The sequence below is a fragment of the Lactuca sativa genome, chromosome 8, assembly GCF_002870075.4.
Source record: "Lactuca sativa cultivar Salinas chromosome 8, Lsat_Salinas_v11, whole genome shotgun sequence".
NCBI lineage: Eukaryota > Viridiplantae > Streptophyta > Magnoliopsida > Asterales > Asteraceae > Lactuca > Lactuca sativa.
In genome coordinates, this window is record NC_056630.2 from 69,848,890 (window position 1) to 69,920,978 (window position 72,089).

Below are 72,089 nucleotides of genomic sequence, written 5' to 3' on the forward strand. Positions count from 1 at the left end.
CCAAAAGGCGAGACGTATGACATCACAAATGAATATGGTTAGTTTCACTTATCCTCTGTTTACGAAATTTTGTTAGGTTTCTTGATGATCTGAAGAACAGAGCCAAAAATACAAACATCTGATAATTTCTTACTTAATGTTTTTTGTATCTTGTAGAGCGTGTACCAACAATGTTCAACCTAAAGCTACACCATGGTGGAAATTTTACGAAGCTTCCAAACACGAAATATGTTAAAGGTGAAGTGCGATATATTGATTTAGTAGACATTGATGAATTCTCAGTTCATGAACTAGACGTAATGATGCTAGAGCTAGGTTACTCTGTACCCCCAGTAATATATTACCATTTTAGGATTCCTCATGAAGACTTGGATTTTGGCCTTAGAGCTTTAGGGAATGATAATGATGTCTTGAATTTGGCTCAGTATATTGGAGATAACAAGGTCATTGAAGTGTATACAGAACATGGACAAACTAATTTGTTAACCTATTTTATGTCTCCAAAAGGAAAGCAAAAAGTTATTATTAAGGAGCTCTGTGATGGTGATCTTCCAAAAGAAGCAAATGTACCTCAAGTACCAGCAAAGGATAAAACCCTAATGATAGATGAAGCTAATGATCAAACACAGTTGGCAGGGTATATGTCCTTGATACTCTTTGACAAAGTCCCTACACAAGTTTCACCACAGTATAAAAGAAATGGAAGGGTGAACTCAATAGTTGGTCAAAGTTCTTGTGCCAAAAAGCTTTGTTTAGTTGAATTGGATGATGTAGTAGAAGATCAAGGTGGTGATCATGCTAAATTGGATGATGTTGTACAAGATCAAGGTGGTGAGAATCCTAAATTAGATGATGTGGTACAAGATCAAGCTGGTGATCATGCTAACATGGATGATGTGGTTCAAGATCAAGAGGTTGAGCATGCTAACATGAATGATGTGGTACAAGATCAAGGTGGTGACCATTATAACTTTGATTATGATGACGTTTATTATGAGAACTTTTCTCATGATCACTTTGATCCTTTTGATGGAGAACATTATCAACCACCAGAAGATGAGAATGTTGAAGACCATCAGTCTGAACATGAAAAGTCTGCTGACAGTGATGATCTTGGGCAACAATAAGAAGAACAATATGATGAACTTGTTGATGATGAAAATAATGTATCAGAAGTGGAGGTGGATATGACTGACTTTAACCTCAATCTTGATAAGGATTATGGTTGTGTTCAAATGGATGGGTTTCATAACGGGGTTGGGACAAATGATGAACATGAGGACATAGAAGTCATTGACAACGATATATGGGATTCTTTAGATGAAGGGTCAGAAAATGAAAGGAAAAGAAGATGTATTCTTAAAAATCTGGCTAAGGAGAAAAGATGCAGTCTTGGCAATGTCCATAAGGCCAGTTTTAATGTTGGGCAAAAAGGTAAATTCAGAAAAAGTAAACTGTAGTTGGTTCCTTCATGCTTCTAGGTCAAACACAGAATCTCCCTAGTGTGTAAGGACATTAAATGATGTCAGACCCCGAAACCGGAGGCGGAAATGTTCCGAGGTGGAGGACGTCATGAATATTACAACCAATGTACATAGTAAGCATAGTAAACACAAAACATTACATTACATAGAAATATTTACATTGTTTGAAAACAAAGGGTTACAAAGGTTATACATATATATCATATGAACAAAAGTTAAGACGAGTCTTCTATACGCTCCGTCCTCTCCAAAAGATCGCGATGTACCTGTCTAATTTGGACCTGAGAATACAAGCAGTTTGAAAATCAACATAAAGCTGGTGAGTTCATAAGAGGTTTGTTTTCTGAAAATGCACAAGTTTCCTTTGGTTTTCCAAAAAAATTTGTTATCCAAGAAAATCCCATATTTTCTTATAAGTTTAGTTGAGTTATTCGTTTATTACCCGGTTCGATTATGTACAGTTGTTATCCCAGGAAAAACCCTTATTTTCCTAAAGTGAAGTTTAGTTATCCATTAGTTGCACAGTCTAGTTAAGAAAAGTTTAGTTATTCCAGTTGTCTTACATTCGATTATATCCAAAGGCGTGCTTTCGTATTCGTAATCCTATTTGTATTCGTATTCGTATTCGTATTCGCATTCGCATTCGCATTCGCATTCCTATTCCTATTTCTATTCCTATTCGTAGTCGTATTCGTATTCGTATTCGTATTCGTATTCGTATTCGTATTCGCATTCGCATTCCTATTCCTATTCGTATTCATATTCGTATTCATATTCGTATTCGTATTCGTATTCGTATTTGTATTCGTGTTCGTATTCATATTCACATTTTTCCTGTTTCTAACTATACTTTCATATTCGTTCTGTTCCTAGTTATACTTTCGTATTCGTTCTGTTCCTAGTTATACTTTTCGTATTCGTTATGTTCTTAGTTATACTTTCGTATTCGTTCTGTTCTTAGTTATACTTTCGTATTCGTATTAATCCTAATTGATGATTAGTATGAATTATTCGTAACTTATGAAATATAATATAGATTATAACACTTTATCAAGAAATCTATGATTAGTCTGAAAGCTAACTCTGCAATTCGAATTATTTATTAACACAATTTTCGATATTAAAAACATACAGAATATAAACATTCGACTGAAATAATAAGTTTGAGTACAAGATTTCCTTGTACTTTTGCTTGTATTCCCCCCTGAAAACATTTGAAAAACATTGAAAAAAAAGGGTAGGGGTATGAACTCACCGGTAGAGAAGCGTGTCGGATTGGATGTTAAGTGTCGGTTCGGGGCTTGATAACACGTGAGGTTCCTATGTAATATGAAATGATATACAAATGTATCTAATTAGATTTTAAATCACTAATTAGATATGATTATACACTCCAAGACGCGAAAACACTTCAAATCGAGTGTTTGGAGTGACCCGGGTGACATCTAAGGACGTATATGGCTTGGATAATGTGTTTACTCTTCAAGAGTAAACTCCTTATGGAGTTTTCGGCCCTAAGACCAACTCCACATGAGTTCATGACCATGAACTCATGGATGAGGGGTTTTATGGTGCTAAATGGTCAAATATCACTTGGGGGAATTGGCTAGGATCAATTCAAGGGTATAGGAATGAATTAAACCAACATATGGACCATTTAATGGAGTTTACAGTAGTAAACTAGGAGTTTATGGTCGTAAACTCCCCCACACACTTTCCTTTGATGTTTTGGTGGTCCTAGGTCATTACAAATGTTTATAGCTAAATCTACAAGCCAAAGAATGAATTTAAGGCACCATTTGACTAAGTTATAGGAGTTTACGGCCTAGGAACCCATCCTTGGGGGGTTTACGGCCGTAAGCTCCTATGGGAGGGGTTTTCATTAAGTTTAAGGCCTCTAACTTGTTTGTGGTTGCTTCTAGACTTTAATTCAAGGCTTAAGAGGTGTGTAAGTGGCAATTTAACACCTTAGAAGGAGTTTACTACCCATGAACGGGTGTTTACGGCCCAAGCATGTTCTTGGGCAGTAAACTCATGTTTACTACCTAAATGATGAGTTTAAGGTGTTCTAAGTCCAATCCAACAAGTCCTTATGCCATATCTAAGTTCCAATGGTGGTTTGGAAGGGTTTTAAGGCTCAAAAACCCCATTTACATGTGTTCACGGCCTAAGACTGTTCCAGGGCCGTAAACACATGTTTATGGTCCTATTCCATGATTTGAACACGAAAATGAAGGCTAAGGATCTTATACTAGGAGCTAGGATAGTTACCTTGATGATTTGGAGCCTTAATTTAATGATTTTGGACTTAGAGTTTGGATTTTGAGGAGAGAGGTTAGAGAGAGAGTGAAAAAGCTTCAAATGAGGCTTAAACAACTTTATATATGGTTAAAGTTTGGGACACGGTGGAATTCTACCTGATACTGATGTTAAACGAGGCTTTTGGTCGCACCCGATTAAGTTGTCGTAACCCGATATGGTCGAAACTAAAATTTTTCTAATTATTAGATTGGGGTTTTTTCTTGAATTTCTAATGGGTTTGGATACTAATTAAGTCATAATAGAAGTCTTGAAATAAATGACTTAATTTAAAAATGTAAACGGAAATGATTCGAAAAAGATGAATTTTATGGACGGAAACGGGTTACGGCGATGGAACGAACTTCGGGTTGTCACAAATGATAACCATACTTGCCTTCAAAGTAGGAAGATTAGAGCTTGCACTGCTACTTTTATATCCAAGCAAATCATGGACCAAATCGACACGAATCCAGTGATTCCTCTTCGAGCATTGCAGGAACAACTTCAAAAGGACTTCGAGGTTGGTGTTTCTATTGACAAAGTATTCAGGGCCAAGGCTATTGCAACTAAGATCGTGGAGGGTGACTATACGAAACAATATGAGATCTTGAGGGACTATGTCCTTGAATTGCAAGCAACCAATGTTGACACAACTGTCAAGATTGATGTTTACAGTGAACAAAACCCATCAAACCCTACGAGGAGGTTTAAAAGAATTTACATTTGCTTAGGTCCCCTGAAAAAAGGTTTTAAGGTTGGCCTCAGGGATCTTTTGGGTTTCGATGGTGTGCATATGAAAGGACCATTTCCTGGGCAGGTTCTAACAGCAGTTGGGTTGGACTCTAACAATGGTATTTACCCCCTTGCTTATGCCATTGTTGAGACAGAGAACAAAAGTAGTTGGGTATGGTTCTTGCAGTGTTTAGGAGAAGACTTGGATCTTGTTTCAAACTCTAACTTTACTTTTATCACAGATCGACAAAAGGTATCTCTTTCTAACTTGTATTATTAATTACTTATTATTATATAAACTAAATACTTAATTTTTGTTATTGTTTTAGGGTTTAATACCAGCAATAGCCCAACTATTCCCATGTGCTGAGCACAGGTATTGTCTCAGACACATACATCAGAACATGAGAGTGAAATAGAAATTGAAAGAGTACAAGGATCATTTATGGAGATGTGCAACTGCAACCACTGTACCTGAATTTGAACATTGCATGAAAGAATTTAGCAACTATGACAAGGAGGCATGTGAATGGCTTAGAAAGATTCCTCCAAAACACTGGGCAAGAAGCCATTTTACAGGTACATAAATTACCATAAATTACTATATGTTAAATGTGCACTTGTACTTAAAACAATATGTTAATTTTTTTAACAGGCAGAGCAATCTCCGATATACTGTTAAACAACCTTTGTGAGGTATTTAACAACAAGATAATAGAGGGAAGAGATAAGCCTATCATAGGTTGTTTGGAGTATATTAGACATTACTTGATGAAGAGAATCTGTAATGTTATGAAGGTGATGGACAAGGCAAAAAGGCCTTTAACACCCACTACAACAACCATATTGGATGTAAACGAGTCTCATGCATCACATTACATTGCTAGGTGGAATGGGTGTGAGAAATACCAAGTCACTAGGGCATGGCAAGATCAACATGTTGTAGATGTTAGGAACAACACATGTACTTGCAGGAATTGGGAGCTAATAGGCATCCCATGTAAACATGCCATTGCGACCCTTTATGAAATGACCAAGAACTCAGAGGATGTTGGTGACATTTACAGGTGGGTCAATAAGGTATACTGGTTGGATACATGGAAGAATGCATATTCCTATAAGGTAGAGCCCATAAAAGGAAGAATAATGTGGCCTAAGAGTTTGTGTCCCACCACACTTATCCCTCCAATACATCATAAACAACTAGGTAGGCCTACAAATAAGAGGAAGAAAAGTGAGGATGAAAAATTGAGTCAGAGTCAAAGAGGGAGTCAAAGTCAGAGTGGTACTCATGGTGTAAGTCAGGAAGAAGGCTGTAAAGTGGGTCCTGATGGAGTTCAAAAATTAACAAGGAAATATGTCAGTGTGACATGTGCAAAATGCAAAAACAAAGGTCACAACTCAAGGACATGCAAAGGTCAAGGAGGTGGAAGTTAGGTGGAAGTTGAAGATCAAGGTTGTGTTTGTTTTGGCAGATGTTATTTGCTACTTTTGGAAGTGTTTTGATGTTAAAAACTTATGACTTATGGTTATTTTGGTTTTCATTAGTATGATAAGTATTAGAACATATATATATGGTTGCATATTTTGGGATAATGTAATTGCACTATATGCTTGTAGTCTATTATGTAATTGCAGCCTTGGTTATTATGGTTTTTGGTTATTGTTATTTATTATAACCATTACAGTCAATTATTCACATTAACCTTTCTTTCACCTTACAAAAACTACAAAGAACCTTACAAACAACATAAGCAATTCCATAAAATTCATATTTATATCAGGAAGTCATTTACTACATAAACAACTTACTTTGACCTTACAAACAACTACAAAGAACCTAGGTCAAAGTACCAAAAACCATTAATCCACCAAAAAACCACACTTTTATCGATCTTCAACAAAAAAAACCCCACCCTATTGCCCTATTACCTAAACCTAAACAAATCTTATGAACAAAATCACAAAAAACACCTAACTAGCCAGCAACAGAATCTTTAGAGCTGGGCACCAAGCTTGCATTCAGTTCATATTTCTCAATAGTCCAGGAATAATGACTTTAGACCTTTCACACATGGGGGGATCAACCCATCCGATGAAGCGACAAGCAGAATCCTTCAAAAAGGGGAAAATAACAAATGTTATTTGATTACAAATCAAAATGGGTGCAAACGAATTTCTTTACCTTTTGAGGGCAAGCATAGAAACGTCTGCCTGAGTTCTTCGGTGTCAATGAGCATTTAACAACAACAAACTTACCACAAAAACAGAGAACCATCGTGTGATTAACTGACACCCCGACCGTTAACAAAGAGAGATGAGAGAAGGAAGAGAGAAGGAAGAACAACTTGAAAGTTGCAGAACAACGTTTGGGGAAGAACTTGAATGTTGGGGAAGAACGTTGGGGAAGTCTTTATATATTATTTCAGGAATTGTAAAAATGGTCCTTCAAGTAAAAAGACATTTATGCCCTCGTGTGCAATGCACGTGAGGGGTTTAACAGCCACAAACAAACGGCTCTTAACCCCAGGAACTTGTTCCACAAACAAACCTTTCAATAAGGATCAAAAATCCAATTTTTAAAAGGTTTGGACCATATCCACAAAAAATGACAACCCATAGGGACCATTTTTGCATTTTTGTCGTCTATTTATTTATTTGAATAGAGGTATGTGAATAATATTAATAAATAAGTGATTATACAGAATATAACATAATTTTAATTTATAATTTTAAAAACATAAAAAATATTTTAAATATTTTTTTTCCATCAAAAGATATAAAAACTTCAAAATGTTAATAATAAATCACAAAACAGACCGATAAATAGTAAATTTGTAAGGAATAAAAGATAAAATGATAAAAAAAATATTTCATTTGAAAAAAAAAAAAAATTCCGTCCGATCCTACGATTTACGAGCCAACTCAGTTTTCATTTTTCATTTTTCATTTTCATACCCAGGTCCATCGGTTCGTACGATCCTTATTGAGTTTTACATATTTTTCAAAATTAATATAAATATCTGAATGAAAACGGGTCTGTCGTTTCTGTTCTCTTACGTATCCATCATCATCGCTGCCACAATTTCATGTTTCACTGTAATCAGACCTCCAATCTCGAAATGAATATATAGCACCTTCTTCATAAATTAAAATTTCAGTGCTTTTCATGGAATCCAGTTCCGTAGTTCTTCGACAAGGTACGATTTGTTATATTTGGGTCTAATTAGTTGAAATTTTGTTCGATTAGTCACGGATGATTCATCATATATATATATTTTTCTTTTTTCACTTTGCTAAGATCATCGATTCCATGAAGTGTGAAATTGCTCTCGATTGCCGAATTATATCGAGCTTGTCTTCCAATTTATGAGAATTTAAGGATTCAGGACCCTTACATTTTTAGGTTTTCCCCAATTTATGAGTTTTTCGCCTTCCTTCAGTTGATGAATATGAATTTTAATTTCATTTTTTTGAAAGAGTTTAGTGGCGACCAAAAGGTGAATAATCCAGGATACTAGCAATTTAAGCAATCAAATCTCCCCTTCCATACGTTGCTGCGTTCTTTTGGATGCTTGATGGCATGCATACACTCTCTAAACCATTCTCAATACATTCAAATTTTGTTGTTGAAAATTAAAACTCTTAACCTTCATCGATATTGTGTTGTTCACAAGCCTCTTTGCAATTTGGCAGAATTTTAGTTTTAAACCTTTAAGCATTCATTTGGTGATTTGGTTTATAAAAGAATCCTTAATATTTATTTTCAAAGCTGCAACATTTAAGTTTGCACAACATGTTTCTAGTGAAATTTAAGGTACCATAGCAATCTATAAGAATCATGCATAAACTAAGGTACTATAGCAATTTATAACAATCAAATCTTCCCTTTCATATTATCGTATGCTCTTGCATACTTTCTGGATGCTCAATGGCATGTATACACTACACACTCTCTAAATCATTCTCAATACATCACAACAGTGTTTTGTGACATTAAACTCATTTTTTTTCCCAGTGGGTATGAAGATTACTTGTGGATCTTTTGTTAACAGGATGTTAGGTGGAGTGTAGATGACACTGATGCAGACATCATCATATCACTCCATAAATCTTTCATCAAATTTCAAAATCAATAAAAGTGAGAGAAATGGAAGAATCACGGGACCCATTACTTCAACCCAATAATGTGACTGAATCTGTGAATACGAATGGGGATAACTCAAGATTCAACCTAATTAATCGTGGGGGGAAGAACCAGAACTTCATAGGGCCTGGTTTTCCAGGGTTAAAAAAACGAGGTCATGCTGTTGGAAATCGTTCTTGGATTAAAATAGAGCAAAATGGGAACTCAAAAGTTGTGGAATTGGATAAAGCTACTGTAATGAGACATTGTTGTTTGCCAGCTAGAGATCTTCGGCTTTTGGATCCTGTTTTTATCTATCCTTCAACAATTTTAGGGCGTGAGAAGGCTATTGTTGTTAGTCTTGAGCAGATTAGATGTATAATTACAGCTGATGAGGTGTTTCTTATGAATTCACTTGATGGATCTGTGGTTCAGTATAAGTCTGAATTGTGTAAACGCCTTCAGGAAGAGAAATATCATTCAGGTAAGTTACTATATTCTAAAATCTTTTAACACTTATGTTCAACTGTAAATTACCCCAATGTTGAAACCTGTTTCAGTTTTGGTTGAAAGATTTAATGTCAGTTTTGGTCCTTGGAACCTTGAAATAAGGACTAAAACTGAAAAGGGTTTTAGTTTTGGACTAAACTTGGTACGTATCAGAAAGCACAGGGACCAATGTTGTAGTTTACTTTAACAACTAAATTCAATCTAAGTAAATTACAAAAATGGTCCCCCTATGCTTTTGGATTTTTACCAATGTTTAGTCCAAATTGAAACCTTTTACAGTTTTGGTCTTTATTTCAAGGTTTCATATCGATATTGGTCCATGAAACCTTGAAACAAGGACCAAAATTATATGAAACAAGCACCAAAATCAATATTAAACCTTGAAATGAGGTCCAAAATTGGAATCTTTTTTCAGGTTTGATCCTCATTTCAAGGTTTAAATTGATTTTGGTGCTTGGAACTTTGAAACAAGGACCAAAATTGTTAAGAAACCTTGAAATACGGACAAAAATCAATACGAAAACTTATTATAAGGACCAAAATTGAAAAGGTTTCAGTTCTTCACTAAACTTGGTAAAAATCAGAAAGCACAGGGACCATTTTTGTAATTTTCTCACCTTGCTGTCTGTTTTCATTCAGATGACCTACCATTCGAGTTTAGGGCCCTTGAACTAGCTTTGGAGTTTACCTGCCTCACTCTTGATACTCAGGTATATACATACACTATATATCTAATATATATAATATAATATTATATATGAAATGAATGTTATTGGTTTAATTTAATAGGTGAAAGAGTTGGAAATGGAAATTCATCCTGTTCTTGATGAATTAGCAAAATCAATAAGTACACTCAATCTTGAACGTGTTCGTAGATTCAAAGGCCACCTTCTTGCATTGACTCAACGTGTGCAAAAGGTACAAATTGTTTTCTCGTGTTAAAATTAAATTAAATAACAAATAGTTGTGAAAAAAGCTAAAAAGTGTTAAAAAAAAATTCAGGTTTGTGATGAAATAGAACATCTAATGAACGATGATGGAGATATGGCTGAAATGTATCTAACTGAAAAGAAACAAAGAAACTCATGCAACGATTTATACGATCAAGTTCAAGGTAATATTATTTCAACTTCAACAATGGGAACAGGGGGCCCCACACTGGGAATGGGAATGGTGTCAAAATCTGCCCCGGTTTCTCCTGTGGGGTCCGCAAGTGCAAGTGGTTCAATTAAACTGCAAAGGGCTTTTAGTAACATAAGCTCACATAATAAACATGGAAGCTTGTTGAGTTCATCTGTAACTGGTGAACCTGAAAACATTGATCAACTTGAGATGTTGCTGGAAGCTTACTTTGTTGGAATCGACAACACTCTAAACAAGTTGCTTTCTGTAAGTTATATTAACATACTAATTACAATATTGCCCCTTGCTGACCACCTCAACATTTTTCATATTTTCATATTTTCATATTTTCTCAACTGTAAATTACATCTACCATGACTTTTATGAATAAAAAAAAAACTAAAACAGATAGACATCTACCATGAGATTTAACATCATTGAAATTATCCAATTGTAGCTCAAGGAATATATCGATGACACTGAAGATCTCATCAACATTAAGCTTGTAAGCAAACCATATTTTCTATGACCATGAACTTATATCTGTTTCATGATTATTGATTCTAATGGAAGTTTATATTATATAATTAAATAGGGAAATGTTCAAAACAAGCTGATTAAATTCGAGCTGCTTTTAACAGCTGCTACATTTTTAGCAACAGTATTTGCAGTTGTGACAGCTGTATTTGGAATGAACTTTGAAGATGATGTTTTCAACGAGCCAAATAGATTCAATTGGGTTGTTTCCATCAGTGCAAGTTTATGTGGAGTTTTGTATATCTGTTTCTTGTTTTATTTCAAACATAAGAAAGTTTTCCCTCTCTAGATTTTCATTTCTTCTTCTTTTTTTATATAAAAATAAACAATTCCCAATACCCCTTTCATTATGTACTTGTACATATGGTTGTACTTTATGATCTTTTTCTTTTAAGGGGTTGATGAAAAAGATTCGATTCTGGTGTGGTCAAAGTCCCAGAAAGAGTTTTCTTCTTGTGGGCATGGTGAATGTGAACGAGGGGTATTTTGGGTATTTTGATTTTTGAGAAGTGACTCGAGTTCCTTGATACGTGCTTCGAGGTTGGATTCGATTACTTCATGAAGGCGTAATTGTAAGTCTATTGATGAAACTGCGTAGTTTGGAGTGAAAACGCGGTTGGTGTTTTCACTTTTGCTACTTTTTCCAGTTTTGCCCCTGGGATCTGATTCGGATGATTGGCTATCGAGTTGCCAAGTGACTGTATCTAGGTTCAGATCTCCTCTAGCCATGTCTGCTTCAAAGTCTGAATCAATCTGTGAAGTGTATATTTTTTAGTTGATAGACTTAATGAGAAAAAATATTGTTTCTTTTTGACTTAATGGACTTAGAGGGGGACATGACTTAATGTAGTAAACTATATATGAATGCTTTTTTTTTTTTACTTAATACAGAAAAAACAATTTAACAGAGAACTTTCGTTAAAAGTTCCAACTTTTTACTGATAAACTATATACTAGTGTTTCTTTTTTACTTTTGATGCAAAAAGAAGTAATGAACATCTAAACTTCCAATTTTTTACATATTTGTCACATCAGGTCTTCAAATATTTTTTAAACATCATTTATGTAGATAACACTTTATGGAAAAATAGGGTCTTAGTAAGCTTACCTCAACAACATTAGACAATCTTTGCGTTGTGCAACTCTTCATATTTTCTTCCAACCTCTCAAGCTCAGCCTCAAGTTCTGCCTCAATGTCACTTGTTAACTCAAACTTTTCAAACTTTTCCCCTTTTGGACTATTAATTGCAGTTACATCTGGCTCGATTTCAAGCTTCTTTGTGGTAAATCCATCTTTTATTTCAAGTTTAGAGTGTAAATCTTTAACCATATTCTCAGCTTGTTCTAGCAAATCATTTAGATGCTCGATTTCTTTTTGATTAGTAAAAGTACCCGATAGTATCCCCATTGTAATACCAACAAATAACAACACCATGTCAAAATTTTCGTTTTGTCTTTTTGGAAGCTTCATTGATCCAATTGGTTGTTCCAAGAATGGTGAGTCGTCTATACATGCACCATTGCCATTTTCTTTTTCTTCCATCAACACGACCTTATGATCTTTTGAGTCTTTGTTGTTACCAGTTACCACTAAGGGCCGTAGACTCGTGAATGGTTTTCTGTTCATGTTCTTGGTTTTGAATTTGTGTAAACGATTGTCAGAAGATGTGTCTAAGTACTCTTGTTTTCCGTTGATTTCATTTGTGTGATCTTGATCTACTCGTTTCTCGATAAAGGTTGAAGTTGAACCTGAAACCTGATCAACATCTCTGTCTAACAAGCATCTTTTTGCTAACTTTGGCAATGGGAAAACTGGGTCAGGTATTTTGTCGAACACTTGGCGTGCGTCTTGTTGCAGGCGTGGCGATGGCAGAGGTTGTGACTGCTTTGATGAGCCATCTTTCTCCCCTGATAAGTTCTGCCAATGCTTGGCCACGTAACCTGCACCAGTAGCTGCTGCAACCACCCAGAACTCCATGATCGATCTTTTATGCAACGCTGGCAGGAGGACATGAACGTGAACTTTGAACTTTTGAAGAGGGCTCAAAAGCCTGATTTTTAGGCTTGATGACAGGTAGATCTGTTTAGTAAAAGGTTACCCACTTCGGAAGAAGATGATTGCTGCAAAACCCTTGAAGGAATTTGAGAGATGTTTTGTGTGCTTTAACAAATGGAGACGTGAACTTGTAGTTTGAAAGATTGAAAGCAAAAGAAGAAAATTGTAGACTATGTGATCATTGTGTTTGAATATGTTTTGTTTATATAGTCACTTTCATTATTTAATTGCAATGTTCCAAACCACATGATTGTGGATTGGAATAATAAGGACCTCAATTAATCCTTTCCATTTTTAGCCAAGTATCTTTAAATAATCCATATGATAACCTCAAAAAATAAATGATGGAATTGAATCACTAAAAAATAAATAGATATCACCGTAGAATTAAATCCTTCTTAATAAATGAAAATGACTTTGCCAGGTACCAATCTCTCATTTATTTGGCCACATGTCATTTTGTCATAATTTTGAAATATATTTATTTTCCACTTGTCAATTACTTCATTATTCATTTCCACTATATCATTAATTTAGTTTCCATAAATTAAACCTACTATAATAATAACTATTAATTTTAAATTTGAAATTTCAATTTCAATTTCAAATAAATTTACATTTTAAACATTTGTATTTAACATTTTATTATAATAACTCGTTTAGTACACGGGTCTAACAATCAAACACGTTAATTTATTTTTTGCATGTTTTTTTTTCATAACTTTCACTTATTTTATATTTCAAATTCAAAATAAACTTTTCATCTAATCGGTCCTGTTTAACATTATGTTTTAATTAACCCGTATAATATACGGGTTTCACAACTAGTACACAATATAACGAAATTGGTTGATACATTTCGTTGTTATATGTATTAGATACTACTAATAAATCATTTAGACATATTGTTTGTTCTTAATAAATAGAAAACTAAATAAGGTAAATTGATAAATAAAGAAAAAAAATGTTATTTTATAATAATAAATTTTAATTAAATAAATATATATCCTTAAATAAGTTGTATAATGTCTATAACGTATAAACATAATTCAATTTTTTATAATACATGTTATACATGTTTTGCAAATAATTAAAAAATGGATTTTCTAATATGTGCCCTAAATGCATATATAAGAAACGAAGTATTAATTATGAGGATTATTACCATAATTGAATATGAAAATCATTAATTATGTATAATATTACCATAATTAAATATAATACATTTAATTATGGTAATATTATACACAATTAATATTTATCACATTTAATTATAATAATATTTGTTATAGTTAATACTTCAATTAATGTTCTTATATGTGCCTTAGGACACATTAGAAAATCCCTTTAAAAAAAAGTTATCTATGATCTAAAAAGAATCCACTTCGGATTTAAATGAATCAAACTTGTTGCCTCTTTTGTCATTGCAAGTAAAACCAACTAAAATTTGGTAAATATGTCACATTAAGTAACTAAAAAAAATATTACATACATTGGTAAAATAATAGAGCAACTTGCATATTTTTATAAAATAAAGCTTTTTATTATCCATTTATCATTAATGTAATTTTGAACTCAATATAAAATATAGTTGAGATTTCATTTATAACAAGATCATATATTGTCTAAAATGCATAGATCAACATCATGACAACCAAGCACGACTCCACCATACATGGATTTATTACAATCGTAACATCAAATACCTACATTAAAATACACTCACCCCCTATACTATCAACCATAAACGCATCACCCCCTACACTTTTAATTTTGCACAAATACCATTTCCACACATTAACTTTCCAAAAATACCCCAAATGGTGTACACATGCAATCTTCAAGATGCTAAGGTTGTACTCGGGCAACTATCGATTGTACATGCCAATATGTCTCTATAATCACGGGAAATCATGAATGAATCATACACTTTTCCATCTCTACTTTTCTTGTATTCAAACAAAAGGGTAGAATGGTCATATGCAGTAAGTTTTAAAAACCCGTAATCGTAATCTCTATAGATACTCCAAGTGGTTTTAAATGGAGCAAATGGGGTGAGGCTCGCCCCTCCACCTCCCGCCACCACATGTATTGTCCCATTTAAGCCGCCTTTGTAATGCTCCTTCTCATCACTCATGCAAGTATTCTAAACCAACAAGTTTATAGAAAAAGTCAAGAGTCAGATTCAGACAGTTTGATATGTTTCTAACCGGGTTTGATAAGAACTTGGATCCGACTCAGTCAGTCAGGCTTTGACTCAATCAACAACTATCAAACAGAGTCTTAAAAGATAATAAATTTGTTCTTATTTACTTTTTCCTCTCATTTCCCTAAGTGTGCACGCATTTTTCTTAAGTATTGTTCAAAATTTTATAAAGATACCTCATAAATGGGACATGTTCTTTCATAATTATGCGCATGTCCATAAATAGCTATATCAACTTTATATTTTTGCCAAAGCTTTTGAAGGCTATCTCTTCCCATTGGTTCTCCAAATGAACCTTCAACTGCATAAACCAAAGAAGAAGAATATCCCAATACACGATGTGCAATGAAAATCAACCATGGTTGCTTTTGTCGATCCACAGATGCAAAACAATTTTTTATAAAATTATATTGTTCGCTTCCTTCTCTCCAATCGTGCTCTGAGTCAGCAATGCAAAACCTAAACATGCCATAGTCTGTAGAATACCTACATGGTCAAAAGTCAAAGTCAGCAATACAACACTTGATGCATAATGTACAATACGACATACCAGAACTTATCTTTATTATCAGAAGGAACATGAAACATGGTTTGTGCAACAACACCACATTCTCCCCCTGAATCGTTGTTTTCATAGAAGGATCCTGAGTTGGGCCAATCACGTTCATGATTGCCACTATGATATTATATAAACATAAATAATTTGTTATAAAAAGTGATATTAATATTAAGTAAACCCTATGAAAATATAAGAGGGAAAGTTTGAATTTTGAGGTCAACCATTCATAATTTTCAACTTTTTATGAATATGAACTCTTCAAATTTCAAGAAACTTGTAGGACAAAACAACATTATATTTTGTGGTTTAACTCTCAAACTTCAATTTTTCCAATCAAACAATACAAGGTTTTTTTTTTTTTTTTTTTTTTTTTGAATTAACCATTTTAACATGTCAAAATGGTTGATTTGAAATGTTTGAAGCTTATGTGGTTTGTTTTGCAAGATCAAAAATGGGAGGGAAGGTTGACTTTTGAGGTCAAGCATGTTAGTTTTAAACTTCTTAAAATGACAAAAATTCTTAAAGATTCTAGAAAATTTTGGCACCCACTTAAACATTTCATAGAATGACAACAATAAAAACCATAAAAGAAGTAAATTATTCAAAAAAGAATTTAAATCTTGAAAGTTGAAAGTGATAAGTTTGACTTCAAAGTATACAAGAAAAAAAGGAATAGGATGATACCTAGCAATCATATAAGGTTTAGATGAGGCAATTCTTTCTATTTGAGAAGTGAATTGATCCCATTGTGAAAGATATCCATTTGCATAACAAATATCTCCAATGTGAAAAACTATATCTATATTTTCCAAGTCATCAATCAGTTGCTTTGTAGTGTTAAGGGACCCACGTTGGAAATTATTGTATTCATTAGATCCATCAACCTCATCCTGCATCATATTTTTGACATAAAAAAAACTACCCAATTATTTATACCAATGTCATTGAAAATCAAAATAAAAAAAAAAATAAGTCTGAAACCGAATAAATAATAATAATAATAAAATAGAAACCTTTCCCATATCACCAAAAATAATAACACGTTGTAGAGAATCTTGACCAGGATATGGAGATGATTTAAACTCATACATCTTGCTCCAAATGATTGTCCCATTCAATAATTTGTGCCCTAGCTTGTATGTATACCTACATAAACATAATCAAGATTTATTATTTTTATTACACAATTAAAATAAATAAATAAATAATCATATATATACTCAAATAATGATATAAAGGTAAATCTTTTACTATATACCACACATGCTACGTTGATCAAAGGTCAAAGTTCCAGCAGAAGAAAGCCTCTGTTCTTCACCTTTTTGACCCCATTCAACAAAAGCCTTTGCTTCATTAATTCCATATCCACTTGTCCACGTTACACTCATCTACAAAATTATATTCCATGAATACGTATTTTTTGAGTTACATGTATAGAAGTGTGTATGTGTATATATATTTAATGAATAAAAAAGTAGAAAAAAAAAGACAGATGTCAAACTCACTTCATCCCACATCTTTCCATGAGCTAATCGTGGGTAATTTGGTGCATTTGGGTTCACGAAAGTAACTGTATTTGAAACTGCAACCAGATTCGGCTGAAAACATAGAGTCAACGTTTGGTCAATGCAAAATGAGCAACCTTGAAAAGGTGAAGAAAAAAAAATTACGGTTGATAATCCGCCTGTGAATAACGCAAAGGAGAAATCCGATCTTTGGTTGATTAATTGAAGATTTAATGTTGATTCTCCTGTATCTTTGTAATTAGGGTTGCTGTAGTTTGCGTATAAAAACTGCAAAATGGATTCATAATCAGCAGACAATTGTAAACGAATTATGGTTTGCAGTCAAAATAATTAAATTTGGATAATAATGTAACGAGTTGTTGCTAGATAACAAATTATTGAGATATATGTAAAATTTATCCCTATCTTTTAGCAACCGAATAATCATTTTTAAAATGCACATCCAAAAGCTATCTAGGACGTATGTCATGAATAAAAGAACAGACCTTAATAGGTGCAGTGCACAAATATGGAGGGCTGACTCTTGAGTTTTCAGGGAGGCAGGTTGAATCGCTGAAAACAATAGAGTGTCAGGTCATTTTTTTATCCCATGTCATAAATAAAAGAACAAACCTTAATGATAAGAGAACCTGAAATTGGCAGGGGAGAAAACTCCAATCCAATCATCGTTTGATGGGTTCAGATTGCTGATGTGCACATTCACCCATTCAGAATTTTGGCCCTAGAAAAACAAAATAATCAGATTTTGACAACAATTCCACTTTTCAACATGAAAATCAGTATGAAAAGTAAACTGCTACATCACTGCAATCTCAACCACACCTTTGATCCTAGAATGGCAGGAGAAGCTTTCACATCGGCAGCATCAGTTAGAGCAAATGTCACTTGATGTATTCCAATTTTCGCAAAAGAATGATCTCCATGTGATGTCACTTCTTCTGAGCTCAATAGAACCCAAAACCCTACTACCAAAGTGAACATCACAACTCGAATCATCACTTTCTGTTCTTGAAATCGAATGAACAAGTATATTAATCAGCAATTTGCTGAGGCATAGAAGCACAACAGTTCATATCAAATGGATTAACTAATTGGGTACGGTAAGGAGTGAAAAGAAAATGAAAGTAAGACGATAGTATAGAAAAATAATCAGAGAGATAAATACCTTGATAATAATAGTAGCACATAAAACGTTGCTTGCGACCTGAATTTTATCCGTTTAATGGCAGTTGCTGCAGATTGATTGATTCATTTTCGGTAAGTATTATGGGGAAGAATTATTTGGTATATACTTTTATGCCTCTTTTCTGGTTGGAATTTTGGCGAAGGTTTACCTCGTTATTTTATTATTATTATTATTATTTTCCTAGATGTGTTATAATAAGTGTTTTAATATCAAATCATCTAAATTTTCATTTTTGTTAATTGAATGTTAAAAGATATGATTGGTAAACAAATTGAGAAAAAACAAAATAGACTTGGCAAGAAAGATTGTAGATGTGTTTTGTCCCTAGTTGAAGAAATCTTGAATCCTTGAAAGATGTACTTAAATTTTTAGGAATTTTGTAAAATACGTCAATTTTATATAATATTAGTCGTATCAATCATAATCTTGTATAGCATTTTGTGTGTGTTTTGCTGCCATTTCTTTAGAAATATTATGAGCTATCGGATACAAATTGTTCATACAGATACAAATGAAATCCATTGTATAGATTATATACACAAATAGCCCGACAATTTTCTTCTATTACCATATTATATAATATGATACAAACAAACATTACCTTGCTTATTTTGTATGGATTCCATGCTCGTGTAAGTGTTTCATTACGTGTCATTTTTTTAAGTACTCCAAAATCCGCTCCATTTATGTATTTGTTGATTCTTTTGCTTCCTTGAGCAAATTTTATTTTTCATCTTGTGAATATGCGTATGATTTGAAAAAAATATATCTTAATCAACATGTATCCCATGAGCAAAGTAATACCATACATGTATTGATATTCATCCGCTACAAACGGAAAAACATGTGTTTGAACAATAGCCCCACACCATTACAATGAATGTTTCCAAACATTCTTGAGAAACCGTGCGTTGCTTTATGTTTATGAGAATAAAAGATTGAAAAGTTTATAAATACTTGGGTGTTTATAAGGTTAGTTTTTAAAAGAACACCAAAAAATTTATAAAAAAAATACATTTATTTATTGCCAATGATGAAAATTTGAAAAATATGGTTGTGACACCATGTGGCAAAGGCCACGCCCCACCACCTCAGAATCACGCCCATGACATGTTATACTAAGGAGATAGTTACAAATATGATACATATTATTGGTTTTGCAACATCAATTTTGGCCCAAAAAAAAAAAAACTTGATGATACATCATGTATTTAGACCAGCCCAATTTTTAAAAGCAATAAGAGCTTCCATTTTCTTAACACTTCTCTTTCTCAATTTCGACACTTTAAGCTTCTTATGAGTCTCCATAAACGCTTGTTTATACCTCCATTTATCCACAAATATCTTCATCTCTTGAGACCTCTCCACAACTTCCATCACAGCATCAAAAAACCCCCCTTTCACCAACCCATACAACAACCCATCAACCAAACCATGATCCAATTTCAAGCCTTTATCACCTCTTTTCTTAACATCATTCCACATCATCAAAACACTAAAATAATTTCCCGCATTCATATACCCATTAACCAAAGAAACATACGTTTGCTCACTAGGTTCAAATTGAAGAAAAATCATCCTCCTAAGTGTTCTTCTTGCATCCTCTAAACGACCCGCTTTACAAAACGCATGGATAATCGAATTCCAATCATGGGTCCCGATTTTGACCCGTGGGTCATCAACTACTTCATCTAAAAAAGCTGCCATAAGTTCAGGTCTATGGTTTTCTGTTAATCCTGTCATTATTGTTAAATAACTACCTGTTAATTCATGTATTCTTGCTTCCCTCATGTCTCTAAAAAGTGAAAATGCTGACTCAAAATCTTGACTAGACATACACGCGTCTATTAAAGCATCAAAGATATTAACATCGAGTTCTAGCCCTAAACTACACATTTCTGATACCATTTGTGAAGCTTCTGCTGTTCTTTGTTCTTTAGTGTAAGCTTTCAAGATTGACACGTAAACTCCAAGCCCTATTGAACCTCCTAATATATTCATTTCATCAAGAATGTTATGTGCTTTTTCTAATAAACCAAGATTATTAACACATGCGTTTATGATACCATATCCAATGGAGTTTTCAACTGTTACAGATGTAGATTCTAACTTTTGAGCTTCAAGGATTAATCTTGCTAAATCCTTGATGCTTCCATGGTCAAGATATCCTTTTACTATTTTGAGATAAGTTTCTTCAAGAAAGTTTAGACCTTTTTGATCTGATTCTATTAAACTTTGCAAGATAGTGGTGGAAACAGATTCTAGATAGCCTGATTTTACATATCCGCTTATCAGATTGCTAATAAACATGGTTTTATTGGGAAAATTGAACCTAGATACCAAGTCTTGTAGTTCGATTATCTTGTTCTCGAGTCCTTTTGTTGCGTATAGACAAGCAAGGTAGCTAAAAGTGGTCTCATCTGGGTGAACACCTAACAGAGACATTATGTCGAGCACCTTGTGGGCGTCAGAAACTGATTCAAGTTCATGGCAACAGCCCTCCAAAGCAGCGTTACAAGCAGACAAATCGGGTTTCAAAGATTCTAACTTTTCCTCCCTTGCTATCCTACAGTTCTCATTGAAGACCTCGAAAAAGTCACAAAATCTACCATTTTTCTTACTAATCTCCACAATCGTATCTCCCCAGATGCCAAAAGGAATGAAGTACCTGTTCTTGAGCATAGACTTGACCAATGCAAAAGCAGGGGCAGCATTTGTATCCTTGATTGAAATTAAGAAAGTCTTGACTGATTTAGGGTCTAATACATCTGGGTTTGTCTCTAACACGAACATCAAAGTAGCAAACGCCCTTTTGAGATTGTGAGTGTCGTTCCCGGCCGAACACAAACGAGTAATCAGTGAGTTAATGAGAGGCTTACTTGGTAATAATGAAGATGACGATGAAAGAGATTTGAAACACTTCCAAGCTTCGTCTGTGTTATTTTCCTGGAGAGACAGTTGGAGAGTGGATTCGAGATTGGGGTTAAGTTGGTTATCTATGGATGAAGATTTTGGGGTTTGATTAGTAGGTTGATTGGATTGGGGTTTTCTTACAGCAAAGATTGAGGGCTGGAGGAAGGAATAAACGGAAGGAGGAGATGGGGTTTCTGGTTCAGAAGAGAAGTATCGGAACAAAGAGAAAACTCTTCTTCTCCACATCGTCGTCCTCGAAGACGAAAGAGATTCAGGTGCAAGCAGAGAAACACACATATGTATTCTCAATATTATAATGTATAATACAATAAGACTCGATTCTAAAAGCAAAAAGCTGGAATAGCTCAGTTGGTTAGAGCGTGTGGCTGTTAACCACAAGGTCGGAGGTTCAAGCCCTCCTTCTAGCGGTAACTTTTTCCACAAAAATAAAATTGGGGTTAAAGATGGTTGCAATACTGTTATATATTATTATTATTTTTTATTTTTAACTAAACTATATTTCATAAATTAAGATATCAAATAGTTAATGATCTTATATGAGTTTCAAAAGATAAAATGTTTTTTTAATGTATTTACTGTTAAAATATTTTGATTTTGATACGTTGATAATAATGAAATTTTGGCAAGAATGGTTCATGTGATACATACAAAGCAGGTTGAGGGTCTAGTGATCAACACCTCGGTTAAGGCTTGTCATTCCTTAAGAGACTATAACTTATCCATATTTATTTGGACTATATAGCTTGGAGTAAACGCATCGTTAAAATAAATATTGTTATAGTTATCATTGCAATAATCTACTATTACGTTATACATATAAAACAAAATATGGTTATTAGCAAATATCACCAAACAAACTATAATTGATTTAGTGAGCAACATTACCCCTCGATGCTCGGTGATTGATGTACAAAATTTCATACATGAGGTTCATGACAATTGACCTTATATAATGGTTCGGAGACGAGTTCGACTTGGACTGCTCAGATAACGTAGTTTACCATTTTTCTAAAAATCAAGTTATGACAATTAAAATGGGTGTTTGGGATTGAGTTTTGATTCTTTTTAAATGTTTACTAGCTTATACTATAACAAAATAGAACTTTTAAAATGTATTTAGATTAACTTATGTGGTGACAAAAGAGTACAAATGATAAACATTATTCGAAGTGTTAGGCAAAAACTGTTTAAATATGTAAAATGATCAAAAAAAGGATACACTTTTATATTTTGGCCTATTTGTTTTTTTTAACATATAATGTCTTTAATCATCTTTAATAGTCTTTGAAGATTCTTATAATAAAAATCTCCAAATAATGTTTATTGATAAAAAAAAAATCATGATTTCGTAAAATATGAATAATTTCACAGAAGAACAATTTCATAGTATGTGTAACACCCACAAAAATCATGTCAAATTTAAACATTTTTAAAACATTTCAAAACACATGGCTATTACAAAACTTGTTTTTCAAACTAGAATGTTGTCAAAGTATCCCATAATCAAATCATGAAATCATAAAAAGGTGAGGAGCGGTACGGTCACGCCTTCGCCTTCCCGCGATCGTCAGAAGTAGCTGAAACCATAATCAATAAATGTAAGCTCGAAGGCTTAGTGAGATACCCCCAAAATACCAACGCCATGCAGATATAACCACATCATATAAACATACAAGCAAGCATATACAACATGCATAGTGAGCCACCAGTCTGACTGGACCGACTCCCGGTCCTCAGCCTATCTGTATCGCTCTCCGAGCCCTCGACACGTCTGGACCGCCCTCCTCAGGGCCTTCAGCCTACCCGGACCACTCACTGGACCTTCGGCCTGACTAGATTTGCCCGCCCCGGGCCTACAGTCAACCAGGTCCGCCCAGGGTGTCTTGGCCTACTGCACACAACAGGACCTGCCTCAACCCTTTCCTCAAACCAATAAACATGTGCACATAAATATCATATGCTAGCATTCATAACAGTCAAACCGATCTAACATATCAAATAGCATAACAACATCCTATAACAAGGATACCGATCTAACCGAAATCTAACATAGCAATCATCCTAAGCCAGGATGAAATCTAGCATATCAATAACATAGCAACCATCCTAAACCGAGATGTAAATCATAAAGGGTCGGCCTTGGTGCCGTAGACCCTGTTGATATACTGAGGATAACTCACCTCACGATGTCGCACTAAAGTGATAGGCTCAAACTCTTGAATTACCAACATGAACTCCACCTATAATCACCATGAAACCCTTTTCCATAAATCCCAATTTACCAATACACCCCCAGAGGTCAACTGGTCAACCCTTGATCAAGGTCAACAGTCCATGCTGACCCTACTCATCGAGTCCTTCCTAAACTCGATAAGTCGTGAAATCCTTGGTTGACTCGTCGAGTTTCCCTATAACTCGTCGAGTTCGTTCGTGTCCAAAGGTTGGGAAAAACCTAGCCGACTCACCGAGTCATTCGATTGACTCGCCGAGCCCACGACAATCTCCATCGGACTCGCCGAGTTGTTCATCAACTTGTCGAGTTCATGACCATCTTCATATGACTCGGCGAGTCGACCTTGCGACTCGCCGAGTCCCTTTAATCCTTCATCCACACAAATGCTTTTCAGGCCATGCAAAGAATCCATACTGCAGATCTCAGCTCCTAGGGCATGTTTATCACGTAAAGTTGCAAACTTTACGTGCGTGCAAGATGATAATGGCCCAAAACAAGCTAAAGGAGTGGCTTAAGGTAAGGGAAAGGGCATCGATCAACAAAGACTGGAACTTTATGATAAAGAGGGGCTAAAGGAGTCCAGATCTGATATTACAACCTCAGATCTTGACCCAAATCAGGTATCCACCCCAAAACCCCAAAAAGAGCTCTAAACCCATAAATAAAGAGATCTTACCAAAGGGGAGTCAAGGTAACAACCTGTTACCTTCAAAACGATGCCAAGACAGAGAAGATCCTAGATCTACAGCAACCCCTTGCTTCACACCTCTTGAACTCCAAGCCCTTTACTCCAAGAACCTTCTTTCAAGACGAGAAGCACACAAAAATAGAGGGAAAACACAAATCAGGGTTTCTGAATTCGAGGAATGCAATAAGAGAGGCTAGGGAGCGTAAGTGGTCCTTAAATAGGGTGCAAATCCCCGGAATTTAGGGTTTCATTTGCCAGCTCCTACTCGTTGAGTCCCTTATTGGACTCAACGAATAGGTCACTAAAACACGCGGATCAACCCGCTGCTACTCGGCGAGTAGGGCAACCAACTCGTCGAGTAGACCTTGAAAACAAGAAAATTCTTATATTAATTCAATACCTAAGAATCGGGGCGTTACAATTCTGTCCCACTTGAACTAGACTTCTTCCTCGAAGTCTGCCATGGCGAACAACTCCGGATAGTGCTCCCACATCTCTGCCTCTGGCTCCCAAGTCCAATGGATCCTCTCCGATGCTCCCTGTAACGCCCGTAGATCCGGGCTAGTCAATTTAGAGACGATAAGCATCAAAAATGAATTTTTGATGGAATATTATTTAGAAGGATTAATCTTAACCAATTTGTAGTATATGTCACAAGGTTTCCGTGCATATAAAGAACGCCAAAATCCGAGTTATAACGAAGAAGTTATGACCTGACGAAGTTTCGCGACAGAACCGGCACGACACAACGCGACGTAAATAGTGAATTTACGTTAGAGTGATATTTATCCAAAACAATCTAAATGAGAATTGAAGATCTCATCGATAGTAGCGCAACAACGGAAAGACGGACGAAAACGGACGTCAGGCGAAAGAGTTATGAGTTTATAACGGAGTTTTCATGTCCCGGCCTACTAAAAATAATATATAAGTAATATAATTATAATATATTAAAAATAAATTCAAAATTAGCCAATGGAGTCTAAACGAGAGTTTTAGAGCATAATCTCACCTTCGTGTCGATATAAAGAACGTCGAAAACGGAGTTCGTATGCAAAAGTTATGAATTTCTGAAGTTCGGGGCGCGAAATCCCAAAACTGTCAGAGACCACGACGTGGCAAGCAGTGCCACGACGTGGCAAGTCTCCTGACAGCTCCGGGAGTCCCCCAGATGCAACTTGGGATGACGCATGCAGTGACGATCAAGCCCACGACGTGGCAAGGGCCAAATTTGCCCTATAAATAGATTTGAAGGGCCAGCCGACTATGGTTGCTCCATCCCTTCTCTCCCACTCCCGATACACCCTCTAAGCCCTATTTTAACCCCCCGAAGCCCCGGTATCAACCCCGAGACCCGAATCAAGTCCCGAACCCGAAGATCCCGAGAAGAAAAGAGTTTCCGAGCCGAAGCTCTGCCCGCGAGAAACCCGGTGTGTGAAGTGATCCCGGTTTCACCAAAGAATACTACTTCTACAAGTCATAGTGCTGTTCGATCGTCTTTTGATCAAGTGAGTGTATAGTCACTTTCATCTTACACATAGATATGAAGTATTTTATAAAATACGTGCTATGTGTATATATATTGTTGTTTATATGTGTCAGCGTGTGGTTACTTTCTTCTAACACATAAATATAAAGTATTAGCTATGAAATACGTGCTATGTGTTATATATTATTTGTCTATTTGAAATGGGCATGCAATTGATGTTTTATACAAGTGTTAAATGATTTAAACTGTGTAAGTATTTATATCTACAAAAAAATGTTGGGTAGAGCATGGGTAGATGGGATAGTTGGTGACTATGGAGTTAGCGCCTATTGTTGTATAAACCTTGGTGACTATGGAGTTAGCGCCGGGCGAGAAACCCGATGTGTGAAGTGATCCCGGTTTCACCAAAGAATACTACTTCTACAAGTCGTAGTGCTGTTCGATCATCTTCTGATCAAGTGAGTGTATAGTCACTTTCATCTTACACATAGATATGAAGTATTTTATAAAATACGTGCTATGTGTATATATATTGTTGTTTATATGTGTCAGTGTGTGGTTACTTTCTTCTAACACATAAATATAAAGTATTAGCTATGAAATACGTGCTATGTGTTGAATATTATTTGTCTATTTGAAATGGGCATGGAATTGATGTTTTATACAAGTGTTAAATGATTTAAACTGTGTAAGTATTTATATCTGCAAAAAATGTTGGGTAGAACATGGGTAGATGGGATAGTTGGTGACTATGGAGTTAGCGCCTATTGTTGTATAAACCTTGGTGACTATGGAGTTAGCGCCTACTGTTAGATAAACCTTGGTGACTATGGAGTTAGCGCCTATTGTATAAACCTTGGTGACTATGGAGTTAACGCCTATTGTATAAACCTTGGTGACTATGGAGTTAGCGCCTATTGAGTAAACCTTGGTGATGATGTGACTTCGTGCCTGTTAAGTGAACCTTGGTGACTATGGAGTTAGCGCCGCTTGAGTAAACCCCGACGCCTATGGAGTTAGCGTCTGATAACTATGGATTTAGTACCTGATAGATAAACTTTGGCAGCAATGGACTTCGTGCCAATTCCTTAGGTAAATCCTTAGGAATGAATGAATGAACGATAGTGGATTCTTAGGGTAAACCCTTGAGAAAATAAAGTAGATATGGGGATGGGTATTTGGGTTGGTTGTTTGATAATTGAATATAATAAATGTATTATTGTGGGTTGAAAACCCTATATGCTCACCAAGCTCCCAAGTCTGACCCACTCAGTTTTCTTTGCATTACAGGTAATGGCACAAGAGTATAAGTTGGTGGACTTGACGAGAGATTTTGGATTATAGATCAGTAGTTATAAATAACTGTTGTAAGGTCTATTTTATATTGTTTATGCTTATGGTCTGTATCGGAACATGACATCCCGAGGTTTTATTATTAAATGAAAATACGTTCTCTTTGAGAAACGTTTTGATAAATTTTATCATATTTTGTTTTGGGAACAAATTCCGCAACTCTTTTAAATCAAAAGAATTTACTCTGATTTTATAAAACAAAACATAAACAAATCGGTCTTTTCTGGCCGTGAAATTGGGGATGTCACAGTTGGTATCAGAGCATTAGTTTAAGCGAACTAGGAATTTGTAGGATTTCTAGACTTAAACTTAGAATGCTAAGCAATGATTGTGAGATGAGTGTCTACCTTATTTTAGGCACGAGCACTAGTATATTTTAGGAAAGATGCCTAAAATGCTTTTATGTGCTAAATGCAATATGTTGCCATATATAATGTTATTTGTTTGGATTTATGGTCTGTTGCCGACTAGATCTGGAAACCTTATGTGTTTAGGATTCTAAGCGTACGAATACGATATTAGAACTAGCATGTAAACGTTTCGGAGTGATAAGGAGATTTATACGTCTATCGTAAATAAAGCTTTCTTATCTTAAATTCTCGCCCGGTGCACCGAACGTTTGCTTGGATGTACAAAACGTTATGGTGAAGACTCGTAGAGAATTGAGTAAATGGAGGAAATGAAAGGCTTATGATAGTGAATGACTCCTATCGGAAGATATCGTAAGAGTGGTGTCTTGCCTTTAGTTTATGTTTGATAAAATAATGGAACGTTTAGAGGAGTACGGTACGTCTGAAGTACACCTTCAATTGGCAGGATGATGGAACGATTGGTGTAATTCTTAAATTTGTCCCATAATCTAGAATTTCCATCACCAATCGAGTTGAAGTATGATTGATGATAGAAGATACGCATGGAAGAAGTCCTAGTAGAGTCTAGGAGAATTTTTATGATTAATTGGACACATTAGTATGTGTTAAATTGTTTTGTGATTTTAGGACTTGGGGACCGTGAGACAATACTTGGGACGAGTATGAGTGGGTGTGAATAGTAGTAGAGATCTATACTACTGGATGCACAGGACTCACGCTTGGATCAGGGAAAGTCACAAGGTTACCAAGAAGTTTGTAATTGAGTTCGTTTTTATTCAAGTATGTCATTACCATTGTTTCGGTAATGACTAGTAAGATGGTTGTTATCCTGACCCTAGTGGTCATATCAAATTGAGTCCGACTACGATGAGTTTGTTACGTGGTTTAGAGAACCGAGTTCGATGTAGCATTTGACTTAAGTCAGAAGATTGAAATGCTACATGCTAAAATGTGATCATATCACATTAGAATATGAAGGAAGGTATATTCCATTTTGGAGTTTGACTCTAAGAGACTTGAGTCAAAGCGTTTCATCATACGATGAGAGGTCTTTAGAACACGACCCATCGATTTGTTACAATAGATAAATGAAAGTATTTATCCTGAGAAGAAGAAGGAGTCCACAATAAGGACTTATTTTGTAACTTGGAAGTTATGATTGAAAGTACAACATAGTACGATAAAGCAGATGCAAGATTGGGCATCATCTGCGGTCAAGAAAGCCATAGAGTTAAATACTCTATCGAGGAAACATTGAAGTTATGGTTATTACCTAGGATGAAGAGATAACGTTTGGAATCATTATGCAAGTCCTATTTCGTTGATGATTTCGGGACGTAATCATCCTAAGGGGGAGATAATTGTAACGCCCGTAGATCCGGGCTAGTCAATTTAGAGACGATAAGCATCAAAAATGAATTTTTGATGGAAGATTATTTAGAAGGATTAATCTTAACCAATTTGTAGTATATGTCACAAGGTTTCCGTGCATATAAAGAACGCCAAAATCCGAGTTATAACGAAGAAGTTATGACCTGACGAAGTTTCGCGACAGAACCGGCACGACACAGCGCGACGTAAATAGTGAATTTACGTTAGAGTGATATTTATCCAAAACAATCTAAATGATAATTGAAGATCTCATCGATAGTAGCGCAACGACGGAAAGACGGACGAAAACGGACGTCAGACGAAGGAGTTATGAGTTTATAACGGAGTTTTCATGTCCCGGCCTACTAAAAATAATATATAAGTAATATAATTATAATATATTAAAAATAAATTCAAAATTAGCCAATGGAGTCTAAACGAGAGTTGTAGAGCATAATCTCACCTTCGCGTCGATATAAAGAACGTCGAAAACGGAGTTCGTATGCGAAAGTTATGAATTTCTGAAGTTCGGGGCGCGAAACCCCAAAACTGTCAGAGACCACGACGTGGCAAGCAGTGCCACGACGTGGCAAGTCTCCTGACAGCTCCGGGAGTCCCCCAGATGCAACTTGGGATGACGCATGCAGTGACGATCAAGCCCACGACGTGGCAAAAGGATCCCACGACGTGGCAAGGGCTAAATTTACCCTATAAATAGATTTGAAGGGCCAGCCGACTATGGTTGCTCCATCCCTTCTCTCCCACTCCCGATACACCCTCTAAGCCCTATTTTAACCCCCCGAAGCCCCGGTATCAACCCCGAGACCCGAATCAAGTCCCGAAGCCCGAAGATCCCGAGAAGAAAAGAGTTTCCGAGCCGAAGCTCTGCCCGCGAGAAACCCGGTGTGTGAAGTGATCCCGGTTTCACCAAAGAATACTACTTCTACAAGTCGTAGTGATGTTCGATCATCTTCTGATCAAGTGAGTGTATAGTCACTTTCATCTTACACATAGATATGAAGTATTTTATAAAATACGTGCTATGTGTATATATATTGTTGTTTATATGTGTCAGTGTGTGGTTACTTTCTTCTAACACATAAATATAAAGTATTAGCTATGAAATACATGCTATGTGTTATATATTATTTGTCTATTTGAAATGGGCATGGAATTGATGTTTTATACAAGTGTTAAATGATTTAAACTATGTAAGTATTTATATCTACAAAAAATGTTGGGTAGAACATGGGTAGATGGGATAGTTGGTGACTATGGAGTTAGCGCCTATTGTTGTATAAACCTTGGTGACTATGGAGTTAGCGCCTACTGTTAGATAAACCTTGGTGACTATGGAGTTAGCGCCTATTGTATAAACCTTGGTGACTATGGAGTTAACGCCTATTGTATAAACCTTGGTGACTATGGAGTTAGCGCCTATTGAGTAAACCTTGGTGATGATGTGACTTCGTGCCTGTTAAGTGAACCTTAGTGACTATGGAGTTATCGCCGCTTGAGTAAACCCCGACGACTATGGAGTTAGCGTCTGATAACTTTGGATTTAGTACCTGATAGATAAACTTTGGCAGCAATGGACTTCGTGCCAATTCCTTAGGTAAATCCTTAGGAATGAATGAATGAACGATAGTGGATTCTTAGGGTAAACCCTTGAGAAAATAAAGTAGATATGGGGATGGGTATTTGGGTTGGTTGTTTGATAATTGAATATAATAAATGTATTATTGTGGGTTGAAAACCCTATATGCTCACCAAGCTCCCAAGCCTGACCCACTCAGTTTTCTTTGCATTACAGGTAATGGCACAAGAGTATAAGTTGGTGGACTTGACGAGAGATTTTGGATTATAGATCAGTAGTTATAAATAACTGTTGTAAGGTCTATTTTATATTGTTTATGCTTATGGTCTGTATCGGAACATGACATCCCGAGGTTTTATTATTAAATGAAAATACGTTCTCTTTGAGAAACGTTTTGATAAATTTTATCATATTTTGTTTTGGGAACAAATTCCGCAACTCTTTTAAATCAAAAGAATTTACTATGATTCTATAAAACAAAGCATAAACAAATCGGTCTTTTCTGGCCGTGAAATTGGGGATGTCACACTCCCACTGAACCTTTACCAAAGGTATCTCCTTGTTCCCTAGAACCTTTCTCTTCCTCTCCAGAATGGCCACGGTCCTCTCCATATTATTCAGGCGCTCATCGACCTGAATATCATCCAACGATACTACCGCCTACTGATCCATTGATAAGTTATTAATTAACTTGATGATCGATTAGATCTTTGTAACAGATATGCGATAAATATAAAGATAGTAAATAACCCAAGTATGAATCAAGATGTGTCGAATGATTAGATTACTCAATCCTCAGCAGAGCTCGACTAAGAACTTCCACTGTAGAGGATACTTAGGGTTACAAAACAAGAACGATAAACTTGCTGAATAAAACTCTAATCGTTACTGATCGTCCTCTGTTCTATATTCTTATTCTAGGATGCATGCAAGCACCTATATATATATATATATATATATATATATATATATATATATATATATATATATATATATATATATATTGTTGGGAATAAATCCGAGATGACGAATGCGGAATATCATGAACAATCAAGAATCAATCACCATAATATACAAGTAACCTGATAAAGGGTTTTTGTATATTGATTATCTCATGAACGTACAGAGAAAAACCCTAATCTAGTAAAAAGCTTTCACCAAAAGTAAACCTAATGATTATTTATAGGGAACAATAAATATCTACCATAAATAGAAAATAAATGCCTAATATAAAACCAATGCCTTAGCAGAGCTCGATTAAGAACTTCTACTGTAAAGGCACTGTAGGGAATCATAAAATGATTAACCCTAAAAAGGCTTCCCTAAATAACCAAATATGTCATATCAGTTTCAATATCTCAAATACTCAACAATCTCCCCCTAGATGTTGAAACTGATGAAGATCACGATTTCCAATCTTCTTGGCATTTCTCCCCCTAAATTGTGAGAATCATCAGTACATGGGGTCTTCGAAGCGAGAGAAATAAGAATAATCTTCCAAATACAAACTCCCCCTTGAATAATCATCACTCCCCCTTAAATCTTCAACAAATACCATGGAGAGAATCCGGAAAGTTAAGAAGAATCACCAACAATCTTCAAAACCCGTCAGATTTGATGAAATAAATCTCTTTAGAATAAACCCATTTCTCAAAAATTAAAACCGGAAAAAATAACAAAAATTAATTTTGTATTTTCCGATATTTAGACAAAAGAATAGAATAAGAAGCAATTATTTTAGAAGGGTTTAAAAAGAATAAGACCAAAGAAAAAGATTGGAAATGAAAGTATTTTGGTAAGAAGGGGTAAAAGGTGATAAAAGTCCAAAAAAATTGAAAAGAATTTTGGATAGGCGATTAAATCTGTGAACTTCTGAAATTCAGGGGGCTAAGAATGAAAATATATCCCATATCTTCAATTTAACGCTGAAATAAGTGGCATCTTCCAAGAGAGGTAGAAACTGTAAAGTTTGTAAATAGTGAGGGACCGGAATTGATACTTTTAGTCATCTTCTTCGTTCAATTAGAGAACGATGCTTCAGGAAGAGCTTTGGTAAAGACGTCAGCCAGTTGATCAGTGGTTCTTACGAAGTGAACTTCGACGTTTCCATCTTCCACGTGATCTTTGATAAAGTGATACATCAGTGCTATGTGTTTGGTTTTAGAGTGTTGCACTGGGTTATGACAGATCCTAATTTCACTTTCAGAGTCACAATATAGTGGGATCTTCTTCATATTGAGTCCATAGTCTCGAAGTTGACTCTGGATCCAAATCACTTGAGATGTGCAGGATGCAGCGGCAATGTATTCCGCTTCGGCAGTAGACAACGACACACACGTTTGTTTCTTGGATTGCCAGCTGACCAACTTCCCGTCAAGGAATTGACAGCCACCAGTTGTGCTTTTTCTGTCGAGTCCACATCCTCCAAGGTCAGCATCAGAATAGGCTTGAACGAAGAAGCCTGAGTTGGAAGGATACCATAGACCTAAGGAGGTGGTTCGCTTGAGATAGCATAAGATGTTCTTCACTGCAAGCATGTGAGGTTCGCGTGGGTTCGCCTGAAATCGAGCACAATAACACACAGAAAACATGATGTCAGGCCTGCTAGCAGTAAGATACATTAGTGAGCCTATCATTTGACGATAGAGCGTGATATCAACAGCCGGTTTGTCTAGGGATGGAGTTAGCTTGGTGCCGAATGCCATTGGGACTTTGACTTTGGAGTCTCCCATCATACCAAACTTTGCTAGGAGAGTCTTTGTGTAAGCTTCCTGATTGATAAAGATGCCTTCGGGTCCCTGTCTAATATTTAAACCAAGGAAAAAGTTAATAGGACCCATTGAGCTCATTTCAAACTTAGTCTCCATTAGCTTTCTGAATTCAGCTGTTAAGCTGGGATTCGTGGAGCCAAAGATGATGTCATCGACATAAATTTGAACTATCATAAGGTGGTTACCTTCCTTTTTGCGAAAGAAGGTTGGGTCAACCGAAACTTGTTTGAATTTAGACATCTTTAAAAATTTAGTTAGCGTTTCATACCAGGCTCTCGGAGCTTGTTTGAGGCCATACACAGCTTTATCCAGAATATAGCAATGGTTTGGATACTTTTCGTTCACGAACCCAGGAGGTTGCTCCACATACACAGTTTCTTCGAGTTCTCCATTGAGAAATGCACACTTGACGTCCATTTGGAAAACTTCAAAGTTTTTGTGAGCAGCATAAGCCAGAAATATTCTAACAGATTCTAGCCTAGCTACTGGAGCGAAAGTCTCTTCATAATCTATCCCTTCCTCCTGACAGTATCCCTTTACCACCAGACGTGCCTTGTTTCTTATAACATTACCTTCCTTGTCCAATTTGTTCCTAAAGACCCATTTGAGACCAACAACCGAAGCATCTGGAGGAGTTGGAATGAGACGCCAGACTTTGTTCCTTTCAAATTCGTTCAGTTCGTCTTGCATTGCTTGAACCCAATCAGAGTGATCGAGGGCAGTGTTAACTGTCTTCGGTTCAACTTTTGATACGAATGAGTTAAACATACAAAATTCAACCTTTGAAAATAAGGATGTCTGTTTTGCCTTCAGTTGTGATCGGGTCAGAACCTTCTCAGATACGTCACCAACTCTAACCTAACTGATCAATTAAGCAGGGCGGCGTCGAAGAGTGAGGAGCGGCGTATGTGGATCGAGTTGAAGGAGTCTGAAATAGTTAAAATTAAAGACGAAAACATTTATTTACAAAGAGATAATTTAAAGTTGTTAAAACAGCGGAATGTTTTTTGTTTAATTGCAAAACGTCTTTATTCTAATATTACTCAGCTTCACTTAGATTGTGAAATAGGCCAAAAGATCCATCGCATGATTTTGCCCTTCCTGGAGTTTAAGGAGGATGAAATTGATGCCAAGGCTTATAACTGTGAGAGTGTGATATCGTCTGATGATGTCAATCCGACCTACATGTATGGACTGGACAAAATTGAGTCCTTCATTAAATCCAAGGACCACAAGAACATGCTTAAAAATCTTTTGGATGAAAATGATAGACTTAAACTGAGAACCGAAACCATACAAAAATTTGACTCTTTAAACGCCAACGTAAGCACAGAAAACAAAATTGATGTTGAAAATGCATCTGAGCTTAACGAGGACGACAACATGAGTGAAATTTCTGTAGAGGACACAGTTGACTGCTCAGAATTTGTTAAAAGCGAACCTGAAAACCACAAGAATCTTATTTCTGAAAATTCTGTGGAGTTCGCTCGATTGTCCCAACAAAAGTCCCCGATCTTAGCAGAGAAAGCAGTTGTGTATCAGAAGGTCAGGACCACTCCTAATCAAGTATACAAGGTCACTGGAGTAACCGAACATCAGACGGCTGAACTCACAACTATTGTAAACGAAGACAATGCTGATGGCTATGATGAGTACTTCTGGTCTGCTCCAATAGATAATGCAAACGAAACCGTTGGCTTATCTGAAAGAACCTCCTGGATGAGTAAAGGAAGATACATACCTGAACCCTTGAATAAGCCGAATAATTTCGATGAGACAAGCACCAGTGGTACGAAAGATATTCCTCAGGAGGATGAAAGTTCGACAAAAGAAGACATTCCCTCTACTCCCTCAGCTCAAAGTGAAACTCCTTCAGTCCAAAAGGAACCAGCCAAGGAGAAACCGAAAATGAAAGCTAATGTTCATCATCAACCAAAGCAGATGAGGAATAAGAAGAGAGAAAGGAACCAAAGATATAGGAAGAATCTCTCTGAAAGGAGACAATTCTGGCAATCCCAGAATGCATACTTCTCACATCAAGACAAGAATCTGAAGTATGAAAACAATCCTGTTGGAAAGCCTGAGAGCCACACTAACCGAAAGCCAAGGTTCGGTTCACCAGAAAATACCAACCGAAAGCAAAGGTTCGGTTCTGAGAAAGACTTCAACCGAAAGCAAAGATTCGGTGCAAAGAAAGATTCCAACCGAAAGCAAACGTTCGGTTCTGAAGTTAAAAGAGAACAAAACTCTAAGGTCCGTCCCTCCAATGATCAAAAGCAAAAGGGTCACCTAGAGTCTCAAGCCAAGAAGTCTTCTCAATCCAAACCCACTTCTTCTAGTTCTTCTAACTCTTCTACTTCCACCAATTCATCTCCATCTTGCTCTAAAACTAATTCTGTTCGTTCTCAAAAATCTCATTCGTCAGCTGAACAAAAGGGTAAACAGAAAGTCAATGAATCCAAACCAGAGTCCAAACCGAACTCACCCAATCCTAACAAAATAAAAGTTTTTACCATTAAAAAGAAAGATGAAACAACACTAATAAAACGAACATATCTAATTGACATCTCTCTTACTATTCCTGTTCCCATGAAAGCTCACGTGGACCCAAGAAACTTTGGGTTCCTAAATCTGCTTAATTTTTGCAGGTTATAAGTGACGAGCAGTTCGACGAAGAATGGTACATCGATAGTGGCTGCTCACGTCACATGACAGGGAGGAAGGAGGAGCTCCGGGAATACAGATCTCTTGCAAATGGTGGCAACGTCAAGTTTGGAAATAATTCTTTCGGCACCATAAAGGGATACGGGATGATAACAAATGGCGACTTTACTATAAGGAAGGTGGCTTATGTAGAAGGACTCCAACACAACCTCATCAGTGTATCTCAGCTTGTTGGAGGTACAGGTCTCAAAGTCTCATTCGATGATGAAGGTTCTGAAATTATTGAGAAAAAGACAAAGAAGGTAATTCTCAAGTCCGAGCGAAAGGGTGAAATGTTTCCTCTAAACCTGAAACCCGTCAAAGGAAACCCAGCTATATGTCTGTTATCAAAAGCTCAATCTGACGAAAGCTGGTTGTGGCACCGAAGACTCTCTCATCTCAACTTTAAAGATATCAACCGACTTGTCACTGGAGGTCATGTTAGGGGTCTTCCATTGCTCAAGTTCGACAGAGATCATTTGTGTGCTGCATGCGAAATGGGGAAGCAGAGTCGTCAAAGTCACCCATCTGTAATTAACACAAAAGTTGTTGAACCACTCGAATTACTTCATATCGATTTGTGTGGTCCTTCATCGATCGAAAGCATCGGTGGTAGCAAGTATATTCTTGTTATTGTTGATGACTTTTCACGATTTACATGGGTGTTCTTTCTAAAGCTCAAATCTGAAGCGACTCATAAGCTGAAATTGTTCATTAAGCAGATTGAAGTACAGCTCAAGAAGGTCGTTCGCAACATTAGAAGCGACAATGGCCTGGAATTCAAGAACAGGGAGTTTGAAGAGTTTCTTGCAGAAAAGGGGATTAGTCACAACTTCTCAGCTCCCTACACACCTCAACAGAACGGAATAGTCGAAAGACGAAACCGATCTTTCTGTGAAGCTGCCCGAACTATGCTAAGTTTCGCTTCCTTACCTCTTTATTTTTGGGCTGACGCTATTTCTGCTGCTTGTTTTACACAGAACAGGTCTTATCTCAACAAGCGATTCACGCTCACACCTTATGAGATACTAAACAACAGAAAGCCCAATGTGAAATTTTTCCATGTGTTCGGCTCATGGTGTTTCATCTTTAACTCTAAAGAACACCGCAACAAGTTCGATGTTAAAGCCGACGAGGGAATCTTTCTGGGCTACTCTCTCACATCCAAGGCATACAGGGTCCTAAACAAGCGTTCAAGAAGAATTGAAGAGACATACTATGTGACCTTTGACGATAGCTATGTCAAAAAGCTACAGGCTAAAGAAGAATCCGCTGGGGAAATCTTTCCTCAAACTGGCCAAGTCACAGTCTCGATCGCCAATTTATACGAGAAATTTCTGGAACTCTTTGATGAACCAGAGAAAGCTTCTCTCTCAGAAGCAGGTGCAGCAGACAACAAGGTTGACCATATGAAGCAGATTGTCGAAGAAGCTGCAAGGAGAATGAATGAAGGAGGATCGACTTCTGATGAACCTCCATCTAACAATGCTTCTGTCGAGGGGGAGCCAAGCTCTCATGTCGAGGGGGAGCCAAGCTCAAATGTCGAGAGGGAGCCAAGCTCACATGTCGAGGGGGTGCGTCATTGGGCTAGATAGTTTATTTATTTTGTACTCCGGTTTGGGCCTGTCCAACCGTGAGTCTATTATGTTTAATATATAAGTATATGCTTGCATGCATATTAGGTTAAGGATTAATAACGATTTTAGTGATCATTCTAGAGCTTAACGATAGCATTACAAGTTTCTTTAATCGTTCTTGTAACCTATCAATCCTCTACAGTTGATGTTCTTAATCGAGCTCTTCTGAGGATTTTGTTTAATCATTCGACTCGTTTGATTCACACTTGTCTCGTTCTTATTTTCGTGATCTTACAGTTTTATATTTATTTGCCTATTTGAGATCTAATCGATCTTCATAGATTTAAAGGTTTTAAATCTCATCATATATATATATATATATATATATATATATATATATATATATATATATATATATATATATATATATATATATACACTAAACCCTACAAAACTCACGGATGGACAGGCCCATACCGGAGATACATATTAGACTAACTAACGAGCCCAATAGACGCAATACAAAATACGACCCAACAATCTCCCCCTTTGCGTCAAATTGGAGCGAGACTACTTCTTCTTCTTGCTTGGGCCAGCAGCGAGAACTTTCTTCGTTGTATCAAACAGACGTGAGATCAGCGCCAAGATAGTCTGTCTGAACCGAATGTACCATTGAATCATATAATCAAAGTACTTAACATCATCCGCTGTGTTCTGCTTGCAATGATGGATGATCCCCAAAACATGTTCCCAACAGGCAGTGGTGTAGAGATGTTTGTCTGCCAAGGAGAAAAGACATTTATGTCCTTCGTTCCTGGTAAACACGACCGAGTTTCTCTTCGGGTCAATCTTCCCCATATGCATCATGTTGAGATCACTGGCAGAGCCAACAGGAGAAATGGTTGGTTTCTTCTTGAACACGCTCGCAATCTCCTGATCCATCAAAGCAACTTCCATGATGTAGCAAACAAGCATCCTCTTAAAATGGTCGATGATCGGACCATATTCAGCTTCATTGGTAAGAAGGATGTTGTGCAAGATAATCCAATCATGGGGATTAAGGTTGGGAAGATCTGCAAGTGAGATAGCATGTTCGGTCTTGGCAGATCCCCGAAGTACCTTGAACCGAACGTTGGTGAAGTTACCTTCCCTGTACGGATTCAGGACCCGAACATTGACGATTTTCTGAGCGCTCCAAGTCTGATATTGGGGTTGAGCTGCCTTCAGATAAAAATCGATTAAGTCCCGATCAACCTGTGGATGAAGATGAGGGAACTCTGCAATGTTGGAGAAGGCATGAAAAATAAACGCCTTTCGGGTCAGTGGCATGTCGAACTGTGAGTCGATAGTGTTGGAACGATCTAAAGAGATCACAGGTTCCAACCACAAGATACTTGGTGTGTCGAGGGCTTCCTTAATCAGCCTCTCAAAAGTCTAGAAAGGAAAAAGAGTTTTCCTGCTCTCAAGAAGGTCGTGGGCTTCCTTCTGTTTCCTTTTGGCTTCTTCAGCCTCTGTAGCCACACGAGCACTGATATCAGCCTATTTGTCTCGACCTTGCCGCTTCAGAATGTCGGCAATCGTCTCTTTATCATCATCTTCACTCTCCTCAGCAATCTTTTTGCCTTTGTCTTTCACACCGGAACCGGAAGCTTGGCCTACTGGAGGAGGTTCGGTTGTGTGAGTTGCTGTTGAAGTAGGAGGTGGTTGAGACACTTGTTCTTTTTCTCCCCCTTGTTTCGGAATGGACACGAAATCAAGGAGCCCTTCGATTTTGCTGAGTAGAGTGAGGGCGGGAGCGAGCTTCTCTGCAAGGTCACGCCTCACAGTGTAGTTGAGAATTGGATCATGTGCTTCAAGGATGTTTGAGATAGCAGAGTGGAAATCCAAAACACACGATTTAACCACCTCTCTTTCAGATCGAAGAGACTCAATCTCCTGTTGAGAGTTGGAGAGTTGAATGCTCTTGACCTTCAGAGCGGTAGTCTTCCTTGCAAGAACATCCATTAGAGTGTTCTCGGCAGCCAAGTCTTCTTGAAGCTTGGAGAGACGTTCTTCAATTGTTGTTCTGAATGCTGAGTTGTCTTCAGAAATGGATTGTCTGAGGGAAGCGAACGACTTCAGCTCAGAAGCAACTGATGTAGCCAACTGGTTGATAACAGGTTCAAGCATAGTCTTGGTGGCTTCAGCACTTTCCTGTAAAGATTTCAACAGAGAAGTGGCATCAGTAAATAGTTTATCGACTTTTTCGGTCGCTGCCTGACAGGCTTTGGTGGAGGCATCTATGGCGGCGGTGGCTGAATCAAGGGAAACTTGCTGAGCTTTGGAGAAAGCGTCAACAATTTTCTGAATTGCAGCTTCAGATATGGATGACTGAGAAGTGGAAGAGGAGGCGATGAGCGAGTCGATTTTGTCATGTAGCTCCTTGAGATGCCTTTTGGTGACTGGAGCATCGTCATCGTCATCACTCTGCACTTGAAACAGACTATAATAGACCGAGTCAAAAGTCATATTCTCCCCGCCAAGGAGTGGTTCTTCTTCCTCTGATGCGTGAGCAGGAGAAGATGGTGGTGGTGAAACTGGTGGTTCGGTAGTATATGTAGGTTCGGGTTGGGTTGTGTGTTCGGTTGTTGGTGTGGGTTCGGGTGCTGAGGTGGGTTCGGGCACTGAGGTGGATTTTGGTGTGTCAGTATGAACCCCCGTATCAGATACGTTGGTTCTGATGGGTTTTGAGCAATCTAACACTTCCTAAGTGTGCATGCTGTAACACCCAAAGTCTTGAAAGCCCAGAAAGTAAAGGAAACCCTAGATTTAAGGGGGACTCGGCGAGTCCAAGGAGGAACTCGGCGAGTCCGAGCGGGATCCGAGTCGAGGAGTAAGTGACCGACTCGGCGAGTCGACCATGGTGACTCGGCGAGTCTGGTCTGTGCGAGGAAAACCCTAAATCCAGGGCTTGGAGCCTATTTAATCGCCTCATTCTTCTTCCTAGGGCTCCTTTACTGCCTCTCCAACCCAGAACGCCGCACCCTAAGCCTCCATTGTGCTCATTCAAGCTTTTAGCCATTTTGTGAGTGGTTTTAAGGAAGAAGAAGAAGTGGGAATCTTTGAAGCATCAAGGAGTGGCCTTGGATCCGAAGTTTGGGGAACATTTCTAAGCATTTGAAGGTATTAAGTCGTTCCTCTCCTTTAGATCTTCTTTGGTTATGAGTTTTGGGGCTTTTAAGCCATGTCTAAGATCAATTTCGAGCTTGAGGTCTAGATCTGAGGTTGCTACCTCAGATCCATACTTGTTTTGGTTTAGAATCCCGTAAAGTATCAACCATTGAGTGGATTTTGGAGACCCTTGGCCTTAAACCCTAGTTTATGGTGCATTTTGCCTAGATCTCCATTTCTACACGTAAAGTTTGCAACTTTACGTGGGGGATAGGCTTGGGAAGGGTAGATCTACAATTTGGAGTCCATGCATGACTCGAAAGTCTTCTGCATGTATGTAGATCTGAATGGACTCGGCGAGTCCTTCGAGTGGACTCGACGAGTGGCTTAAAGATAAGGAGGAGCTCGACGAGTGTGATGAACAGCTCGTCGAGTCGGATGAAGATGGGCATGAACTCGACGAGTTGGATGAACAACTCGGCGAGTTGGATGAAGATTGCTTTGTGCTCGGCGAGTCTGTTCTTAGACTCGGCGAGTCAGGTCGCGTAGTCCCAAACCCTTCGAGTTAAGACTCGAGTCAGCGAGTCGAGCAAGGACTCAGTGAGTTGGTCAGGACATGATTCAGGAATCTGTAGACTCGGCGAGTCAAGTCGTGATTGGAAGGACTTTGAGTATAAGAACTCGGCGAGTCAGTAAGCGGACTCGGCGAGTAGGGTTGACCTGGAAGGTTAACCTTGACCAGGACTTTGACTTTGGCAAGGGTTGACTTGGTTGACCTTTGAAGGTCAGTTAGACTAAGTAATGTGTTGATATTGGTAGCTAGGGGAGCTAGTGGAGCAGCAGTTCGGAGTCAGTGGTCGGGTAGCGGTCAAAGGGATTAGCAGCAGCAGTTCAGCAGTATCAGGTGAGTTTCCCTTTGTATGGATGGGTCTACGGCCACAATGTCGGCCCATGTAGTTATGAGTAGAAGACCTGGGGGTTAGCCCTAGGCACAGTATGCTAGTATGATATTCGGACGAGGTCCAAAGATAGAGGGTGGGTGCCCAAGAGATGGTTTATGTGACAGTTTATACTTGTTGTCTGTGTGATACTTGTATGTGCCTGGTAGGGAGGTGAGTGTGGGCGAGGTCCCGTATCTCACCAATAGCAGAGTGTGGATGGTGTTCCACATTTCAGTAGCAGCAGCCCAGGGGCGAGGCCCAAGTTAGGAAAGGAGTGAGAGTGGGGTGGGCCCGTATCTCACTATCAGCAGCAGTATGGACGAGGTTCCATGACTCATCAGTAGCAGGACACGGGCGGGGCCCAGAGATAGGCGAGGCCTTAGAGGAAGAGCTGTTAGCATACGTTTAGCTTATGTGATGTTATGTGATATGTGTATGTGCTGTTATATGTTAGTGGGTGGGGCCCTGTGACAGGCAAGGCCTAAGTGAAACAGATCTGTATCCGAGTGGGTCACGAAGCCAGGCGGGGCCTGGAGCGGCGGGGCCGTTGTAGCGGGCGAGGCCCGAAGTAGGGGACGAGGCCCCAGATAGCGGGCGTGGCCCAGTATGTGCAGTATGTGGTTATGCATGGTATGTGGTAAGGTGGGGAACTCACTAAGCTTCGTGCTTACGGTTTTCAGTTTTGTTTTCAGGTACTTCCGGTAGTGGAGGGAGGAGCTCGGGGTGATCGCATGGCACACACCATAGATTAGTCAGCCTGGGAATGATTACTCTGATAATGAGCATGTGTTTTGAAAACTTATACTCAAATTATGTTTTGGAATGATGACTTTGTTTAAAGTAATGTTTTATTAAAAGAAATTTTTGGACTTGAATTTTGGGTCGTTACAAGTTGGTATCAGAGCCTTGGTTTGAGGGATTCGAGCATACTCTCGGGTGTGCATGAACTCAAACTGAGGGGTCGGATAAAAAGTTTTCAAAAGCAAAAAGATAGTTTTGTAAAAAGAATTTTGAGAACGAAAAACAGTTTTAGGAAAAGCAAAAGAATTCGGAAAGAAAAGAACTTTGAAAAGAGAAAAGAGGTGTGGTGCATGCAATCAGCCGAGCTCAAGTAAGTATTCCCCAAAGTACCCATACCAGTTTATTTTATGTTGATCAGCTTTTGTAGAATAGCATGCTAGAATAGGACTAAGGATCTAGGGATGATGCCTTATGTGCCTGTTATTGTGTTTTTGAGCTGCATAGTAGTGCTGATTAAACAGTAGTAGGATAGCCTGTTTAGGTTATGCCTGAGTTATGAGTTTGTGTTGCATGCTAGTTCAGATTCTTGCTATGTGGATATGATTGCTTGAGTATGTTGTGGTTAGATTTTCCCTTGTCTGAATGTTGTTTGCTTTGTGCATTGTGGGACTTCGAGTAATGGGAGTTAGCCATTAGGTGGATACGTCACGTCACATGTGATCAGGGTTGAATAATCTCAGAGTGCTGGACTTGGCCCTATTGCGCAGCTCTTGTTTGAGTCCAACCGTTGTAGGGATGAGCCTTTTACTTGAAGGATTATCTGAGCCTCGTCACATGTGATGGTATCCAGGTGATGGCTAATTGGCATCACAAGGAGACCTTCAGCAGCTGAGGACTGGTTTGAGTTGAGTCAGAGGTTTCCCTAGGGTAAGCCTAGGATGAGATAGTGCTGGGAGCAGTATTAGTGGATAAGGGACCTGGTGGAGTCAAAGCAATTCCTGAGGAAAGTACGGATAGATGTGGAAGGTAGTATGGGCCCGTACTACTGAAAGCAGAGGATCCGTACTCGATTCGGGAAGGGCCGAGACAAGACCAGGAACCTGGTAGGGTATGTTTGGTCTCGCATCAGTGATGTGTATTCTGATGGTGGTTGTGGTATATTTTCAGCATGGTGACATTGCGAGAGAGACCAGCAGGCGGATCAGGCGCCGGAGAGGGATCGGGCTCGGGTTCAGGGGCCAAGCAGCTCGAGGAGCAGATGAGAGAGTTGATATCAGCTGAGGTTACGCGCAATATTCTAGCTCAGACTCCTGTGATCTTTGGCACGGTCAAGGAGGGTATACTGGAGATCTTGGATGAAAGGCTGGGAGCCTTCCGTACTGAGATGATGGCATTGATGGGAGCGTGTACTCTGACATTTAGAGAGTTCAGAGCCTGCGGGGCACCAGATTATCATGGGGCTAGGGACCCCGTTGCTAGCAGCAGATGGTTGGCTGATGTAGCCAACGCTTTTTCGTACGAGCAAGTGTCCCGAGGGGGACAAGGTCAGACTCGCTTCCTGTCTTCTGAAGGACAGAGCGAGAGATTGGTGGGAGGAGATTGGTCATGCCTTGGGGGATGATGTCGCGTTGGACGCGATGACTTGGAGCGATTTCTCGACCAGGTTCAGGGCAGAGTTTTCGCCGATGATTGAGGTGCAGCAGCTGGCGCGAGAGTTTCAAGATTTGACGCAGACTACTGAGACTGTGGCGGAGATCACCGCCAAGTTCAGGGAGATGGCTCTCCTTGTACCGCAGTATGTCGCGGATGAGGAAATGAAGAAGGCTCGGTACCATGAGATGTTGAGGGACGACATCAGGGAGTTCGTGAGCAGATCCAGTTGTAAGACGCTGGAAGATATGATTTCTCGGCTAGAGAAAGGGAGATTGATTTGGAGCAAATTCGGAAGAGGAAGCCGGATGAGGTTCAAGTAGCTACGGGTTCGGGCAAAAGGCCCAAGGGATCGGATTCGAGATCGAGGGATCGTCAGGACCGCAGTCGGTGCGGAAAGTGTGGCAGGGCGCACGGGGGCGCGTGCAGGAGTGGTAGCGGTGGTGAGTCTGGCTGTTTCAAGTGCGGTCGGACGGGTCATTTCAGCAGGGATTGTACTGTTACCACCGTGCAGGGATCAGACTTGATATGTTTTCACTGCAACCAGCGGGGCCACAAGAAGGCCCAGTGCCCCAGTTTGTTTTCGGCAGGACGGGTGATGGCACCCGCCCCTGCAACCTTGAGGATCACGGATGGCTGTCAGGGCCGGGTAGAGGCACCTGCAGCAGGGAGCAGGGCTTTTCAGATGACGACCTTGGAAGCGCGAGCAACGCCAGACGTTGTAGGTATGCAATTTCCATTTTCAGTACTTTTATTTGTGCATGATTATATTGTTATGGTTCCGCATCATTATTGGTATGATTATCTTGTTCTGAGTGGTTGATTGTGATCGAGTTATATGCCATCTGCATACCTTGGATATTTGTATGGTAGTAGGGGATGTGCTCTATTGAAGAAGGTTTCAAAGGAAGCAGTAGCTGTAGCATGCGTGGAAGGGATTTGGTGCGTCTTGTTAGTTCGTAGTGGTTCAGTGATAGAGATGGATTGGTGAAATCCCTAGCTATGGCTGGCTTGGGTTCCTCAGTAGATGGATTATGGAATGGTAGCAAAGATCGGGGTTTCTTTTGAATTTTGAGCAGCAAGGGGTAAGCTGGATCGAAGTGGGGTAGAATCCTTCGAGTAAGCCAGGGGAGGAGCACGCAGACGCAGATTGAGTGTGTGACCTCCGTGATGAAGAAGAAGTAGTTCAGCGTTGATGGTTTGAGGATTCAGGGTTGGGAGTTTGAGGACTCCCCACCAGCTAATGCGTGTGTTGGTAATGGTTAATGTGTGCTTGGGAATTCAGGTTGTGGATCGCCCGTTAGACTCGAGGGAGTCGGAATGAGGATCTTGAGAGCTAATGGCACATGGGTGCCTTCGTATTAGCAGTTAGTGGTGGAAGTGTTGTAAGACTACGGGGCAGCCGTAGAATTCACTAGCAGTCAGCATTGGATGGTGATGTAAGACTATAGGTAAGCCGTAGCATTCCTTAGTAGCTTCGTTAGCGGAGTTGGGGCGAGGCCCTTATCTCCTAGTGATCAGATAGGAATCAGGAGTGGGTAGTAGATGAGAATGTTAGGGAGTGGCCTGTATAGCCCTAGCGAGGTGAGACCTTGGGAGAGGCCGCTCCAGGATATAGTTGGGTGAGACCCATGGGCGAGGCCCGAGCGTGAGTGAATAGACTAGTGGGACTAGAAGGATAGGGGCGGGTGGGACCCGTGGGCGAGACCCGTGAGTTTTAGCAGCGCAGGTGGGACCTGGTAGGGACCTTAGTGCTCTTCTTGGACTAGGAGGGGAAGGGATGGTTGTATGGCATCTATGAAAGCATTGACAACATTTCTCCTTCGATATTGCGAAGGCATTAGCTCCATCATTCCATTATTGTGCCGGCAGGCCTGGGCGAGCGAGGTAGGCTTAGATTAGAGGGAGGGGGACTGCGAACGTCCCATGAAGGGGGAACCATGCATTCCTCTCGGGCTGGGCTCTCGCGTGTCCGGGGTCCGATCAGATCAACCAGCGACCGGTTTACGGAACAAGGAGTTAAGCAAGGGCCAGGAGATTGATGAAAGAAACTGGCCGAAGTCAGTGTTGTGTTCAACTCCGCGGTTGGAAGGATTGCTTTCTGCCGTCTGTCTTATTGTGAAAGAAAAAAGCCGCCCCGCCACAGCAGGCGGGTTGCTTCCGAGTAGGGCGAAAGAAAGTCAATATGAGCGTTGGTTTTTCCAACGAAACAGTGAAAGATGCTGTTTTATCCTAATCTTTTTTGATTCCAGCCGAGAAGACTAGTAAAAGGAAGGATCAAGAATGTTATATATTTCAGGAGCTAGATCAGTTGCCGATGAACAAGTCAGAATTGCCTCAACAAAAATAGATGGAATTGGGCCTAAAAAAGCCATTCTGGTTCGTTATCGATTAGGTATCAGTGGGAACATAAAGATAAAAGAATTAACTAAGTATCAGATCGACCAAATTGAACAAATGATAGGTCAAGATCATGTTGTTCATTGGGAATTGAAGAGGGGAGAACGAGCAGACATCGAACGATTAATTTCTATTTCTTGTTATCGTGGAATTCGTCATCAAGATGGATCACCCTTACGCGGTCAACGAACTCATACTAATGCTAGGACTTGTCGCAAGCAAATTCGGAAATGAAAGAAGTCAGTTAGGGGATCGGGGATCCCAGGTTTGTAGTGCCTGAATGGCAGAATAGATTGAGTAGTTATAGGTGGTCGAGGTTTCTTTGGAAGTCGCTGAGAGCGACCAGTGATGGTGTTGGGACTAGCTACCGGTGGGAGCCGGTAATCCAGATATTGATAGGTTGGTAGGGACCAGAGTGGTCTCAGTTCAACTGGAAGGCAGATGAGGAATGGCAGAAATATCCAGTCAGTAGTAGTGCGGGAAGGCGGGTTATGGTGGAATTCAGTTAGTTGAGTCGAGGGGTGCTCGACACCAAGTTATGACAAGAGAGGAGTGTCAGTGGTTACTGGCCGTAATGACCCATATTGGATTTAGCAGGAATAAGGGATTGGTGAAGATAGGATCTTCACAGTGACTGAGGAGATAGTTGTTTTTGGAGCATCGCCTTGAGAAGGCAAGGGAATTGCGTGAGGAAAGAAGGGGTGAACCCCTATAGGTTCAGTGCAGTACTCGGTGAGTACCCGTCGGATTATTGGTTGAGTAAGTTGTGTTTCCAGAATGTTCAGGGTCAGGGTTGACCCGAGATTGTTATCCGCTAGATTTGATGCTAGTCAGAATGATCGGGCGGTAGGCCAGCGAAGGAGGGCAACTAGTGTTGAGATAATTGGCTGGGTAATGCAGGCAGACCGCAGGCAGTGGGCCATAGCAAACTTCGAGGACGAAGTTTAGTTTAAGTGGGGGAGAGTTGTAACACCCAAAGTCTTGAAAGCCCAGAAAGTAAAGGAAACCCTAGATTTAAGGGGGACTCGGCGAGTCCGAGCGGGATCCGAGTCGAGGAGTAAGTGACCGACTCGGCGAGTCGACCAAGGTGACTCGGCGAGTCTGGTCTGTGCGAGGAAAACCCTAAATCCGGGGCTTGGAGCCTATTTAATCGCCTCATTCTTCTTCCTAGGGCTCCTTTACTGCCTCTCCAACCCAGAACGCCGCACCCTAAGCCTCCATTGTGCTCATTCAAGCTTTTAGCCATTTTGTGAGTGGTTTTAAGGAAGAAGAAGAAGTGGGAATCTTTGAAGCATCAAGGAGTGGCCTTGGATCCAAAGTTTGGGGAACATTTATGAGCATTTGAAGGTATTAAGTCGTTCCTCTCCTTTAGATCTTCTTTGGTTATGAGTTTTGGGGCTTTTAAGCCATGTCTAAGATCAATCTCGAGCTTGAGGTCTAGATCTGAGGTTGCTACCTCGGATCCATGCTTGTTTTGGTTTAGAATCCCGTAGAGTATCAGCCATTGAGTGGATTTTGGAGACCCTTGGCCTTAAACCCTAGTTTATGGTGCATTTTGCCTAGATCTCCATTTCTACACGTAAAGTTTGCAACCTTACGTGGGGGATAGGCTTGGGAAGGGTAGATCTACAGTTTGGAGTCCATGCTTGACTCGAAAGTCTTCTGCATGTATGTAGATCTGAATGGACTCGGCGAGTCCTTCGAGTGGACTCGACGAGTGGCTTGAAGATAAGGAGGAACTCGACGAGTGTGATGAACAACTCGTCGAGTCGGATGAAGATGGGCATGAACTCGGCGAGTTGGATGAACAACTCGGTGAGTTGGATGAAGATTGCTTTGTGCTCGGCGAGTCTGTTCTTAGACTCGGCGAGTCAGGTCGCGTAGTCCCAAACCCTTCGAGTTAAGACTCGAGTCAGCGAGTAGAGCAAGGACTCAGTGAGTTGGTCAGGACATGATTCAGGAATCTGTAGACTCGGCGAGTCAAGTCGTGATTGGAAGGACTTTGAGTATAAGAACTCGGCGAGTCAGTAAGCGGACTCGGCGAGTAGGGTTGACCTGGAAGGTTAACCTTGACCAGGACTTTGACTTTGGCAAGGGTTGACTTGGTTGACCTTTGAAGGTCAGTTAGACTAAGTAATGTGTTGATATTGGTAGCTAGGGGAGCTAGTGGAGCAGCAGTTCGGAGTCAGTGGTCGGGTAGCGGTCAAAGGGATTAGCAGCAGCAGTTCAGCAGTATCAGGTGAGTTTCCCTTTGTATGGATGGGTCTACGGCCACAATGTCGGCCCATGTAGTTATGAGTAGAAGACCTGGGGGTTAGCCCTAGGCACAGTATGCTAGTATGATATTCGGACGAGGTCCAAAGATAGAGGGTGGGTGCCCAAGAGATGGTTTATGTGACAGTTTATACTTGTTGTCTGTGTGATACTTGTATGTGCCTGGTAGGGAGGTGAGTGTGGGCGAGGTCCCGTATCTCACCAATAGCAGAGTGTGGATGGTGTTCCACATTTCAGTAGCAGCAGCCCAGGGGCGAGGCCCAAGTTAGGAAAGGAGTGAGAGTGGGGTGGGCCCGTATCTCACTATCAGCAGCAGTATGGACGAGGTTCCATGACTCATCAGTAGCAGGACACGGGCGGGGCCCAGAGATAGGCGAGGCCTTAGAGGAAGAGCTGTTAGCATACGTTTAGCTTATGTGATGTTATGTGATATGTGTATGTGCTGTTATATGTTAGTGGGTGGGGCCCTGTGACAGGCAAGGCCTAAGTGAAACAGATCTGTATCCGAGTGGGTCACGAAGCCAGGCGGGGCCTGGAGCGGCGGGGCCGTTGTAGCGGGCGAGGCCCGAAGTAGGGGACGAGGCCCCAGATAGCGGGCGTGGCCCAGTATGTGCAGTATGTGGTTATGCATGGTATGTGGTAAGGTGGGGAACTCACTAAGCTTCGTGCTTACGGTTTTCAGTTTTGTTTTTAGGTACTTCCGGTAGCGGAGGGAGGAGCTCGGGGTGATCGCATGGCACACACCATAGATTAGTCAGCCTGGGAATGATTACTCTGATAATGAACATGTGTTTTGAAAACTTATACTCAAATTATGTTTTGGAATGATGATTTTGTTTAAAGTAATGTTTTATTATAAGAAATATTTGGACTTGAATTTTGGGTCGTTACACATGCAACCCTAATAAACCTTGGATCTATGTTTGTCTAAATACATGCAAAATAATAATTTTCCAAGGTTCATAACCTATCTAACATTGCATGGGGTACTTTTAAACATAAAAGAGTTAGAAGAGATTACATACCTTTTTGATGAGTTTGATTCTTGAGGAGCTTGAGGGCCAAGCACCAATAATGTGAATGCCTCAAATGGAATCACAAATTACCTCAAACTCTTGGAAAACTTTGAGAGAGTATACACACTTGTAATTTTCGGCCACACACAAGCACACACACTAGTGGCTATTTCATGCAACATAATCATGCTTATATAGTGTACATGGTTAGGGTGAAACCCTAATAACCCATGACCTTTCCTTTTCCAAGGATCCATGGGTTAAAAGCTCCATGGATCATCCATGGACTTCCATCCAAGCCTAGCCCATTAACAAATGAGTGTTAGCCCACACCATATAAAACCAATAGCCCATAATCTAATTAGTCTTCCTTTTAATCTCTAAATTAATTCATAATTAATTTAAGAATAAGACTAATTAAATAACATAACTTCATATTAATATATTATAACTTATAATATATTAATAAACATATATGTATAACTCTCATAAAATTATCCATAAATTGTTCGGGTGAAGTGCAACCCAAATGGACCATGCCGGGTCGGGTCAAGTATATACCAAATAAGTTATGGACTTAGACACCTTATCCAACAGACTCCCACTTGAAAAAGTTTAATAACTGTATTTGCATATATAACTTCAGGAACCAACCAACAATTGTAGCTCTCGAAAACTCTGTTGAACTATGAAGCACCATTTCAAGACAAGTGATCATATAATCCTCTGTTCTCATGATATCAGCCGGACAAACATATGGAACTATGTCTTGCTTATTGTCTGGCAGTTGTTTCTCGCTTTCCGATTTATTTGACAAAGAACTTCACTGAACACATCAGTTTAGTTCTGACCGGGCCCGATACATGGGTCAACACAAAATCATCGAGGGGCCCAGATATCGCTTCTATTTCTAGAAGGAACAGATAAACTTCGACTCATATGCTTGTTCTACTACTTGTTGAATTGTACACAAAGGCACGTTTTATAACATCAAGTTACTGATGCGTTTACGTGCAATCAATGCACAACCAACTCATAGGTAACAACTCATATCTCTAGGTCTGAAGATTTATATGATATTATCATCTCACGATCACTCGAGATAAATTCCATGAAGTGATACAAGTGAGCGTGGGTTTATACCAATACTCATAACTTATGAGTACTCATGAATGTTGCAGCAACCATTTCTATGTCTAAACACCTTTAGCCATCTGCAAACCCAATTCATGACAATCTTGATTCATACCTACTTCCGACGTATGACCGATTGTGGAGGTTTGAATAAATTAATTATTCTGGAAGTCAAAACATGCAAAACTGAAACAATAGTAAATAATTGACAATGATAGTAACACTTTACTCATAAATAAATCACAAATTTTATTCATCATCAAACGTCGATTACATTTTACAAGTTTCAGGAAAACTATCTAATCTATAAAACTAATATCGTCCCTTAGCCCGATGCGCCTCGCATGCTGAAAATGCTTAACCCTCGTCAGTCCCTTCGTAAGGGGATCTGCAGGATTCTCATCCGACGATATCCTCTGTAACAACGTAAATTTTCAAACAAAATTTTCATTTCAAAATAAAGTATTTTCATTCAAAACAAGGCATAAACATTCCAAGTGTCATGTCAGAATACAAATCATATGAATCCCAAGATCACAAAACATCTATCAGTGTGTACAGATCATGCCGGCGCCTTCCCACGGTCCTCGCTAGTACCTGAAACACATACACAACAACTGTAAGCATAAATTCTTAGTGAGTTCCCCAAAATACAACTTACGCACATACGCCTTTCCATGCCCTGACCTCCCAGTCCATGTGTCTCAGGGGACTTCCGTCCCTGCTGGGTAAACCTTCCGGTCCTACCCACGCCAACCTTACGGTCCAGATTACACGCCTTCCGGCCCATAACATAATGCCTTCCGGCCCACATAAACATACATAGCACACATAACAATTATCTTATCACATATAGCACATATATCACATATCATATCCGACCTTCCGGTCACACAGTCAAACCCTTCCGGGTACGGTATAGTGAGAAGACTCACCTCGTGAATATCGAAAGCTAGCAAATCACGAAATCACTCGTGCTCGATCCGCCGAGCTACAATCTCCCTATAACATCATACATCTCTTATTAACACTTTTATCTTCTAAGTTTGACTATCCCTAAGAAGTCAAACATAGGTCAACTCTGGTCAACGGTCAACTTGACCGGACTCGACAAGCGCTAGGGCGACTCGGCGAGTCTAGACGTCCTCACCAATTCTCTAAGATTCCCTTTCTACACGTCGAGTATCTCCCCTGACTCGACGAGTTCCTCCTGGAAGAATCACGGGGCCACCCCGACTCAACTCGCCGAGTCTGAAGAACAACTCGGCGAGTCCCAGTTCGACTCAGACCACCTGTTAACCCTCTCTAACTCGCCCTGACTCACCGATCCAACCCATAACCCGGACAGGACCATTCTAAGGCAATCTTCAAGCTACTCGCCGAGTCTGTTCATCGGACTCGGCGAGTCCATGCCATGCAACCGCTCAAACTGCTTTCTAAGGTCAGATCTGATGGGTTTTGAGCATTCTAACACTTCCTAAGTGTACATGCAACCTTAATAACCTTGGATCTATGTTTGTCTAATTATCATGCAAAGTTGAATTCCAAGGTTATATTCCTATCTAGCATACATGGGGAACAATTTTAACTTGAATAATAGATAGAATAACTTACCTTGTTGTTGCTTGTGTTCCTTGAAACCTTGTGAGCCTAGCACCCCAAATGTGATGCCTCAAATGCTTCACACAACACCAAATGCTCTTGGAAAAACTTATGAGAGAACACACGCTTCTTGAAATCGGCCAAGCCCTCTTGTTTCTATAGTGTAGCCGATTTTGGTGGAGAATATGATTCTTATATAGTGTTGACACATCAAGGGTTACACCATGTAAACCCTAATGTGTCATGACTCTTCATTTCCATGACCCATGGGTTCGTAACTCCCATGGAGCATCCTATGGGTAGAACCCAACTTGATAATCCATGGAGCCTCTTAGCCCACTATAATAACATAAGCATAACATCTCGACATTAAAATAAATACATGAATTACAACATACCTGCCATGACATCGGGCGCAGCGCGGACCTCCTCCGCAGTCAGCTGAAAGGCTCTTCCCCGAGCCCTCGGGGCCTCGGCCTTCACCGGTCGAGTCGCAGTAGCTCCGGCAGCAGGTGCAGATCCCTGAAGAAGCTGAGGGCACTCGGCCTTCCTATGGCCTGTCTGGTTGCAATGAAAGCAAACTGTAAATCCCTTGGGACACTCCCTAGCAATGTGCCCCTCCTTGCCACACTTGTAGCAAGCACCAGATCGACACGCCCCCTCATGACCCTTGTCGCACTTTCCGCAAGTGCGGCCCTTCGAACCTCCTTTGCTCGCATCGGCGGACTTTATCCGCTTGGCTGCCGGCTGGAACTGAGCCGGTCGCCGGTCCACCCGCTGAGACTCGGCCTCCTCCCTGGCCTGGGTCTCCAACTCGATCTCGCGCTTCCTAGCATTCGCCTGAAGCTCAGCAAAAGTATGGTAAGTGGAGTTTGACACAAACTCCCGGATATCCCTCCTCAACACTCCCAAGTACCGGCTCATCCGAGCCTGATCAGTGGACACCAGCTCGGGGCAGAACATCGCCCTCTCATGAAACTTCCGCGTGATCACTGCAACAGAATCAGTACCCTGCTTGAGGGTTAAGAACTCCTGAACCAATCGTTCCCTCTCCACCGGGGGAATGTACTCATCCCTGAACATGGCAGTAAACCCCTCCCATGTCACTGCTGTAGTCTCTGCCAAAGTGAAGTTCGCCGTCACGAACTTCCACCAGTCCTTCGCTCCCAGACGGAGCTGGTTCAATGCGAACCGTACCCTCAGGTGCTCCGGGCATGAACAAGTGTAGAAGCACCCCTCTATATCCGCGATCCACCTCATCGCAGCAATCGGATCCTGCGTCCCATCGAACACTGGTGGCTTCGTGTTGCTGAACTCTCGGAACAGCAACGAGTCACCCCCCTGTGGCCTAGCAGCGGCCACAGCTGCGGTAGCTGCAGCGGTTGCAGCCTCAGTCAATGCGGCGTACCGCTCATCGAATGTCTCCATCAGGGTGGTCTTAATAGACCCAAACATCTCCGGGATCTCAGCCCGGATCGCCGCCGCCACCTCCTCGTGAATCATCTGACGAATCTCCTCGTCACTCACACCGCTCGTACTCGCTCCGTGGCGTGGTCTAACCATGATGTCTCTGAAATACAACATAAAACTATCAGAGACTCCATCGAATGTAATCGCACTCGATAACGCAACCCTACTCAGTCTCCGATATCCAGGGATTCGTACTTGGGTCTCCCACTGACCCGGTGTCTTCGGTAGTACGGGCCCAATACTACCGACCACACCGCATCAACATTCATCCCAAGTCTTCCTCCCCAAACCCCGGATAGTGAGTACTCTACTTCTGATATGCACTATCTACCTGCACACTAGCAAAGCATCTCATATCGGCAAACTTCCCTAGACTAAGGCATCACAAATCAGGCCACTCTAGTCCTATCATGAATACCTAGTCTTCTAGCATGCATAACAATTTATATCATATAACATCGTAAGGTATTTTGGGGATCTTTACCGTTCGGGCGCTGCCTGATCGTACACACTGCTTCTTTCTTGCTTACCACAAAACCATTTACAAAAGTTTATGCCTTTATTTAAAAAAAGTTTTCCTCAAATCCTCGGTTTGAGTTCAGTTACTCCCGAAGGTGCACCCGAATCCCTCAAACCAAGGCTCTGATACCAATTGTAACGACGCAAATTTTCAAACAAATTTTTCATTTTAAAAATAAGGTATTTCCATTCAAAACAAGGCATAAAAAGTTTAAGTATCCTGTCAAATACAAATAGTCAAAATCCCAAGATCATAAAAGCATTCTTCAGTGTGTATCGATCACGCCGGCGCCTTCCCACGGTCCTCACTAGTACCTGAAACACATACATAACAGCTGTAAGCATAAATGCTTAGTGAGTTCCCCAATATACAACTTACGCACATACGCCTTTCCAGGCCCTGACCTTCCGGTCCATGTGTATCAGGGGACTTCCGTCCCTGCTGGGTAAACCTTCCGGTCCTACCCACGCCGACCTTCCGGTCCATCACACAACATATTGCCTTCCGGCCCATAACATATTGCCTTCCGGCCCATAACATAATCGCCTTCCGGCCCATAACATACATAACAAACAGCTTATCAAATATAGCATACATATCACATATCATATCTGACCTTCCGGTCATACAGTCAAACCCTTCCGGGTACAGTATAGTGAGAAGACTCACCTCGTAAATGCTGAAAGCTAGCAAATCCTGAAATCACTCGTGCACAATCCGACGAGCTACAACCTCCCTATAACATCACATATCTCTCATTAACACTTATATCTTCTAAGTGTGACTATCCCTAAGAAGTCAGACTTAGGTCAACTCTGGTCAACGGTCAACGGTCAACGGTCAACGGTCAACTCGACCGGACTCGGCGAGTGCCATGGCGACTCGGCGAGTCTAGACGTCCTCCAACTCTCTGAGAGTCCCTATCTACTCGTCGAGTATCCTCCTTGACCCGACGAGTTACTCCTGGAAGAATCGCGGGGCCACCCCGACTCAACTCGCCGAGTCTGAAGAACAACTCGACGAGTCCCAGTTAATCTTCAAGCTACTCGCTGAGTCTGTTCATCGACTCGGCGAGTCCATGCCATGCAACCGCTCAAACTGCATCCTGGGATAAGTATGGTTCCGAAATACACAAGCATGGGACCTTCTGGACCTCTAAAGGTCCTAATACAGGGTTATATTCATTTGGGTAACAAGGTAATAATCCATCTAATCACCAAATGGGTTCCATAAACCCTAGATCCATGCACACATCAAAATAACAGAAATGATCCGAAATGTTACCTGAATAACGCACTCTTTGTGTCCCCAAACCTCAGAACTCGAATCCCTTGCAGTTCCTTTAGCCAAGACTCTTCTCCTCCTTGCACCACAATTTCTTCAAGTCACCAATGGCCTTCAATCTTGCTCTAGATGCCCACAGCCGCTTAGGGTTCTTCTCAATCGACTAAAAGAAGAACAATGACGGCATATAATGCGTTATATACGACCCAAACCTGAACGGTTAGGGTTTTCGCTAAACAGCGTAGACTCGCCGAGTCCATATCTGGACTCGTCGAGTCTAGTCGCGAACCCGCGACCAAGTCTGCGATCCTACTCGGCGAGTCTAGGCTCCAACTCGCCGAGTCCCCTCTTAAATCACCCCAAAAACATAATTTAACAATACCTGAGATTACGAGCTGTTACAATATGTTATACCAAACAAAATTATTCTGGAAGTCAAAACATGCAAAAGAAATATAGTAAACGATCGACAAGAGATAGCAACACCTTACTCATAAATAAAACATTTTTATTCATCATCAAATGTCAATTACACTTTACAAATTTCAAGGTTATCTAACTACTAAAACTAATATCATCCTTCAGCCCTATGCTCCGAGCATGCTGAAGATGCTTAACCCGAGTCAGTCCCTTTGTGAGGGGATCTGCCGGATTCTCATCTGATGATACCCTCTTTGCCACGAGGAGTCCTTCTTCGATCCGATGTCTGATGAAATGGTATTTTCTGTCGATGTGTCTGGATCTCCCGTGATCCCTTGGTTCCTTGGCTAAGGCAACAGCACTTTCACTATCACAGAAAATTTCCATTGGCTCTTTAATAGCTGGTACAACTCCAAGGTCTCCAATGAAGTTCTTCAGCCATATCGCCTCCTTTGCTGCCTCGCTAGCTGCAATATACTCTGATTCACAAGTAGAATCTGCCACTGTCTCTTGCTTGGAACTCTTCCAAGAAATTGCTCCTCCGTTTAGGGTAAAGACCCAGGCTGACTGAGAGCGGAAGTTATCCCTATCAGTCTGGAAGCTAGCATCACTATACCCTACTACTCTCAAGTCATCACTCCCACCGAGGGTAAGGACCCAGTCCTTAGTCCTCCGTAGGTACTTGAGGATATTCTTTACCGCAGTCCAGTGTGCCTTGCCAGGGTTCGCCTGATACCTGCTAACCATACTCAGGGCAAAGGCTACATCGGGTCGAGTACACGTCATAGCATACATGATCGATCCTACAGCCGAAGCATAAGGTGTTCGACTCATTTCTGCTATCTCAGCCTCAGTGCTAGGGCTTTGTGTCTTACTCAATCTGGTGTTACTCTGGATGGGTAACTCTCTTTTCTTGGAATCCTGCATGCTGAATCTCTTCAGCACCTTATCCAAGTAGGTACTCTGACTAAGTCCAATTAGTCTTTTACTCCGATCTCTCAAGATCCTTATCCCTAAAATATAGGCAGCTTCACCAAGGTCCTTCATAGCGAAACACTTCCCAAGCCAGGACTTTACTTCCTGCAGGGTTGGAATGTCGTTTCCTATGAGTAGTATGTCATCCACATACAATACCAAAAAGCTAACTATACTCCCACTAGCCTTGACATACACACAAGATTCATCTTCACTCCTAGTAAAGCCAAATTCCTTGACCTTCTCATCAAAGCAAAGATTCCATCTGCGAGGTGCCTGTTTCAATCCATAGATGGATTTCTCAAGCTTACACACTCTATTAGGGTACTTGCTGCTGACAAAACCTTCTGGTCGACTCATGTAAACATCTTCAGCCAACTTTCCATTAAGGAAAGCAGGTTTTGACATCCATCTGCCATATTTCATAGTCATGAAATGCAGCTATGGCTAACAGAACCCGAATAGACTTAATCTTGGCTACCGGAGAAAAGGTCTCATCATAATCCACTCCAGGAATTTGAGAGAAGCCCTTTGCAACCAGTCTAGCCTTATAAGTGTGTACTTTGCCATCCATGTCGGTCTTCTTCTTGAAGACCCATTTGCACCCTACTGTCTTACGACCTGGTACATTTTCAACCAAGTTCCAAACTTGATTGTCATACATGGATTGTATCTCGCTATCCATAACCTCTTTCCATTTAGCAGACTCGGGGCCTGCCATGGCTTCCTCGTAGCTGTTAGGGTCATCTTGACTTACTAGTGTCCCATCACTAATAAGTGTCTCACCTTCTGCAGTAATATGGAATCCATAGTAATGCTCAGGTGCACTCCTAACTCTCGTGGAATGCCTCAGAGGTACAGGTTTGTCAATTGGCTCAACAGGAGTTTCCTCCTCAAGTTGAGGGCTAGAGTTTAAAGTTCCTTCACCACTTGATTCTTGAATTTCTTCAAGATCAATTTGCCTCCCACTGTCTCCTTGGCTTATAAACTCTCTTTCTCGAAAGACTCCTCTTCTTGCTACAAAGACCACATTGTCACTAGGTCTGTAGAAGAGGTAACCAAAGGATTGCTGTGGGTAACCGATGAAAATACACCTCTCGCTTCGAGGTTCGAGCTTATCATGAGTCTCGCGTCTCACGAAAGCCTCACAACCCCAAATCTTGATGAGGTCTAGTTTAGGTACTTTACCAGTCCACATCTCGTGAGGAGTTTTGGCAACTTTCTTTGTAGGGACTAGATTAAGGATATGGGCGGCAGTCTCTAAGGCATACCCCCAGAATGAGATTGGTAGCGTAGCTCGACTCATCATGGAACGAACCATATCTAACAAGGTTCGATTACGCCTCTCAGCCACACCATTCAACTGTGGTGTCCTGGGAGGTGTCAATTGTGAGACAATCCCACATTCCCTAAGATAGTCGAGGAACTCTGAACTAAGATACTCACCTCCTCGATCGGATCGAAGCATCTTAATGTTCCTGCCCAATTGATTCTCGACTTCCTGTTTAAATTCCTTAAACCTTTCGAAAGTCTCTAACTTATGCTTGATCAAGTAGACATATCCATATCTACTGTAATCATCAGTAAAAGTCAAATAATAACGATTAGCATCCGTTGTGGCATGTTTGAATGGTCCACACACATCCGTGTGTATAAGGTCCAACAAACCTTCACCCCTTTCACACGAGCCTGTGAAGGGTGACTTTGTCATTTTTCCAAGTAAGCATGATTCGCAACTATCATCTGACTTAAGGTCAAACGACTCCAAGACTCCATCCTTTTGGAGTTGGCCTATGCGTTTCTTGCTTATATGTCCAAGGCGACAATGCCATAATGATGCTTTATCCAAGTTATTATTAGTAGTAGAATCAATACACAAAACATTATTTCCTAAGTTATCTACAACAGACACAGTTTCATACACACCATCACAAGGTAATGCTTTAAAATAAAGAACATTATTAAAGAAAGCATCAATAGAACCAACTTCATTATTAAACGAAAAGGTAAACCCTTGTTTGTACAAAGCATGAAAGGAAATAATATTTCTTGCCATTCCTGGCGAGTAACAACATTTATTCAAATCTAAACTAAACCCACTACTTAGCGATAAAGTATAAACTCCAATCTTGGTGACAGGTGAAGCTTTCTTATTCCCCATGATCAAGTTTATTCTTCCTTGCTCCACATCCTCACTTCTTCTTAGTCCCTGCAAGTCACAACAAATATGAATACCACAACCGGTATCAAGGACCCAAGAATTAGAATGGGGTGAGTTATTAGAAATGATAGTGTAAATACCTGCATGGTTGGGTTTGACTTTCCCATCCTTCACATCCTGCTGGTACTTTGGGCAGTTCCGCTTCCAATGAGCCTTTTCATGGCAATAGAAACATTCAGCCTCTTTTGGGTCAGAAGAAGGAGTAATGAAACCTTTCTTGGTTCCACTTGAAGAAGAGCCATCAAGGGTCCGAGCCTTGGTACCCTTCGAAGATTTCTTTCTCTTCCTCCCTCGACTTTTCCCGATTGCCAAAACCGGAGTTGAGTTTGGAGTAGGAGTGATAGAAACCGACTTCCCTTTAAGACCTGTTTCTGCGGTCTTGAGAAGTCCCTGAAGTTTGCTGAGGGTGACTTCTTCCTTGTTCATGTGATATGTCATGCGGAATTGATCATAGCACGATGGTAAGGATTGCAAAATGATATCTATTGCAAGATCCTCAGGGAAGTTCACATTGAGCTTCAGCAAACGATTCACATACCTTTGCATTTTCTGCATGTGGCTCGTGACGGATTCCCCGTCCTTCATCATGGTTGTTATCATGGAGCAGATGATTTCATACCTCTCTTGTCTTGCACTTTGATGGTATCTTTCCATCAAATCTTGGTGCATTTCATAAGGGTAGAAATCCTCATAAGACTTTTGGAGTTCCGCTGTCATCGTGGCCATCATGATGCAAGCCACTTTTGTAGCATCCCTTTCATGTGCCCGAAAGTCAGCGATCTCCTGAGGAGTTGCAGTGGTCTCATCAATCTCCTTAAGCTCCTTGTCAAGGACATATTCTTTGTCCTCGTAGCGGGTAATCATTCTGATGTTTCTGATCCACTCATTGAAGTTGGATCCATCAAAGGTGACTTTCCCACACAAGTTCATAAGGGTAAAGGAGCCATTAGGATTATAGCCAGAAGCATTGTTGAAAGACATCTGAAGAAAAGAGAACAAGATTAGTTTAGATATAAGAGAGTCGTTAATAAAACACCCAAATGTAATATTAAGGCTAGGATCCAATCACAATATAATATAACTTAGAAGAGGTATGCCGTAATCTAAGCTATATCATATTTGAAAGGTAGGTGAATGACGATTCACCAATTTCCACCACGAAAACCGCAATATTTTAGTATTAGGTTTTTTTGAATGGTTCTTAGAAATTCCTAGATTCTTTGAGATTCAATGAACTTTTCAAAGGCATGTTTCAATCTCGAGTGTGCCCTCCAAGTTTTGTGACTGGGATACCGAGGATCACAAAACGAGGTGTGAAGTAACCATGCAAATCACTTGGTACCCTTAAAGTTTATCACTCAATCGATGTGCCGGTAAGCCACACACGCTCCATCGATACTATAATAAACCCTAAGTCACCCTTTACCTACCTTGTTAAGTCCAAGCTAGTGTGCCGGTTAACCACACACGCTCCACCAACGATTTAATCAAAGTGTAAAGTGTAATTTCATGGAATAGCACCTTATTCACATTTTTCCTAAAGTAACTAAGATTGGGAATTTAATAAAACATTTAGTTACTTTATAATATTCATCATACTTTGAATGAGAATTTTGTAAGTCCTTGTCTTACCCGTTCGGCTAACGACCCTCCACTGGTCAAGCAAGCGGTGGGTGAGAGTGGACACCCATTAAGTCACCATTTTATAGGCAACAACCGTATACCCACCTTATAGACCGGCTTCGTGAATGAGGCGTACTAGCGGTAAGACGACTTTGTTCTTATACATATATATATATATATATATATATATATATATATATATATATATATATATATATATATATATATATATAATTATTAAATCATAATAATATAAGTATAAGGGTTGAATTTTAACTTTTAAAATTCTAAGGGTTGGAACTAAAGTTTTAACTTAACTTTACTTGTTCCAAAACTTGAGGGCAAGTTTTGTAAACTTTCAAAACTTTTATTTCTTGTAACTTATGAGTTTAATAGAGTAATGAAATGAGGACTTTTCATTTTTCCTAACTCTTGTGTTCTTTTAATGGTTTTTAATTCAAGAGACTTTTGGTTTTCCATAACTTGAGGACAAGTTATGGATTCCATTAAAACACATTATGATCAAGAATTAAACTACCACATAGGTTACAAATAATTCCTATGATCATCTAAACATCATAAGAACAAGAATATGAATATGAACATGAACACCTTCAAGAATCAAAATCACATTTAATCTTTGTAATTTTGATAACTAGTTGTTGTAAATGAGTTAGAAAAGACATTACACCTTCTAAAACAAGTTTTCAAGTACCAAAACAATTTAGGGTAATGTTTCTAATCCATTTCCAGCAACTGAAGTCGAAATTCTGCACTCTGTCGACCCTACTCGCCGAGTGCATAAACCAACTCGCCGAGTAGGTTGAAGATACAAGTGAACTCGACGAGTCCTCCCCATGGACTCGCCGAGTCCATCAGTCAGACAGCAAGATTTTCGACTTTCTTCAACTTTTAAGCACAAATAACAAACAAACAAGCCTAGGCTCTGATACCACTGATGGGTTTTGAGCATTCTAACACTTCCTAAGTGTACATGCAACCCTAATAACCTTGGATCTATGTTTGTCTAATTATCATGCAAAGTTGAATTCCAAGGTTATATTCCTATCTAGCATACATGGGGAACAATTTTAAATTGAATAATAGATAGAATAACTTACCTTGTTGTTGTTTGTGTTCCTTGAAACCTTGTGAGCCTAGCACCCCAAATGTGATGCCTTAAATGCTTCACACAACACCAAATTCTCTTGGAAAAACTTATGAGAGAACACACACTTCTTGAAATCGGCCAAGCCCTCTTGTTTCTATAGTGTAGCCGATTTTGGTGGAGAATATGATTCTTATATAGTGTTGACACATCTAGGGTTACACCATGTAAACCCTAATGTGTCATGACTCTTCATTTCCATGACCCATGGGTTTGTAACTCCCATGGAGCATCCATGGAGTATCCTATGGGTAGAACCCAACTTGATAATCCATGGAGCCTCTTAGCCCACTATACAAGATATGGATGATTTACATAATCAACCCATATATTTAATTAGTTCTCTTTTGACCACTTAATTAATTCTAAATTAATTATTGATCAAACTAATCAAATAATATTATTAATATATTAGAACTTATAATATATTAATAATCTCCAAGTGTTATTTCTCTCATTTAGTCTATCCAATTGCATGGTGACATGCAACCCAAATGGACCATGCCGGGTCGGGTCAAGTACATACCAGAAATAGTTATGGACTTAGACACCTTATCCAACAAGATCTGCTCCGGCAATTCATAGGTCTGGCCTTCCTAGACTGGTTCATCACGTAAAGTCCTTATTTCGGTGCTCATAATACACCCCATGACTCATAATTGACGTTTTGACCTAAGGCATAAGGATTCCAATCTAAAACCTCCATTGATTCCCGAAAAGCTCAGGCATGGGACACTCTGGACTTCCAAGGGTCCCAATATAGGGTTCCAATCGCTTGGGGGACTAAGGAAACACTCAATCTAGCCACAAAAGGGTTTAATAAACCCTAAATCCATATACACATCAACATAGAAGGGATCAACTCGAAAATATTACCTGAATAACGTTGCTCTGTGTCCCCAACCCTCAGAATATGGCTTCTCCTGTTGTTTCCTTAACCAAGCCTCCTCCTCCTTGCAAAATAACACTTCCAAGATCAATAATGATCTTCTACCTTGCTCCATATGCTCCCAATCGAATTAGGGTTTCACTCAAAGGGCTAGGGTGAACAATGACGGCCATAAGGCCCCTTATATATGTCCCAAACCTGGGAAGTTAGGGTTTCGCTAAACAGCGCGGACTCGCCGAGTCCATATCCGGACTTGCCGAGTCCAGTCACGAACCCGCGACCAGATCCGCGATCCTACTCGGCGAGTCTGAGCTCCAACTCGCCGAGTCCCCTCTTAAAACACCCAAAATCATAAATATAACAATACCTGGAATTCCGGGCTGTTACTGTTGAGTTTTGAGCATTCTAACACTCCTAAGTGTACATGCAACCCTAAATACCTTGGATCTATGTTTTCTCTATTATACATACAAATATGAACATCCAAGGTATTATCCTAATCTGGCATACAAAACAATGACTATAGCAAGATAGAATACATACCTCTTTGGTGTAGAAAGTCTTCATGAAGCTTAAGTGCCTAGTGCCCCAAGTGTGACACCTCAAATGGAATCACAATCACCAAAACACTTAGAATAACTTGAGAGAATTCTATAACTCATGAAATCGGCTAGCCCTTTCTTTTCACACTCTAGTGTGATTCTAGTGGCCGATTTGGTCAAGAATAAGATGCTTATATAGTTAGGGTTACACCATGTAAACCCTAATTGATATGGCCTTTCATTTCCATGATCCATGGGTACAAATACACCATGGAGCATCCATGGACCATCCTATGGGTTTTAGCCCAACTTGATTATCCATGGAGATTTAGCCCACTATACAAGTATGGATGATTTACACAATCAACCCATATATTTAATTACTCTTCTTTTGATCACTTAATTAATCCTAGATTAATTCTTGATCAATACTAATTAAATAATCTTATTATTCTTGTTATTAATATACTAGAACTTATAATATATTAATAACCATAAGTGTCTTATTTCTCTCATTATAGTCTATCCAAGTGCATGATGGTATGCAACCCAAATGGACCATGCCGGGTCGGGTCAAGTCTTACCAATTATAGTTATGGACTTAGACATTAATCCAACAGTTTCCCACTTGGATAAGTCTAAAACTATTATTGCGTATGACTTCAGGAACCAACTGGCAATCGTAGCTCTCAAAAGCTTCAGTCGAACTCTGATCTTGTAGATGAACTCAGACCTTTGTCAATGACTTGTCCATTAGATAAGGGATCATATATTCCTCCATTCTAGATATCATATGGACTGAGACATGGATTATAATCATTCTTACTGTCCATTTGTTGTTTCCCGATTTCCGATTTATGACGACTGACTAATTGAACAAATCAAATCAGTCATGGCCCGGCCGAGCACTTCCATTTGTCATCATCAAATCATCGAGGGGCCCACAGATATCGCTTTTATCCCAAAGGTAAAAGGAACGGGTAAACTTCGACTCATATGGCTTGTTCTACTACTTGTTGAATCATACACAAAGGCACGTTTTATAACACCGAGTTACCGTATGCGTTTTCGTGCAATCAATGTACAACCAACTCATAGTAACAACTCATATCTCTAGGTTTGAAGAATATAAGATATTATCGTCTCATGATCACTCGTGATAAAATCCATGAAGTGATTCCAATGAGCGCGGGTTGAATCCAATACTCAGAACTTATGAGCACTCATGAGTGTTGTAGACCTTTGTCCAACACCTTAGACCTCTACAAGCCAACCCATGACAGTCTTAATTCATATCTACTTCCAACATATGACCGACTGTGGATGGTTTGAATAACTTAGTCATTCTGGAAGAATAACCTAGTTTATTCGGGAAGTCAAAACATGCAAAATGAAACACAAGAATAATTGAATCCAATATGGTATCAAAACCTATGAGCATAAATAAAACACCTTTTATTTATCACCATATGATTACACATTATTCATGTATACTGTTTCAGCTATCAACTTTATTCTTGAATTTAAAACAATAGTAGTCCCATGCTCCAAGCATGTACACTATGTTTTCTAAACACTAGTCATGCCACACACCAAGTATGCATACTATGTTTGTCTATGATCTTTAATTTGTGATATAAATCAATTGAACATAACTCCAATGATTTTCTTTTCACACCCCCAAATCCTTACTGCAAATGCAAGAATTCCAAATTCATGCCATTTACTAAAATCTGTTAGATTCTAAACTTATATGCATTGATCCTCTTGTAATGATTATGCACAAAGTCAGAAAGACTTGACAACAATCATTACAGAGTATTCCAAAGGAGATCTACTCCTTGGAAACATCCTTCTTGCATTAAGTTTCCTAATCTTACACATATTGAATAATTTCTAACTTTGAAACATTTCCATATTCCATTTTGACTATCACTTCTGAACAGGAGTTGCCTCCTTACAGATTACGTCAATATGGTCCTTTAAAAATTATCACTATACTTCCAACTGTCCTTGAGCACCCAATCTTTGGTAAACCTTAGATTGTCCTTGACAATTGTTTAATCCTTTTAGTCATATCCAGTTCTAAACCTTTTCCCTTCTTAATGCCCCAGGCATTTGGAGAATTTTAGAACGGATGATTATAGCACATGTAATCGATCCTATATCCGAAGCATATGGGACACGATTCATGATGTCTCACATAAAGACTAAACCAGTCTTTTGCTATACTATTACCATTTCAATTTGTCAAGTTCTCATAATTCAGATTATGAAAAGGGATGCCGTAATCATAATCGAATTTTAGAACGCAAATAATGGACCCGTATACAGAATTTCCTTATGTTGAGTCATTCCAACATGAAATTCATATATATATCCTTGACTAAATGATTAAAACCTCATGATCTAAGCTTATAGATTTGAGATGAAGTATAATTTCCTCTCCCTTAATTATAGCAAAACAACTTTTTCCCAATTGAAACTTTTGTTTTCTATAATTAACATTGCTAACATGCAATACTTATCATAATTATCATGCTCCCACTAACATGATGATTATTAGCATAACACTTATGCTCCCACTAGCTTTGACATGTACTCAGAAATCAGCTGACTTTCTTACCAAAGTTCAGATTTCTGATACTAGATTGTTTTGATAAAACTTTATCAAAAACATACACCTTCCCTTAGATAGCACACTTGTGTGTCTAAACATTTATGAAGAGGTATGCCGTAATCATAATGGTTAGACCTTTTTTGCCACTTCTCACAAGTCCATATTAGTGTGCCGGTTAACCACACGCGCTCCACTAACGACTTTGAGAATGCAAATATCACAATTGCTATCTAGATAAAATCTACTTAGTGAAAGTGTTTCCTCACCATCATTTTCATGAATCGGAGAGAAACCTAATGACACTTAGATTTATATGGTGTATGTGTTCTTATCCATGTGAATTTGTCAAAACTATATGGATTGAACTCAATCTTAATTTCTTGCCACCTGGCAGCTCAAGGGCCTGCCATTGCTTCCAAGTTGTTGTGCAACCAATTGAGAACTCTAACGACTCATATGCAAAGCCAACTTTAACTGGAATGGGCACAGAATATGTCAACACGAAAGGTTATAAACCTCAAGTCGTGTGCTAGTGAAGAACTTCAGGTTTTGTTCTTGATTAGTTCTTGAGACTTTCAAGACCTTTAAGACTCCCACTGTCCTCTTGATCTATAAGACTCCCTTGTCAAATATCCAAGAGATAGTATGGATTCTAATCAAGACAAACACTTCACACAATTGGCCTAAGTTGGTCTTTGTTTTATCCAAAACATCACAACTTACCAATTTCAAATGTACAAGAGTAGAAAACTTTTACTCTTACATTTGACAAGTGTTTTAACCTTCTTTTGAGACATGTCACTCAAGTTACAATCTTGGAGTATGACTCTAAGACTTGTATTGGAACGAAGTATGACTCATCTTTATTTCAACAATTCAAGATCCCTCTTCTTAGTCATAAGAATGCACTAAGACTTCCTTTGAGAAATAATTTTGATATGGTTTCTTAATCATTAAGATGATCACAAAACTGATACTAAAGTACTCTCCCATCTTTTCAGATTTGAGAAACTTTTATCCTTCTGCCTAATTTGATTCTTCTTATTCGCTCTGCCTTACATTGGAACCTTTTCCAATGTCTCAGAGTTACACTTAAGCTTGTCAGTATAATCATATTTACTGAGCTTTAGTAAACTATGACGAATAGTCTTATCAAACTTTTGTGGTGGACTTAATCAGTGCACAAGAATGTGTACTCGATCCTTTAGTCCTTTACTTGACTCACACATCCATGTGAACAAGTATTTAGTCTTAATTTTCCAAAACTTGAAAGTGCTCATTCATCATGCTGTACAACTTGCATGATTCCAAGTTTCGGTCCAATTGGAACTTGGGTGATGAGAATCTTTCCTTATTTGGTAAATTTAGACATTACCACAAATGAAAGAATCAATTTCATATTTCCACTCTTGCTATTATTGGAATCATATAAGCAACAATTTTTTCTCAAATGCCATTGTAAGGATATTTTAAAATAAATAAAATCAAAAAATTTTCTTTTATTTTAAAACTTTGCGGAAAAACTTATCCTTACAATCCATATGAAAACTTGTTGTTATCTATTCCTAAGCAAAAATGTCATAACTTCTAAGAAGTAGCTCAAGAATCCGATTTTTTTCAAGCTATGTGATAGAAATCCATCTACGCGATCAGATTCAGCATATTCTTTCTTTAAGTTTCTTCACTTTTCTTTGATTCTTAAAACATCACCATGTGACCCAGTCACATCATGTATCAAGAATCTCAGAATAGAAACTTAGCAGAGTTAGATAGTGGACTTCACCTGAAGTAGAGTCAAACTTATTGACCTTAGGTAAATTTGGCTGCTTCGCAACCAGTGCCCCTTCCTTTGGCAATATAAACATATGGACCCTTTGATAATGGTACACGAGACTATCATAGACTTAGCTTTTCTCTTTACCATTTGGTCAACCGAGTTGACTATGGCCGATCCCTTTCCACTGGGAAGAGAGAGCTTTACTAGATATCCAATGTCATCATTGTCAATGTCCATAAAGTTTTAGGAAGTTGATCTTAGCAAATAGATAAGATCATTAAGGGTCTTGTCATAGTCTGTTTCATAGGTGTTCCAAAAGAACTCACTATGTGACTTAGAAAGTGATTGAACCACCAACTTTCTCAAGACTTTGACACCCAACTCTCCCGGCTTGTCAATATGTGACTACATCTCCAAGATGTGATCACACCTAGACCTTGCCTTGCCAATAGGACTTGAGTGACCTTGAACTTGTGGGTTAGGGAGAATAATTGAAGGAGGTGAAAGAAGTATGATTTCCAAGGGACATCATCTTCATTTAGGAAAGCTTGTTTCAAGAGATTTGGGAAGATCATAAATGTCTAAACCATACATCTTTTGGGAGATATTCAAGATAGTTGATTTTAAAGTCCTTAATATGACACCCAATATGAAATATTAAGGCTAGGACCCAACAAACTATTTTATAACTTAGAAGAGGTATGCCGTAATCCAAGCTATAAAATATTTGAAGGTAGGTGAATGACGATTCACCAATTTCCACCAAGATAAATGAAATGTATTATTAGGTTTTAATTGGTTTTGAAACTCCTAGATCTTTGAGATTCATTGAATTGTTCAATGGCATGTTCCAATCTCGAGTGTGCCCTTCAGGTTTTGTGACTGGGATGCCGAGGATCACAAAACAAGGTGTGAAGTAACCAAACAAATTACTTGGTACCCTTAAGTGTTTATCCCTCAATCGATGTGCCGGTTAACCACACACGCTCCATCGATACTATGATAAACATTAAGTTACCCTTTGCCTACCTTGTTAAATACGAGTTAGTGTGCCGGTTAACCACACACGCTCCACTAACCGACTTAAACAAAGTGCAAAGTGTAATTTCATGGATTAGCACCTTATTCACATTTTCCTAAGTAACTAAGATTGGGTATTATTAAAAGTTTAGTTACTTAGTATTTTCTTTAATACTTTTAATGAAGGGAGAATTCTAGTCCTGTCAAACCCGTTCGGCTAACGACCCTCCACCAGTCAAGCAAGCGGTGGGTGAGAGTGGACACCCATTAAGTTGCCATTTTATAGGCAACAACCTTATACCCACCTTATAGACCGGCTTCGTGAATGAGGCGTACTAGCGGTAAGACTGACTTTACTCTTATACATATATATATATTATTAACTTATAATATTATAAAGTATAAGGGTTGAATTTTAACTTTTAAAATTCTAAGGGCTAACTTGGAATTAAAGTATTCATAAGTGAAAACTTTTCAAATTCCAAAACTTGAGGGCAAGTTTTGAAACTATTCAAAACTAATTAATTCCATAACTTATGTGTTTAAAGTAGTTTTAATCCTAAAACTCTTCAAGTTATGGAAGACTTTAAACTAATAAAAGAACTAACTTTTCCTTTATTTTATAACTTATGGATTTAATTATGGTTACATATTTTTTTTCTTTTAATGAAGTGACTCTTGAACTTCCATAACTTGAGGACAAGTTATGGAGTCATAAACTCATTCAATTAGAACTAGACTCTTCATTTTGTAACCTTTGCCAACTATTATGAGTTTTATGAAACTTAAATGTGACTTTTCATATAACTTGAGGACAAGTTACAAAAACACATTTTAGAATCAACTCTTAGATTAATTTGGATTGAAAACAACTATTTCACTCAACTTTTCTATTAATCTAAGCTACTCATAAGAACAAGATAATTCAAATCAAACTTTTTCATGTAATTAGTCTAAACCTTAAACTAATACAAAACATGAATCTATTGACAATTATCTTTGAAAATGGATTAGCATGAACATTACCACATCAAAAACAAGTTTATAAGTTCAAAAACTGTTGGATAAGGTGTCTAAGTCCATAACTATTTCTGGTATGTACTTGACCCGACCCAGCATGGTCCATTTGGGTTGCATGGCACCATGCAATTGGATAGACTAAATGAGAGAAATAACACTTGGAGATTATTAATATATTATAAGTTCTAATATATTAATAATATTATTTGATTAGTTTGATCAATAATTAATTTAGAATTAATTAAGTGGTCAAAAGAGAACTAATTAAATATATGGGTTGATTATGTAAATCATCCATATCTTGTATAGTGGGCTAAGAGGCTCCATGGATTATCAAGTTGGGTTCTACCCATAGGATGCTCCATGGGAGTTACAAACCCATGGGTCATGGAAATGAAGAGTCATGACACATTAGGGTTTACATGGTGTAACCCTAGATGTGTCAACACTATATAAGAGTCCTATTCTCCACAAAATTGGCTACACAAGTTACACTAAGGAAACAAGAGGGCTTGGCCGATTTTCAAGAAGTGTGTGTTCTCTCATAAGTATTTCCAAGAGCATTTGGTGTTGTGTGAAGCATTTGAGGCATCACACTTGGGGTGCTAGGCTCACAAGGTTTCAAGGAACACAAGCAACAACAAGGTAAGTTATTCTATCTATTATTCAAGTTAAAATTGTTCCCCATGTATGCTAGATAGGAATATAACCTTGGAATTCAACTTTGCATGATAATTAGACAAACATAGATCCAAGGTTATTAGGGTTGCATGTACACTTAGGAAGTGTTAGAATGCTCAAAACCCATCAGTGGTATCAGAGCCTAGGCTTGTTTGTTTGTTATTTGTGCTTAAAGTTGAAGAAAGTTGAAAATCTTGCTGTCTGACTGATGGACTCGGCGAGTCCATGGGGAGGACTCGTCGAGTTCACTTGTATCTTCAACCTACTCGGTGAGTAGGTTTATGCACTCGGCGAGTAGGGTCGACAGAGTGCAGAATTTCGACTTCAGTTGCTGGAAATGGATTAGAAACATTACCCTAAATTGTTTTGGTACTTGAAAACTTGTTTTAGAAGGTGTAATGTCTTTTCTAACTCATTTACAACAACTAGTTATCAAAATTACAAAGATTAAATGTGATTTTGATTCTTGAAGGTGTTTATATTCATATTCTTGTTCTTATGATGTTTAGATGATCATAGGAATTATTTGTAACCTATGTGGTAGTTTAATTCTTGATCATAATGTGTTTTAATGGAGTCCATAACTTGTCCTCAAGTTATGGAAAACCAAAAGTCTCTTGGATTAAAAACCATTAAAAGAACACAAGAGTTAGGAAAAATGAAAAGTCCTCATTTTATTACTCTATTAAACTCATAAGTTACAAGATATGAAAAGTTTTGAAAGTTTACAAAACTTGCCCTCAAGTTTTGGAACAAGTAAAGTTAAGTTAAAACTATAGTTCCAACCCTTAGAATTTTAAAAGTTAAAATTCAACCCTTATACTTATATTATTATGATTAAATAATTATATATATATATATATATGTATGTATAAGAACAAAGTCGTCTTACCGCTAGTACGCCTCATTCATGAATCCGGTCTATAAGGTGGGTATAAGGTTGTTGCCTATAAAATGGTGACTTAATGGGTGTCCACTCTCACCCACCGCTTGCTTGACCGGTGGAGGGTCGTTAGCCGAACGGGTAAGACAACGACTTACAAAATTCTCATTCAAAGTATGATGAATATTATAAAGTAACTAAATGTTTTATTAAATTCCCAATCTTAGTTACTTTAGGAAAAATGTGAATAAGGTGCTATTCCATGAAATTACACTTTACACTTTGATTAAGTCGTTGGTGGAGCGTGTGTGGTTAACCGGCACACTAACTTGGACTTAACAAGGTAGGTAAAGGGTGACTTAGGGTTTATTATAGTATCAATGGAGCGTGTGTGGTTTACCGGCACATCGATTGAGTGATAAACTTTAAAGGGCACCAAGTGATTTGCATGGTTACTTCACACCTCGTTTTGTGATCCTCGGCATCCCAGTCACAAAACCTGGAGGGCACACTCGAGATTGAAACATGCCTTTGAAAAGTTCATTGAATCTCAAAGAATCTAGGAATTTCTAAGAACCAATCAAAGCCTAATACTTATATATTTCGGTTTTCGTGGTGGAAATTGGTGAATCGTCA

General features: G+C 39.2%; 4 protein-coding genes, 1 non-coding gene and 1 pseudogene across 6 annotated transcripts; 3 read left to right on the plus strand and 3 right to left on the minus strand.

Annotated features, from left to right (window-relative positions):
• Window positions 1–4,233: 4,233 nt before the first annotated feature.
• On the plus strand, window positions 4,234–5,954 carry LOC111888430 (uncharacterized). The gene is made up of 4 exons (XM_023884603.2): window positions 4,234–4,770; window positions 4,847–4,893; window positions 4,969–5,096; window positions 5,173–5,954. Exons 1-4 carry the CDS (start codon window positions 4,234–4,236, stop codon window positions 5,952–5,954), a joined length of 1,494 nt encoding a protein of 497 aa, XP_023740371.2.
• A 1,523-nt stretch (window positions 5,955–7,477) lies between these two features.
• LOC111888431 (magnesium transporter MRS2-5) lies at window positions 7,478–11,231 on the plus strand. 2 transcript variants are annotated; one of them, XM_023884605.3, is made up of 7 exons: window positions 7,478–7,717; window positions 8,536–9,127; window positions 9,793–9,863; window positions 9,943–10,071; window positions 10,156–10,542; window positions 10,733–10,780; window positions 10,871–11,231. In XM_023884605.3, exons 2-7 carry the CDS (start codon window positions 8,668–8,670, stop codon window positions 11,099–11,101), a joined length of 1,326 nt encoding a protein of 441 aa, XP_023740373.1. In that variant the 5' UTR covers window positions 7,478–7,717; window positions 8,536–8,667; the 3' UTR covers window positions 11,102–11,231. The 2 variants fall into 2 exon arrangements, with proteins under 2 accessions (XP_023740373.1, XP_023740372.1); XM_023884604.3 differs by having other exon boundaries at window positions 7,479–7,717; window positions 8,573–9,127.
• LOC111888432 (uncharacterized) lies at window positions 10,687–13,074 on the minus strand. Its single transcript, XM_023884606.3, has 2 exons — window positions 11,921–13,074; window positions 10,687–11,565 (listed from the first exon to the last, which is right to left on the minus strand). Exons 1-2 carry the CDS (start codon window positions 12,788–12,790, stop codon window positions 11,203–11,205), a joined length of 1,233 nt encoding a protein of 410 aa, XP_023740374.1. The 5' UTR covers window positions 12,791–13,074; the 3' UTR covers window positions 10,687–11,202.
• A 1,413-nt stretch (window positions 13,075–14,487) lies between these two features.
• LOC111888435 (probable inactive purple acid phosphatase 1) lies at window positions 14,488–18,404 on the minus strand (annotated as a pseudogene).
• Window positions 18,405–19,344: 940 nt separating this feature from the next.
• Window positions 19,345–21,545, minus strand: LOC111888433 (pentatricopeptide repeat-containing protein At1g69290). The gene has a single exon (XM_023884607.2). It carries the CDS (start codon window positions 21,502–21,504, stop codon window positions 19,549–19,551), a length of 1,956 nt encoding a protein of 651 aa, XP_023740375.1. The 5' UTR covers window positions 21,505–21,545; the 3' UTR covers window positions 19,345–19,548.
• Window positions 21,546–21,612: 67 nt separating this feature from the next.
• Window positions 21,613–21,686, plus strand: TRNAN-GUU (transfer RNA asparagine (anticodon GUU)). The gene has a single exon. It is a non-coding gene; the product is annotated as a tRNA-Asn (tRNA).
• The last annotated feature ends 50,403 nt before the right edge of the window (window positions 21,687–72,089 follow it).

Bases quoted from the DNA above. Each gene is read 5' to 3' on its own strand.
- LOC111888430 (XM_023884603.2), top strand. From the start codon at position 4,234: ATGGACCAAATCGACACGAATCCAGTGATTCCTCTTCGAGCATTGCAG. The intron at 4,771-4,846 runs GTATCTCTTTCT...TTATTGTTTTAG, and splicing joins TTATCACAGATCGACAAAAG to GGTTTAATACCAGCAATAGC. The intron at 4,894-4,968 runs GTATTGTCTCAG...TCATTTATGGAG, and splicing joins TTCCCATGTGCTGAGCACAG to ATGTGCAACTGCAACCACTG.
- LOC111888432 (XM_023884606.3), bottom strand. From the start codon at position 12,790: ATGGAGTTCTGGGTGGTTGCAGCAGCTACTGGTGCAGGTTACGTGGCC. The intron at 11,566-11,920 runs GTAAGCTTACTA...TACACTTCACAG, and splicing joins GATTGTCTAATGTTGTTGAG to ATTGATTCAGACTTTGAAGC.
- LOC111888431 (XM_023884605.3), top strand. From the start codon at position 8,668: ATGGAAGAATCACGGGACCCATTACTTCAACCCAATAATGTGACTGAA. The intron at 9,128-9,792 runs GTAAGTTACTAT...GTTTTCATTCAG, and splicing joins GGAAGAGAAATATCATTCAG to ATGACCTACCATTCGAGTTT. The intron at 9,864-9,942 runs GTATATACATAC...TTAATTTAATAG, and splicing joins GCCTCACTCTTGATACTCAG to GTGAAAGAGTTGGAAATGGA.
- LOC111888433 (XM_023884607.2), bottom strand. From the start codon at position 21,504: ATGTGGAGAAGAAGAGTTTTCTCTTTGTTCCGATACTTCTCTTCTGAA.